Below are 72,089 nucleotides of genomic sequence, written 5' to 3'. Positions count from 1 at the left end.
ATTTTACTTTTTGCTTCTATTTTCTCTAGCCGTTTTAGCCAGAAGTCTTGTACTTTTGGGCATGACCACAGTCTGTGAGTAATATCAGTGTTGGGTGTCTGGCATTTTGGGCAATGAGGTATTCTATCTTCTATGTTTTGTGATGTAGCTCTAGGAGAATGAAAGCCGTATATTGCCCTATGCATTATTATCTCTCTCCAGAGTTCACTACTGACAATTTTCCAGGTTAGATTCCAACCTTCCAATAAGTGATCTGGGTTAACTAAGGAAGGGAAGTCCTTACGCCAGGACTTATAAAATGGGATATCCTTTTTCTGAGTTAAATTCCCTAAGGGAGTTATATATGGAAGATAGTGAGTGATTGCCACCCAGAAAAGTGTCAAAAGGGTTAGCATTAAGGTCAGTTGTTAGATTCCGTACCCTAGGTTTTAGAAACACCATAATCTGATGGTAGGCTAAAAAGCGTCCGGGTGGAATCTGGTAAGTATGTTGGAGTTCTTGGAAAGAATAGAGCCTCTTCTCCGTACTGTTCCACATATGTAAAACTGCATATATACATTTAGGGCTGGGAGGTTATACATCTTTCGAATTGTCTCGCAATAGTAGGCTATTTTTTGCTTGTCTAGGGATCCGGGAATATTGTGTGTGGAGTAAAGCGTTAAGGCTTTAGTTCTTCTTCTATGGGAAGAACTGAATAATGGGAGGTCCCTTTCAGCCAATCAAGGCTGTGTCTCAGCAAACATGCTAGATTGTAGTGCTTAATATTTGGGAATCCTATGCCCCCTTTGAGCTTGTGTCGTGATAAAGTATTTAGGGATATCCTAGGTCTTGATATCTGCATGTTTTAGTAATATTGGCAGAGTTTGCATAGAGTACAATAGTTTGCTAAAGCTCATAATTTTTTTAGCAAATAACATCGCCCCAAGAATGAAATAAGCAAGTTAGACCAGGAGTTCAGTTCATTTATTATTTTCTTAAATAATGGGGGATAATTTAAGGAGTAAATGGGATTCTGGAGTTATACCTATTTTTATCCCTAAGTATCACAGTGATTGGGTTGCAATGGTTACCAGGGTTTTGCCAATGTGTTTCTCGTGTAAGGTCTGAGATGGCGATATGTCAAGTATCTCGCATTTTGTTACATTGACCCTGAAGCCAGAGAGAAGCCCAAACTCTGCAAGAAGATCAATTCCTCTTGTGGTTGAGACAAAAAAAACAAATAAATCGTCTGCGAATAGTGCGTGCTTAAGAGATATTTTCCCAATAGAGATACCTTTGATGAGTTTTGATTTCGTTAATGCTATCAACAGAGGTTCAAGGGCAATATTAAAAAGCAAGAGTAAAAGGGGACACCCCTGTCTAGTTCCCGTCTGCAATTCAAAGGATTGGGAAAAGAAACCGGGGATGGATATTCAGGCCAAAGGGGAATTATAAAGCGAGGAAATGTAAGTCCTAAATTGACCCGGAAAACCCATACGATCCAAAACCCCAGTCAGACACGTCCAGTTAACATTATCGAAAGCTTTTTCAGCGTCGATGGTAAGTAAAGCTGGACGTGGATGAAGGAGCGGGTTATTTTTGACACTATCTAGTACCGTCAAGACCTTTCCGATGTTGCTCACTGCTGACCTATTCTGAATAAAACGTGTTTGGTGTGTTGATATAAGTTTAGGCAAAAAGTGTGACACTCTATCTGCCAATATTTTGGTAAATATGTAAGGTCATTATCTATTAACGATATCGGACAGTACGACGATGGCATAGTGGGGTCCTTGCTCAGCTTTGGCAGGACTTTGATGTAGGCGGTATTCATGCCAGGGGGTATCAGTTGCTCCTGTAGGATTTGATTATTGAGTAGCGTAAGGAGTGGCAATGTTTTAGGGGCCAATATTTAGTAAAATTTGTCTGGGGCAGGCGCTTTTCCATTTCTGGATTGTTTAATTGCTTTCTGTTTTTTTTTATATAGTAATGGGTTGATTTAATGTCGCCAAATCTTCCAGTGAAACTTTCGGTAACGATAGGGCATCTAGCCATGGTTTCCCCAATGTCGACACCCTTCCCTTATCTGTGTATAGGGATATATAGAAGTTTCCTAAAATTTCTACTATTTCTTTTGGCTGAGAACATGACACTCCTTGCAGGTTTTTTAAAGTAGGGATTAGATTAACACTTCTTTGTCCCTTTGCCAGAGAGGCCAACAACATGCCTGATTTGTTCCCAAATTTGAAAAGATGTGCTTCTCTTCTTATCCCATAGTATTCCTGTCACAAGCAGACAGCTGAGAAGCTCTGACAGAAGCCTTTCAGAAGTTCCTCCTTGAGTTTTCCTTGTTGTGGTGTTCAGTTCCTCATCTCGTTAGCCTCTCTCAGCTGTCATGTAGTTGGACTGATTGCATCCCTTTAAATTCCGCCCCATAATGCATTACTGGGCGGCTTATACTACTTCCTGGAGTGTGTGTGCATGCTGATCCTGTTTCCCAGTCTGCTACAAAGTTAAGTGCTGTACATTTATCTGTTATTTTCTGTTTGCTGGATCCCAGGTGACCCTGACTCCCTCCGTGTCTGGTGTAGGGAGCCGGTGGTCGTGTCCCCTCACTATTGTAGGGTGTTCAGGGGTTATATAGTCGAGGTACGTGGATATGCAACCATCCACCTTTGGGATCTTTGCATAGGCTGAGCAGCCAGGGAAAGTGCCAATTCCTCTTTGTGTTTGTACCATCTATCGTATTCTGACTTTGCAGATAGCAATGCCTGTTTATAAGACTCTGATGGAGATGTTTGATATTTTGTGTATGCGTTTCTCAGTGTAGTACTAAATTCCTGTAATTTGGTGAGAATTCTTCTTTTCTGATTCCTAGTATAGGCCAATATTTTACCCTTCAGGCTTTTCCCGCTCTCCAAGTTAATTGTTGGTTACTACTGTTAGAATTGGTCTCCCAATATTCTACCCACCGGTGCTGTAAGAGTTCAGTAAATTATTCATTGTGAGACTGATCAGATGGAAATCTCCATATGAAATCTGTCCCTTTTGGAATATTGTTTATAATATCCAATGAAACAGGAGAATGATCGGAGATGACTATATCTTCTATAACTACCGAGGTTGTTTTTTGTAGCACTAGGTCAGATACAAAAAAATAGTCAAGACGAGACCATGAATCATGCACAATCAAATAATGAGTAAATTCCCGTCACACTGGATGAAAGCTACACCAAGCATCATGGAAGCCTAAATTTTGTACAGTGTTGGACAACGTTTTATCTCTACTGCTAGGTGGTATTTTATTCAGTTTATTTGTTCTGCGGTCTTCATCATGAGACATCACCACATTCATGTCCCCTGCCACTATTCGGTAAGGATGTGTGTCGCTGAGATATTTCTCAGTTCCCCGAAGAACTCAGTGTCATTTGGGCCATAGACATTAAAGATACTCAGAGAGTCAGATTGTGAGGTGAGAAGGATGTGTATCCACCTCCACTCCTGATCTTCCTTACAAGATTCCATAGAGTGGGTCAGATTCCTGTGGAGCAATATCAAAAACCCACCCTTGGCCCCTTTAGAGGGCGAGCCATAAACCCTACCCACCCATAGTTTTTGCATGCAAATGAAGTCTTCCCTAGCTAAATGTGTTTCTTGGAGAAGAGCGATATCAGCTTTCAGCCGTTTCAAATGTCTTAACACCATCAAGCGTTTATGAGGGGATTTCAAGCCCTTGACATTCCACGTTATGATTTTCGTCATGTTTAGAACTTAGGGCGAGGTGGGAGGAAATATGACAGGAATTTTCCCCTATAACTCAGTAAACCGAACCTACGAACATAAAATAAACATTGAAGTCCTTTGTGTATATAAAAAAACATTCTTACTTCACTTCTTCCCAGCATGCCTACTTTCCTCCCCTTGGTGGCACCCAAGAAAAGACATCCGCTTATTAATTCAGCTCCTGTAAGAAAGAACATGCTGGAAGACAACAGTAGACAGTTACAAAACATATAGTCCAAAAGATATGTGATGACCACTTATCTGACCAAGTCGATATATTACCAACAACAGGTAATAGCATCAGGTGAACAATATAAAAACTGCAACCGATAGAATAAGTCAAAGTTCACGTTCCTAAGTGATCCTTATTTTTCTTTCTTTGTTTTTTAGGTTATGGTTCCAACTCGGACCGCGATCTAGTGAAAGGATGGGTATTTCCCGTTGCAAAGTTGCGTTGCCTAGTCTCGAGTTTAATGATCTGGTCGCTTGAAAGCTCCATCCTGAAGTGCAGCTTTTGCTTACTGTAATGAATGGTAAAATAGCATACAAACCGTCTGCACTGAAAACTTCAGGGTGGCAGGATACAGAAGTGCAAACTTGATTTGCGAGTGGTATAATTCTGGAAACTTCAGTGGAAAAGTCCTCAAATAGTAAGATTCTGCATCCTCTTATTTCTAGTGGCGCTTGAATCCTTTTATAAGCCTTCAAAATGGCGGCTTTCTCTGAAAAGTCTAGGTACCGAGCTATGACTTGCCTGGGGCGTTGGCATAGCGCCGGAAGCTTTGCGGATTCAGGTGATTCTTGGTGTTGAGGTGATAATGGTGGGCCAATCCTATGAGCCCTTGAGCCCTCTCCACCTTACAGGAATTAGGTAGATTGAGCACTTTTGTGATTTCCAGCTTGCAAATGGATATTAATTCTTGTGGCAATATAGCCTCCGGCAGACCCACAAACCTTAGATTATTTTGTCTGGAGTGGTTCTCTAGTTCCTCCAGTTTTTCACTGTTTCTTTTATTTTCACGGGTCAGAGTGTCAATTGAGATGCGTAGGGCATTGCGCTCATCGTCCAGCTCATTCACTCTCTCTCCTACCTCACCTATGCGCCGTTTATGATCCATCAGTTCCTGTCGCAGATCAGAAAGGGAGGCAGCCACGGTGGTAGAGAGGGATTCCTGTAAGTCAGGCAGGATTCTGGTTGCCACCTCAAGAGCCAATTTTTTATAGTTCACTTTTATTTCCTCAGGGAAATCCACTCCGTCAGGCGAAGCCTCAACTGGAGGGAGCGGCATGTTGTCATCGCGGTCTGTTGGAGGAGCGGGATCCTCCATCTTGGAGGATAGTGAGGTATGTTTCAGCGTCTTCTGTTGTGATTTCTGTTGCATTCTGCTCCCCGAGCGAACAAGATACCGGTCCATAGGACACCGGACCGGTGGTGGTGTGCGGCAAGCCCAATACTTGATGTGAGTCAAGGCTGTTATAATAGGGAGCAGGAGATGATCGGAGGTCGTGAAGCGGAGCTCTAGAAGCTGCGATCGGTCATGCTGGCGCCGGAACCAGAAGTCATGTTATTTATTTTTAAGAATTAAGTATTTTTTTAACTTTACACTTTTCCTGCTGTGATCCTGAGGTGGACTAGTCCACGGATTTACAGTTCTTACTGTTCATAAGCCTTGTCGCCTCTGGAGACTGTACTTTTTCTTCTCCAGTCGGAGACAGTGCCCTCTTGTCTTTTGAGTGGATTTTCAACATATTTTTGTATGGTCCATTTATATATTTGTATAGGTTAATCATATTGTCACGCTTCGGTGTGGGAGGGAAACACCACACCGAGCATAGGAGGGAAGGGGGAAACTGGGAATCAGGCCTGAGAACTAGGGAAGGAAGATGGACACCTCCTAGTGAAAACCCTAACCACAATCCTGACTGACTACCAGTATGAACAGACCCCAAAGGTAGGTAAGTTCATACGCGGGAATACCTAGAGTCCTATCTAGCCCTATAGGACCCTGGTACTAATGGCAGGGATCAGACTACCTGTTCCTCCAAAAGGAAGGACGAACAGGAATCTACTTCAGGCCTAATACAAACAGTAGAGAAATACAACACACACAACCCAAACAAAATACAAAAGGGAAAGGACTTAACTTCAAAGAGGCTATGGAAGCACCAGGAACTCAGCCGAGATCCAACCACAAACAATCCACAGGTACTGAAGCTATGAACCGCACAGCATAGTTGGAGTAGCAACTATAAATAAGGAAGGTTAAATGACCACATAAGCAACACCTGGAGGCAAGGGGTGTGGCCATACCAGAAACAACACAGACACCTATTGATCCACAAGGAAAACCTGTCAGATCAAACTACGTGTTGCCAGTCGCACAGATCTCCTGCCACTCACTGTTGCCGGGACGTCCGTATGTCTTGGTACGTCCGTGACACATATTCCCCCTTAGACGTCTCTTCTGAAGACTAAATACATTTAATTATTTTAATCTTTCCTCATAACTAAGACCCTCCATGCCCCTGAGTTTAGTTGCTCTCCTTTGTACTTTTTTCAGCTCCAGGGCATTCTTTCTATGTACTGGTGCCCAGAATTGAACTGCATATTCCAGGTAAGGCTGCATTAACACTTTGTAAAGTGGTAATATTACATCCCTGCCCTGCGAGTCCATGCTTAATGCATGACAATATCCTGCTAGCTGTAGAAGCAGCTGAATGACATTGTATGCCGTTATATAATTCATGGTCTACATGTACACAAAATTCTTCTGTACAAATGACTCTCCAAGTACTATTCGCCGTAGGACATATGATGCATGTAGACTATTACTGCCCAGATGCATAACTTTACTTTTATCCACATTGATCCTCATTTTCCAAGTCAGCTTGTAGTTTATAGAAATCTTCCATAGACTGCACAGTACTACACTGCAAAAATAGAAATGGTGCTAATAATCCCATCCTCTATATCAGGCATGCTCAACCTGCGGCCCTCCAGCTGTTGAAAAACTACAACTTCCAGCATGCCCGAACAGCCTACAGCAGGACATTGTGGGAGTTGTAGTTTTAGAACAGTTGGAGGGCCGCAGGTTTAGCATGCCTGCTCTATATCATTAATAAATAAATGAAATAATATGGAACCCAGCTCTGAACCTTGGGGTACACCAGTTACAACCCGGGACCATTCAGAATACGAATCATTGACTATAAATCTCAGGACAGAGTCCTTCAACCAGTTTTCAATCCAATTACAAAATATACTTTTTAAGCGTATAGTCCTTATTTTACCTATTAAACGTGTCTATAAGGGACAGTATCAAATGCCTTTGCAAAATCGAAGCCGCCCCTCTGTCCAGGCTTCTACTGACCTCCTCATAAGACCTCCTCATAAAAACAAATCAGGTTAGTCTGAAAACTTCTTTCCTTGGAAAACCTGTGATGGCTATTGCTTATTCAGTGGTGTACCTGTAATGGAGGCAGACCATTCATCTCCTGTGGGGCCCATGCTTCTGACAACTGCACTGATTGCTGCTGCCGTGCACAGTGTGGAGCCATTGTTGTTTTTCCTCTGCCTGCCAGACTGGCCGTCCGCTCAGGATATCGCTGCGGTACCGCATCCCGGCACCTTACACATCCCGGCTGGCATTATTTACAGGGTAAAAGAGGTTCTGCAGCAGCTGAGGTCACATCATATCCAGATCTCACAGTGCGCAGCTCAGCTGCCGCAGAACCTCTGCTGGAAGGCGAATTGTGAGCTAAATGTCCATCACTCATGAACAGACTTCGAGCTCAAAGGGGTTCTGCAGCAGCTGAGGCATGTATTATAAATTATATTCCCAGCACAGCTCTGAGACCTCCTAATGCATGGCTCAGCTGCTGCAGAACCTCTTTTTGAAGAGAGCCTTGGACCTAAATGTCCATAATTGATAAGAAGACACTGAGCTCAAAGAGGTTCTGCAGCAGCTGAGGTGTGTATTATAAGTCACGTTGCCTCCACATCTCATAATGCATGGCTCAGCTGCTGCAGAACCTCTTTGAGCTCAGTGTCTTCTCATCAATTATGGACATTTGTCTGTTCATCAGTGATGGACATTTATCTTACAATTCATCTTCCAAAAGAGGTTCTGCAGCATGTGAGGGATGTATTATCAATTATATTCCCAGCACAGCTCCGAGACCTCCTAATACAAGCCTCAGCTGCTGCAGAACCTCTTTGAGCTTTATGTCTGTTCATCAGTGATGGACATTTAGCTCCCAGGCCCTCTTCAAAAAGAGGTTCTGCAGCGGCTGTGGTATGCTCTAGAAGGTTCTGGCGCAGCGGTGATAATGTGATTTACAATGTACACCTCAGCTGCTGCAGAACTTCTTTTTGAATAGGGACTGCGAGGTAAATGTACACCATTGATGAACAGACATTGAGCTCAAAGAGGTTCTGCAGCAGCTGAGGCATGTATTATCAATGATATATAAAGGGGCGGGTCAATGGGCGGAGTCAAGGGGGCGGCAAAATTGGCTTTTGCCTAGGGTGGCAAAAATCCTTGCACCAGTCCTGATTGGCCCCACCCCCTTTCGGCTCCTTGCTCCCTGTGCTCGGGCCCCCTTCTTAACCAGTCCATCAATGACAGTGGCTCCCGATAAGTGCACTGTCTCTTTGCTTAGCAAAGAAACTTTAGCTGCAAGATGATCTGCAGACAGTGTCACTTGTCTGCCTACACGAACCATCTATGGCCTGATGTCCAACTCCATGATCTGCAGTGTGCCCCCGGCCCTGACTGCTGCGCTCTGCAATCTGAAGGAGAAGCACAGCAGAGCAATCTCTCTTCTGCAGTAAGTCATCTGTCTAGACTGAAAACAAAAGTTCATGGGAGCTGGTGCTTGCCAGGGAGGTTGTGGATGTGGGGGATGGTGGCACACATGCTAAAATAGAAAATCCATCATGCACACATCATTGAGAAGGTAGGGGGCACAGCCACACTATATAACAGTAGCAACAGCAGAAGACACAGTTCATGTGGCAGGGTGGGCATGGCACACTATATAATATGCAGCAGGCACAGTCTATGGGGGTATGACACACAATGTAATAAGTAGCAGGTACAATTACTGGGGGGTACAGCACACTATATAATACATAGCAGAAGGCTCAGTTCATCGGGGGTAGCACACACTATATAATACGCAGCAGAATGCGCAGTTCACGGATGGTATGGTGCAGTATACATAAAATATGCATTAGAACAAAGTCACAATTCATGTGGGTATGGTATACTATATAATACGCAACAGACACAGTTCATGGGGCAGTACAGCACACTATATAATACACAGCAGAAGACACAGTTCATGGGTGATATGACATACTATATAATACGCAGCAGAAGGCACAGTTCATGGAGGGTATGGTACTCTATATAAAATGCAGCTGAAGGCAAAGTTCATGGGGGTTATGGTGCACTATATAATACGCAGAAGAAGGCACAGTTCATGGGGGAGTGACGCACTATATAATATACAGCAAAAAGCACACTCTCTGGTAGAGTTGAGCGAACACCTGGATGTTCGGGTTCGAGAAGTTCGGCCGAACTTCCCGGAAATGTTCGGGTTCGGGATCCGAACCCGATCCGAACTTCGTCCCGAACCCGAACCCCATTGAAGTCAATGGGGACCCGAACTTTTCGGCACTAAAACGGCTGTAAAACAGCCCAGGAAAGGGCTAGAGGGCTGCAAAAGGCAGCAACATGTAGGTAAATCCCCTGCAAACAAATGTGGATAGGGAAATGAATTAAAATAAAAATTAAATAAATAAAAATTAACCAAAATCAATTGGAGAGAGGTCCCATAGCAGAGAATCTGGCTTCCCGTCACCCACCACTGGAACAGTCCATTCTCAGATATTTAGGCCCCGGCACCCAGGCAGAGGAGAGAGGTCCCGTAACAGAGAATCTGGCTTCATGTCAGCAGAGAATCAGTCTTCATATCATAGCAGAGAACCAGACTTCACGTCACCCACCACTGCAACAGTCCATTTTCATAAATTTAGGCCCAGCACCCAGGCAGAGGAGAGAGGTCCCGTAACAGAGGATCTGGCTTCATGTCAGCAGAGAATCAGTCTGCATGTCATAGCAGAGAATCAGGCTTCACGTCACCCACCACTGCAACAGTCCATTGGCATATATTTAGGCCCAGCACCCAGGCAGAGGAGAGAGGTCCCGTAACAGACAATCTGGCTTCATGTCAGCAGAGAATCAGTCTTCATGTCATAGCAGAGAATCAGGCTTCACGTCACCCACCACTGCAACAGTCCATTGTCATAAATTTGGGCCCAGCACCCAGGCAGAGGAGAGAGGTCCCGTAACAGAGGATCTGGCTTCATGTCAGCAGAGAATCAGTCTGCATGTCATAGCAGAGAATCAGGCTTCACGTCACCCAACATTGGAACAGTCCATTGGCATATATTTAGGCCCCGGCACCCAGACAGAGGAGAGGTTCATTCAACTTTGGGTAGCCTCGCAATATAATGGTAAAATGAAAATAAAAATAGGATTGAATGAGGAAGTGCCCTGGAGTCCAATAATATATGGTTAAGGGGAGGTAGTTAATGTCTAATCTGGACAAGGGACGGACAGATCCTGTGGGATCCATGCCTGGTTCATTTTTATGAACGTCAGCTTGTCCACATTGGCTGTAGACAGGCGGCTGCGTTTGTCTGTAATGACGCCCCCTGCCGTGCTGAATACACGTTCAGACAAAACGCTGGCCGCCGGGCAGGCCAGCACCTCCAAGGCATAAAAGGCTAGCTCTGGCCACGTGGACAATTTAGAGACCCAGAAGTTGAATGGGGCCGAACCATCAGTCAGTACGTGGAGGGGTGTGCACATGTACTGTTCCACCATGTTAGTGAAATGTTGCCTCCTGCTAACACGTTGCGTATCAGGTGGTGGTGCAGTTAGCTGTGGCGTGTTGACAAAAGTTTTCCACATCTCTGCCATGCTAACCCTGCCCTCAGAGGAGCTGGCCGTGACACAGCTGCCTTGGCGACCTCTTGCTCCTCCTCTGCCTTGGCCTTGGGCTTCCACTTGTTACCCTGTGACATTTGGGAATGCTCTCAGTAGCGCGTCTACCAACGTGCGCTTGTACTCGCGCATCTTCCTATCACGCTCCAGTGCAGGAAGTAAGGTGGGCACATTGTCTTTGTAGCGTGGATCCAGCAGGGTGGCAACCAAGTAGTCCGCACAGGTTAAAATGTGGGCAACTCTGCTGTCGTTGCGCAGGCACTGCAGCATGTAGTCGCTCATGTGTGCCAGGCTGCCCAGGGGTAAGGACAAGCTGTCCTCTGTGGGAGGCGTATCGTCATCGTCCTGCCTTTCCCCCCAGCCACGCACCAGTGATGGACCCGAGCTGCGTTGGGTGCCACCCCGCTGTGACCATGCTTCATCCTCATCCTCCTCCACCTCCTCCTCATCCTCGTCCTCCTCGTCCTCCAGTAGTGGGCCCTGGCTGGCCACATTTGTACCTGGCCTCTGCTGTTGCCAAAAACCTCCCTCTGAGTCACTTCGAAGAGACTGGCCTGAAAGTGCTAAAAATGACCCCTCTTCCTCCTCCTCCTCCTCCTCCTGGGCCACCTCCTCTTCCATCATCGCCCTAAGTGTTTTCTCAAGGAGACATAGAAGTGGTATTGTAACGCTGATAACGGCGTCATCGCCACTAGCCATGTTGGTGGAGTACTCGAAACAGCGCAACAGGGCACACAGGTCTCGCATGGAGGCCCAGTCATTGGTGGTGAAGTGGTGCTGTTCTGTAGTGCGACTGACCCGTGCGTGCTGCAGCTGAAACTCCACTATGGCCTGCTGCTGCTCGCACAGTCTGTCCAGCATGTGCAAGGTGGAGTTCCACCTGGTGGGCACGTCGCATATGAGGCGGTGAGCGGGAAGGCCGAAGTTACGCCGTAGCGCAGACAGGCGAGCAGCAGCAGGATGTGAACGCCGGAAGCGCGAACAGACGGCCCGCACTTTATGCAGCAGCTCTGACATGTCGGGGTAGTTGTGAATGAACTTCTGCACCACCAAATTCAGCACATGCGCCAAGCAAGGGATGTGCGTCAAATTGGCTAGTCCCAGAGCTGCAACGAGATTTCGCCCATTATCACACACCACCAGGCCGGGCTTGAGGCTCACCGGCAGCAACCACTCGTCGGTCTGTTGTTCTATACCCCGCCACAACTCCTGTGTGGTGTGGGACCTGTCCCCCAAACATATCAGTTTCAGAATGGCCTGCTGACGTTTACCCCGGGCTGTGCTGAAGTTGGTGGTTGTTGAGGGAAGGATCATATTTATATATATATATATGTATATATGCCGTGACATATATACATATATATATTAGCCCTTGTCAGATATGTGCCCCCTTGTCAGATATGTGCCCCCTTGTCAGATATGTGCCCCCTTGTCAGAAATGTGCCCCCTTGTCAGAAATGTGCCCCCTTGATGTATACATGCCCCTGAATCAACCCTATAATCCATATATGCTCATAGATGTGCCCCAAGCATCTATGAGCATATATGGCCTAGAATCCTACATGCTGGGGAGGGGGAGTGGAGGAGACGAGGAGACCGACAGTTGGACAATTAGGTCCAGCGTCGGCCTCTACAAAGGACAGAGGATCAATAAGATCCTCTGCCCTTTGTCACCATCTCCGGCAGCGCCGGAGGTGGTACGCCTCACAGAGATATGGGAACAAAGAGTTCCCATGCCCCTGTGAGTGGCTGACCTCCGGCGCTGTAATTACAGCGCCGGAGGTAAGCGTCCGCTTCACAGGCGGGAGGATCAAAGGATCCCCCCCCTGGGAAGCGCGCTCCGAGATCCTCGGGCCGGCGCGGTGACGTCATATCACCGCGCCGGCCCACGTATTGAGGCTGGCGGTGCGCATGCGCATGGCGCCAATAGGGAGGCTGCGAGCGGGCGCCGCGAAGTTTAAATAGACCGGCGGCGCCCCGCTCAGCAGTCAGGTTAGTACACCAGCCAGTAACATCATCCCCTGGACTGACGAGCCCCCCTGGACGGACGAGCCTCCCCTGGACAACGAGCATTAACCCTAAGTATCCTGTTCTACACCCCCCTGCTACTCTATACCCCCCTGCTGCTCTACACCCCCCTGCTGCTCTACACCCCCCTGCTGCCATATACCCCCCTGCTGCCATATACCCCCCTGCAGCCATATACCCCCCTGCATTCCCCTAATTAACCCCTTATACCACCAACGATCCCCTGCATTCCCCTGGTTCAAACGAGCCCCTAACCCTCTGTGTTCCCCAAGGATCCCTCATATTCCCCGCTTCCCTGGTATAGTGCTACCCCTGATACCCTTTTCCGGCTGCCCTGCTTACCCCAGCAGCAGCAGTGTCTGTATTTATCCCTTGTTCCCCATAGGGAAAGTATATTGACAGGATTGGGTGGGCCTCTGGTAAAGGGTATGTATGTGTATTATAGTTAGATACTGGGGAGGAATTGGGACTGTGCTAGCGTAGTCAGAACCGTGTTAGTATATTGTATTAGTGTGTGTATTTGTATTGTAGTGCGCGGTTATAACAATATATATCTATCCACTTGTTATAGATATATATAGTTATAAACATAATAATTCCTTTAATGTTGTAAAGCATCGCCTCAATAGTTAGTGTGTTGTTGGCATTGTATTACTAATGTATTATTAATAAATACTGTGTCATTTATACCAATTGTGTAATGTGTGATTACTAGGGGTAGTCAGTAAGGCGCGTGCAGCTAGTTTAGTGATTAGTGTAGGGCAATCAGTAGTGATTTGTTATTCATTAAGGCTTAAATAGGCGGAGTCATCATAGGACGATTACGCCTATTTATGAATATTAATTATCGAGATTTGCATAAATATCAATAATTAATACCCCCTTTAACATAAGAAAGGATGATCTCATACACAGGAATCAAAGGGGAAGAAGAGATCTGATAGCCATGGGACTAGGCGGAGGTGCATTGGGAGTGGGCGCCCTGAACACTATGGACATGGAAGTCCTGAGAGGTAAACTTGGGGATGTTGCGCGACACGCCGGAGAAGGATTCGAGACCCAGCTTGATGTAAACCACGTCTTAGAGGGTTTGCAGCATTCGCACATAGATGCCACTACCTCTCTATCTTCTGCTTTACGAGAGAAGTTTAGAAGGTTAGTCGTGGGTCTCTTGGAAGAACAGGATAGAGCTCAGCTCGCTCTGGCGTGTACGCAAGTCCAGAGTGAACTCTCAGGCAACCTTAAACATATTGTATCATCGTTGTACGGCGGCCACTTTCCATTTAACCTCCGCCAACGTGTAAGTCCTCTTATATCTCCTTTTGCAGCCAATCACACCAACTGGTGGGTAGTACAGTGGCACGGCTGTAGGAATCTCACTTGCACTGCTTCGTCATTGGCTCCTGTATCTGGCCATCTTAGACAAGGTTACAGTGCAATTAACTTAGGGGTTGTCATAAATAACCAGACGGTGCTTCATCCACAGCTCCCCGCGGGCGTTCTAACCTATGAGAAAGGCCATCCTTATCTGTTAGACACAGAGGGATGTTGGAAGAAAGGGGATGCTATCCTCTGTCAAGGTAGTCAGGATCGGGTGTTAAGACACCAATGTTGGAGCACCGAGGGGTCCTGTGAGATGAAGGCCAGCCCAATACCCTCTTCCCTTAAATACTTGGGACAGGGGTATTGGTGCTGGTACCAAAGGCAAAACATGTCTTATACAATCTATGGAACTAACTGCACTGAGAGAGGAGTACTCCTCCCTGGAGCGTATTGCACCCTTAGCCCCGTCCTAGGTTTAGATGTCGCAGAGATACAAGGAAGAACACCAATCACCCCGGAGAAAAGACTCGACATCCGCCCGACGTACCCGTGAGACTCCAGAAAATTCCTCTTGGCTTTGGGGTAGAACTCAAACATCTCCTGCTGGACTTCAGCCAAGAAGACAAAATACTTAAGAATCTTCGAGAAACAGAGAAACAGGCCACCATCCAACTGACGCACGACAAGAATAAAATTACGGCAATCACAACCGCGTTGGACAAAGACTCCAAGATCTCCTGGTGGGAAAGTCTGTTCGGCTACAGTCCAAAGGCAACATCCTTCTTCAACCTATTGATTCATCCGGTGATAGTTCTTCTGGTTCTGGTAATAGTCATGTACACGGGACTGTGTCTAATCTACAGGAGGGTCAAGAGACTTGCGGACCAGCTAAACCAGAACCAGACAGAACTTCACGAAGTTAATCGCAGGAGGCTCAGGACTTAGCTCCAACAAAGTCCTGAAGCCAGAGATCGCATGGACATATGGTTTCCTATGAAGGTCGGGATGAAAATCCAAAAGTCATCCTGTGACCTCATAACATTGTGTGTATGCATAAACGTATTGTGGTAGATTTTCGTAGGAGGATTCGGGGTATAATCATAGACCACCCTGTGACCTCATATATTGTGTATAGATTTACATTGATTATTTGCATGTGAGTTCCTGTGTACCCATGGACACTCTAGGTGCAAATGGGCGACAGCCATACTACAATATGGCTGGACGCACACGTGCATCCTATAGTCATTTCCCCAAGGACACAAGGGTCTGTTAACTACCAGTGTCTTGGGAGGTATAGAGAGTAAGGCATGAGTCTCTATGGGTACACACTGAATTGAATTGGACCGTATTAGGAGGGATATGACATGTTTGTGTGAGTGGGGTAGAGTAGATTCCCTAGGGTCAGGCCCCTCATCACTAAGGTATTTGCCGCTTCAATATCGACAATGGTGACTTTTTGTAAGGGTTGGACTGAATGGTGGTAGTGCGGGGTTCCTTCCCGCAGGTAGAATTTAGGTACTATGACATCACCTCTCACCAGAAAATCTGACCTACCTTGTAAAAACCTATGTATCTGTCCCGGAGAGAACCTCTCCAACAACTGAGTCTTCAATTACAATGAAAGTCATTAAAAGGTCAGCCTACGGCCGTCCGTACCCCATAAGGAGGTGCTACATTAATTACCGGCACTAACATTGGGGGTAACGGACGCCAGAAGAACAAAACTGGCAAAGAGAGAGAATACGGTCGCTGAATGGAGTGATCTAAAGACTGCAAGGGTGAAGCCACTCCGGAGTCAGGAATAGACTACGTTGGGAGTGGCTGACACCTGAAGATCATAGGATACCAAGAAAGTTCTCCAAGGAGAAGAAGATGGGGTATTCGGGGGATGGAGACGTTTTAATGAGAGGCAGGATGGAGCACGATGGGTGATGTCCAGGTAACTAAGACTCAGATTACTTTAGTCCTCCCGGAAATGTCACCAAGGGTAGATTGAAGAGGCAAATGCATGCCTACCCTTCCCCCAAAATGTTTATTGTCGTATTCCCGACAACAGGGGGATTGTTGAGGGAAGGATCATATTTATATATATATATATGTATATATGCCGTGACATATATACATATATATATTAGCCCTTGTCAGATATGTGCCCCCTTGTCAGATATGTGCCCCCTTGTCAGATATGTGCCCCCTTGTCAGAAATGTGCCCCCTTGATGTATACATGCCCCTGAATCAACCCTATAATCCATATATGCTCATAGATGTACCCCAAGCATCTATGAGCATATATGGCCTAGAATCCTACATGCTGGGGAGGGGGAGTGGAGGAGACGAGGAGACCGACAGTTGGACAATTAGGTCCAGCGTCGGCCTCTACAAAGGACAGAGGATCAATAAGATCCTCTGCCCTTTGTCACCATCTCTGGCAGCGCCGGAGGTGGTACGCCTCACAGAGACATGGGAACAAAGAGTTCCCATGCCCCTGTGAGTGGCTGACCTCCGGCGCTGTAATTACAGCGCCGGAGGTAAGCGTCCGCTTCACAGGCGGGAAAATCAAAGGATCCCCCCCCTGGGAAGCGCGCTCCGAGATCCTCGGGCCGGCGCGGTGACGTCATAGCACCGCGCCGGCCCACGTATTGAGGCTGGCGGTGCGCATGCGCATGGCGCCAATAGGGAGGCTGCGAGCGGGCGCCGCGAAGTTTAAATAGACCGGCGGCGCCCCGCTCAGCAGTCAGGTTAGTACACCAGCCAGTAACATCATCCCCTGGACTGACGAGCCCCCCTGGACAGACGAGCCTCCCCTGGACAACGAGCATTAACCCTAAGTATCCTGTTCTACACCCCCCTGCTACTCTATACCCCCCTGCTGCTCTACACCCCCCTGCTGCTCTACACCCCCCTGCTGCCATATACCCCCCTGCAGCCATATACCCCCCTGCATTCCCCTAATTAACCCCTTATACCACCAACGATCCCCTGCATTCCCCTGGTTCAAACGAGCCCCTAACCCTCTGTGTTCCCCAAGGATCCCTCATATTCCCTGCTTCCCTGGTATAGTGCTACCCCTGATACCCTTTTCCGGCTGCCCTGCTTACCCCAGCAGCAGCAGTGTCTGTATTTATCCCTTGTTCCCCATAGGGAAAGTATATTGACAGGATTGGGTGGGCCTCTGGTAAAGGGTATGTATGTGTATTATAGTTAGATACTGGGGAGGAATTGGGACTGTGCTAGCGTAGTCAGAACCGTGTTAGTATATTGTATTAGTGTGTGTATTTGTATTGTAGTGCGCGGTTATAACAATATATATCTATCCACTTGTTATAGATATATATAGTTATAAACATAATAATTCCTTTAATGTTGTAAAGCATCGCCTCAATAGTTAGTGTGTTGTTGGCATTGTATTACTAATGTATTATTAATAAATACTGTGTCATTTATACCAATTGTGTAATGTGTGATTACTAGGGGTAGTCAGTAAGGCGCGTGCAGCTAGTTTAGTGATTAGTGTAGGGCAATCAGTAGTGATTTGTTATTCATTAAGGCTTAAATAGGCGGAGTCATCATAGGACGATTACGCCTATTTATGAATATTAATTATCGAGATTTGCATAAATATCAATAATTAATACCCCCTTTAACAGTGGTGAAGGTGTGTGGCTGACTAGATGAGCAGGTGGAAAAGAGGAGGAGGAAGCCGAGAAGGAGGAGGTGGCAACAGGAGGCAAAGAATGTTGCCCTGCGATCCTTGGCGGCGGAAGGACGTGCGCCAAACAGCTCTCCGCCTGGGGCCCAGCTGCCACTACATTTACCCAGTGTGCAGTTAGGGAGATATAGCGTCCCTGGCCGTGCTTACTGGTCCACGTATCTGTGGTTAGGTGGACCTTGCCACAGATGGCGTTGCGCAGTGCACACTTGATTTTATCGGATACTTGGTTGTGCAGGATAGGCACGGCTCTCTTGGAGAAGTAGTGGCGGCTGGGAACAACATACTGTGGGACAGCAAGCGACATGAGCTGTTTGAAGCTGTCTGTGTCCACCAGCCTAAATGACAGCATTTCATAGGCCAGTAGTTTAGAAATGCTGGCATTCAGGGCCAGGGATCGAGGGTGGCTAGGTGGGAATTTACGCTTTCTCTCAAATGTTTGTGAGATGGAGAGCTGAACGCTGCCGTGTGACATGGTTGAGACGCTTGGTGACGGAGGTGGTGGTGGTGTTGGTGGTACATCCCCTGTTTGCTGGGCGGCAGGTGCCAACGTTCCTCCAGAGGCGGAGGAAGAGGCCGAGGCGGCAGCAGCAGAAGAGGCCGAGGCGGCAGCAGCAGAAGAGGTAGCAGGGGGAGCCTGAGTGACTTCCTTGGTTTTAAGGTGTTTACTCCACTGCAGTTCATGCTTTGCATGCAGGTGCCTGGTCATGCAGGTTGTGCTCAGGTTCAGAACGTTAATGCCTCGCTTCAGGCTCTGATGGCACAGCGTGCAAACCACTCGGGTCTTGTCGTCAGCACATTGTTTGAAGAAGTGCCATGCCAGGGAACTCCTTGAAGCTGCCTTTGGGGTGCTCGGTCCCAGATGGCGGCGGTCAGTAGCAGGCGGAGTCTCTTGGCGGCGGGTGTTCTGCTTTTGCCCACTGCTCCCTCTTTTGCTACGCTGTTGGCTCGGTCTCACCACTGCCTCTTCCTCCGAACTGTGAAAGTCAGTGGCACGACCTTCATTCCATGTGGGGTCTAGGACCTCATCGTCCCCTGCATCGTCTTCCACCCAGTCTTGATCCCTGACCTCCTGTTCAGTCTGCACACTGCAGAAAGACGCAGCAGTTGGCACCTGTGTTTCGTCATCATCAGAGACATGCTGAGGTGGTATTCCCATGTCCTCATCATCAGGAAACATAAGTGGTTGTGCGTCAGTGCATTCTATGTCTTTCACCGCTGGGGAAGGGCTAGGTGGATGCCCTTGGGAAACCCTGCCAGCGGAGTCTTCAAACAGCATAAGAGACTGCTGCATAACTTGAGGCTGAGACAGTTTCCCTGGTATGCATGGGGGTGATGTGACAGACTGATGGGGTTGGTTTTCAGGCGCCATCTGTGCGCTTTCTGCAGAAGACTGGGTGGGAGATAATGTGAACGTGCTGGATCCACTGTCGGCCACCCAATTGACTAATGCCTGTGCCTGCTCAGGCCTTACCATCCTTAGAACGGCATTGGGCCCCACCATATATCGCTGTAAATTCTGGCGGCTACTGGGACCTGAGGTAGTTGGTACACTAGGACGTGTGGATGTTGCAGAACGGCCACGTCCTCTCCCAGCACCAGAGGGTCCACTAACACCACCACGACCATGTCCACGTCCGCATCCCTTACTAGATGTTTTCCTCATTGTTATGGTTCACCACAACAACAAAAATATTATTTGGCCCAATGTATTGTATTCAAATTCAGCGGGATATAAATTTGAGGCCTAGTATTTAGGCGCTGGGTGACCGGTATGGATTTAGTGACAGAATTAGACTTGGAAATGCACAGTAGCGTGTGTGTGAAGTTATTCTGAATGACCCTATGTGCACCTTGAATATTATATACCCTTTTAGGGATAGATTTCAAATAGCTCTGATATAGCAGAAACCACTAAATTATGAAATTGCTAAATTGGGAATTGTATTTCAACCCAGAACAAAAAATGTGCTTTGACGGACACTAAATAACTTTCCCATCCACAACAGGACAGCGGTAACGAGAGATTTAGCGGGATATAAATTTGAGGCCTAGTATTTAGGCGCTGGGTGACCGGTATGGATTTACTAACAGAATTAGACTTGGAAATGCACAGTAGCGTGTGTGTGAAGTTATTCTGAATGACCCTATGTGCACCTTGAATATTATATACCCTTTTAGGGATAGATTTCAAATAGCTCTGATATAGCAGAAACCACTAAATTATGAAATTGCTAAATTGGGAATTGTATTTCAACCCTGAACAAAAAATGTGCTTTGACGGACACTAAATAACTTGCCCAGCCACAACAGTACAGCGGTAACGACAGATTTAGCGGGATATAAATTTGAGGCCTAGTATTTAGGCGCTGTGTGACCGGTATGGATTTAGTGACAGAATTAGACTGGGATATGGCCAAAAAATAACCACACTATTGCTGGTTAAATGCACTTGGTGTGACAGCTTGACCAACCACACTAATGAGGGTTAAATGCACTTGGTGACGGGCGCAGCTTGCCCCTGATGTAGTATATATATGGCCAAAAAATGAACAGACAATTGCTGGTTAAATGCACTTGGTGTGACAGCTTCACCCTGATGTAGGCTTTAGCCAAAAAACAACCACACCATTGAGGGTTAAATGCACTTGGTGACAGGCGCAGCTTGCCCCTGATGTAGTATATGGCCAAAAAATGAACAGACTATTGCTGGTTAAATGCACTTGGTGACGGGCGCAGCTTGCCCCTGATTTAGTATATGGCCAAAAAATGAACAGACTATTGCTGGTTAAATGCACTTGGTGTGACAGCTTCACCCTGATGTAGGCTTTAGCCAAAAAACAACCACACCATTGAGGGTTAAATGCACTTGGTGACAGGCGCAGCTTGCCCCTGATGTAGTATATGGCCAAAAAATGAACAGACTATTGCTGGTTAAATGCACTTGGTGTGACAGCTTGACCAACCACACTACTGAGGGTTAAATGCACTTGGTGACGGGCGCAGCTTGCCCCTGATGTAGTATATGGCCAAAAAATGAACAGACTATTGCTGGTTAAATGCACTTGGTGTCACAGCTTGACCAACCACACTACTGAGGGTTAAATGCACTTGGTGACGGGCGCAGCTTGCCCCTGATGTAGTATATGGCCAAAAAATGAACAGACTATTGCTGGTTAAATGCACTTGGTGTCACAGCTTGACCAACCACACTACTGAGGGTTAAATGCACTTGGTGACGGGCGCAGCTTGCCCCTGATGTAGTATATGGCCAAAAAATGAACAGACTATTGCTGGTTAAATGCACTTGGTGACGGGCGCAGCTTGCCCCTGATTTAGTATATGGCCAAAAAATGAACAGACTATTGCTGGTTAAATGCACTTGGTGTGACAGCTTGACCAACCACACTACTGAGGGTTTAATGCACTTGGTGACGGGCGCAGCTTGCCCCTGATGTAGTATATGGCCAAAAAATAAACAGACTATTGCTGGTTAAATGCACTTGGTGTGACAGCTTCACCCTGATGTAGGCTTTAGCCAAAAAACAACCACACCATTGAGGGTTAAATGCACTTGGTCGCAGCTTGGATGCACTTGGTCGCAGCACCGCACAAGACACAAAATGGCCGCCGATCACCCCAGAAAAAAGTGACTGACAAACGGTCTGGGCAGCCTAAAAACAGTGAGCATTTGAGTATCAGCAGCTCAATGATCCACAGCTGCAGATCGATCAATTAATCAAGTGCTTTGGAGGAGTTAGTCAGCCTAATCTCGCCCTACTGTCGCAGCCGCAACCTCTCCCTACGCTAATCAGAGCAGAGTGACGGGCGGCGCTATGTGACTCCAGCTTAAATAGAGGCTGGGTCACATGGTGCTCTGGCCAATCACAGCCATGCCAATAGTAGGCATGGCTGTGACGGCCTCTTTGGGCAAGTAGTATGACGCTTGTTGATTGGCTGCTTTGCAGCCTTTCAAAAAGCGCCAAGAAAGCGTCACAAAAGCGCCAAGAAAGCGACGAACACCGAACCCGAACCCGGACTTTTACGAAAATGTCCGGGTTCGGGTCCGTGTCACGGACACCCCAAAATTCGGTACGAACCCGAACTATACAGTTCGAGTTCGCTCATCCCTACTCTCTGGGTATATACGGCACACTATTGAACACGCAGCAGAAGGCAAAGTTCATGGGGGGTATGGCACACTATATAATATGCAACAGAAGCAGGGGTGTAACGATTGCAGTCGCAGAGGGTGCGGCTGCATCTCAGCCGGTGGGGGGGTCCCCGTTGCACTCACATGTAACAAGGCCCGGCACTGTCACTGTACTTCATGCTGGCCCCCCATTAGAGCGTTCCATCCACTCGGTCCAGCATCTGTCCGGCCCCAGCGCTGCCCTACTAGTAGTATTCACAAACTAAGTGGGTGGGCAGAGCCTGACTAACAACGGTAAGGCTCTACCCACCTGCATCATATATGAATACTAGTAGGGCAGCTCTATGGCCTGATAGATGCTGGAGCGAGTGGATAGAACACTCCTGTTATGAGTGCTCTGACAGGGGCCTGGCATGAAGTACAGTGATAGTACCGGACCTCGTTACCAGTGAGTGAAGACGGGGAAAATTACTGTGGTCACTATAGGGATATTACCTGGGAGCAGTAGAAGGACATAACTGGAGGCACTGTGGAGATATTACTGGGAGCAGTATAGGGACATTACTGTGGGCGCTATAGGGACATTACTTTTGGTAGTGGGGAATATTACTGGGGGGGCATTATTATTACTAGTGAAACAATAGTGGGCATTAATATTACTGTAGGAACAATCGGACATACTGTATGATTACTGGTTGCACTGTAGGAGCATTATTATTATTGGGGCATCACAGAGGATTTTTTTTTATTACCGAGGTCACTAAGGGTGCATTTTTAATACTGAGTCACGATGGCTTCATTATTATTCCTAGGGGTATTATATGGGCCTTATTAGTATTGGGGAATATAGCAGGCACTATACTTGGATCATGGGGGGCATAATTAATACTGGTAGCACAACCAGGACATTAGTATTGCTGGTGCCTCTAGAAGGGGACATTTTAACTATTAGGACACTGTAAGGGGCCTTATAGCTATAGGGGCACTATAGGGGGGCTTTAGACAGTAACCACTGGGGGACACTATAAAGGTCGATAAATACTACTGGAGGCACTACAGAGAGGGCTCATTAATACTATAGAAAGACTCATTACTGCTGGGTGCACTATGGTGGACATTATTATTGGGCACAATATGGAGGGCACTATCACTAACAGGGGCATTTCAGTATCATTATAGGGGTATTTTAGGGGGCACTATTACTAATAAGGACATCTTGGGAGAGAATTATTGCTATTGGTAGGACCTTTATAGTACTATAGGCGGACTGAACTGTATGGCATTATAATTTCTGCAGTATATTATTTAGGGGCATCAGCAGGATAATATTATTGGGGCAGCAGGGTGGGAGTATGATGATCATAGAAAAGTGAGGAACTTAAGATGTCTGTTTGATAAACTCTGCAGAGGCGAGACGTAGCTAAAAGAAGTCTTGATGGGCCAAAGGGAGAAGATGGTGAAAGAAAACGTCTACATCAGAGGAGGCATCACTTGTGAGACACTGGATGTAATAGGTATTCGGTTCCATATTCTCCTTTATGTTTGGTAGTGTAGCAAATAAAATATATATTTAGTGCTAGGGTGTGTGTTTGTGGGAGAGGTAGGACGGATACTTTGTGAATATAGCACATATGCATTGGGGCTTGGGCCTAGGATCTTTTGGGCCGAGGCTGGCAGTCTCCCTCTGGTGCTCCCTGGGGCTGTACAGTGAATGGAGAGTGCACGCTTTTCTTCTCTTGAAGCACACCTTGGTATTGGGGGTCCTGTTTGGTGGTAGTTGTGGTTACTTTGATGTTAGCTGTTAGGGCCGAGGAGAGAGAAGCGCTGGCATATTGCTCTCTCTCTTATACCTACTTTTTAATTATACTTCAACTTCATGATTTCATGTTCAGTAATATATGGTACAAATAATTATTGAGACTTCTTTATATAAATGACAACCAACCAAATATATAATTTGTTAGAAAAATAATTTAATTATAACATCTTGCACAATCACTGAGCCAGGCAAAAATAATTTTGGGAGGAGGATATTAAAGGCAACCTGTCACATCCCTGCCTGTCACAATCATATATGCAGGCAGCAGATTACAGATCAGAAGGAGCTGAGCAGATTGATATATTTATAGTTTTATGGGAAAAGATTCAGTCGAACTTGTAATTTGTTCATCTAAATCTCTGCTTTATGATTAGGAGTCCAGTGGGTGGTCCTACTGTGTGACTGACATCTATCACTGTATGGACATTTTACATGCCACTGAGTAGGACCACCCACTGGACTCCTAAGCATTAAGAGAGCAGGGATTTACATGAAGTTGACTATAGATGTTCACTACTCTACTGGCATAGTTTAAAGGACATCTGTCAGCAGATTTGTACCTATGACACTGTCTGACCTGTTGCATGTGTGCTTGGCAGCGGTAGGCATCTGTTTTGGTCTCATATTTATATGTGGTTGCATTGCTGAGAATTTTTTTTTTTAGATATGCAAATGAGCCTCTAGGAGCAACGGGGCATTGCTGTTACACCTAAAGGCTCTGCTCTCTCTGCAAATGCCATGTCCTCTGCACTTTGATTGACAGAATCAGACAGTGTAAATGTGATAACGCCTTCCTGGCCCTGTCAATCAAAGTGGAGAGTGTACAGGAGTTGCAGAGAGAGCAGAGCTTCTAGGTGTAATGGCAACGTCCCTGCTGCTCCTAGAGGGTCATTTGCATATATTAAAATATTATTTTTCTCAGCAATGCGGGCACATATGAACATGGGACCAACACAGATGATAACAATTTTCCCCAAAGGTGTCCATAACCTTTAAATAAATGTCTTGGCTCAGCTGTAGCTGTAAATTAAAGAGGACCTGTCATCACAAAATGCAATGCAATCTGCAGGTTGCATGCTATAGAGCAGGAGGAGCTGAGCAGATTGATATATAGTTTTATGGGAAAAGATTCAGTAAAACTTGTAATTTATACATTTATCTCTTCTGAACTGAAACCGCCTCCGTGTACAGCTGTCAGTGACTACCAGCTATCTATGTATACATACTTACACAGAGAAGGCTATCAATCACTGATAACATCTCCCCATATACATCTATCACTGACTGGCAGCTATCTCTTTATACATACTTACACAGAGAATGCTATCAATCACTGATAACGCCTCCCCCATGTACATCTATCAGTGACTGCTATCTATGTATACACACTTACACAGAGAATGCTATCAATCACTGATAGCACCTCCACCATATACATCTATCAGTGACTGACAGCTATCTCTATATACACACTTACACAGAGAATGCTATATATCACTGATAGCACCTCCGCCATATACAATAAAGTAAAAAAACAGCAGAGCTATAAATACATAAATTACAAGTTTTACTGAATCTTTCCCAAAAAACTCAGTATTAGGGCCCTTGCACACGACCATATGCCCTCCGAGACATACGGTCCGTGAGCAGGCCATATGTACCGGAGCGGCATCGATCGTGCGCGCGGGAGAACACAGCATCATAGATTACAATGATGCTGTGCACGTCGGGCAGCCCGCGGGGCTATTGTCCTGCCCTCATAAGATCATATGAGTGCGGGATAATAGTCCTGCGGGTGGCCCGACGTGCACAGCATCATTGTAATCTATGATGCTGTGTACTCCCATTGCACGATTGATACCGCTCCGGGACATATGGTCCGCTCACGGACTGTTTGTCTCAGAGGGCATACGGTCATGTGCAAGGGCCCTTAATCTGATCAGCTCCTTCTGCTCTATAACATTCTGCCTGCAGATTGCACTGCATTTTGTGGTGACATGTTCTCTAGGACTGTACCTCCCACTGGAATAAAGGTATGGGGAGAAATCTATCAACACTCTGCGAAGAAAAGTGGAGTAGTTACTCATGCCCAAGGCTACAACTTATTTTCTAAAAGGCCTTTGAAAAACAGATGAGATCTGATTGGTGGTCAAGGGCAACTACTCCAATGTTACACTAGCTGTGACACAGTCTTTTGATGAAGAATATTGCATGTTGCAATATTTAATTTTTTTTGTTAAACTTAAAAGAGGTTTGTCCAGTTTCAGCAAATTATGTAGTGAAAGGTTTTGCAATGATCTATTATATTTTAATAATCATTTGCTGCTTTTAAGACCTCTGCTTGCAGCCATTGAATTGGGAATTGTATTGCTTCTTCCAGGAGAATTGATCATTTATGCTCACGCAGGGGTCCATCTTGTTAGAGTAACAGTACAGTCTTTAGGGTACGGCCACACAATGCGTTCATGGGGTGTTTGGGGCACAGGCGTTCTGCAGTCAAGTACTGCGCAGCCAATTAGGCCACAGCTGCCTCTTATTTAAAGTATAACTGCCATGTTTTAATCAAGGAATCAATTTTAGCATATGTTACTGCTGCAGCAGCATTATGCATAAAGCAATCTTTTGATTCTTAACATACCACAGTTTTCCTTGAGTTTTTCCCTTAGTTATGGCTGTTTAAACATTTACAATATGAGGACCATCTCAAGATGGCTCCTCTGCCAGTTCTCTGAGGCCGAAACTGCTTTCCCTCATTTCCCATACACACTTGATGTAGCCAGGAGCTCCCTGCCAGCCAATCAGATTGAATTACTGAGAGACACGCCTCCTCACTCTGAAGCCTAATGCAGGCATGCAGTGTGAAGGACCGCCCCTCTGTCTTCTTAGTCAGAGACAGATGAGCCATAGCAACGGTCTTTTAAGGGAGCAGTGGAGAGGGACAGAGGACATTAATGAAAGCTGTTATTATAAGGTAATTACAGATATTTTGGCAATCATTGACAGACTAACTCAGGTATACATGCCTAGCTCTAATAAACTAGCAAAAAAGTTTTGTTAAACTATATACCTTTACAAGCAGGGTATGCTCCACTGATGCTGCTATAACTTTTATTTTGTTCAAACGCCCCTCGGCTGCCCTGCTGTGCCCCCGTTCTGTTTTTGCATCCTGTATGTTAATAGATAGCATTGGTACAGGAGGGTGGAGATGCCAGCACTTCTCAGTGGGCGTCTCCTTCTCCCTGGCTGTGGCGTGGGCCAATCATAGCAGAGCTCGTCATAGGCAGGGAGAAGGTGAGCTGTTTTTTTTCCTCTGGCTTTGACGTGGTCCGCTGTGATTGGCCCGCGCCACAGACAGGTAGAAACAGACGCCCACTGAGAAGCGCTGGCATCTCCACCCCGCTGTACCAATGCTATCTATTAGCATATAGGGTGCGAAAACAGAACAGGGGCACAGTGGGGCATTAGAAAAAAAGAAAAGTTATAGCAGCATCAGTGGAGCATACCCTGCTTGTAAAGGTACTTAGTTTAAAAAAAAAACATGAAAGGGTCCTCTTTTATTGCCATGCAGCATCTTCAATACCCTGCTGCCATTAACAATACATACCCACTGAACAGTGCCGCCTCATTAATTTAATTAGAAGCTGCTGCATCCCATGCGACTGCTGCAGTACTTGGTGGATACTGCCAAATGGAAACCAAAAAAACACTATTCACAATGGGGGCCTAGTGCTGGGAGCTTTCTCAGTGAGAAAAGACCCTTACTGCTATGAGTCGTGAACCTTTGTGATCATCACTTGACCAGGAAAGATTTTTTTTGCCCTAAAGTAAACAATAAAGAATCCACTTCAATGTCTACATAAAGAGACTTTGAGGAATTATTCCATAAAGTATGTTAGGAAATGACACAACTTTTTCATTATGCAATAAATCAGCTTAATTTGCTGAAGCTGGAAAATCCTTTAAAGGCAAAATCTGAGCAATTTTTTTGTGATCACATTTTACTCATTTTGGACTAGCAATCATTTTTTCCATTGGTCTTTATTAAAAATGTTCAGCAGTTTTTGTGATACAAGGGTTAAAAATCGGTCTGTTTGCAGAATATCATTTCTCAGTCCTGTCAGCTGATGGTTCATGTGAAGCCTCATCTCTGATGTCATAAATATTCATTATAGCTAAACTCTTATCAAACCGATAGCAATATGGTTTAAATGTGTGTTTATGAGGTCTGGAGATCAGAGATAAAACTTCACATGAGCCATCAGCTGATAAGACTGAGAAGTGATACTCTGCAAACAGACTGATTTTAACCCTTGTATCTAGAAAAAAAAGTATGAACATTTTTTAATAAAAAACAAAAGAAAAAATGAGTTTTTTAACCCAAAATGAGTAAAATTTGGTCATTAAGAAATTGCCACGAAGGTGTCTATACCATTTAAGCATTAGAACATGTACTTTAAAGTAAGCCCTGTGTTAGAAGATATCATTTTCGTTGTCATTGGTCTTATCCGTTGGGTTATTATAGGTATTGTCAGATTCCACAGCATTTATTTCATTATCCTCATCTGCAGCGCTCTGAGTTGGTCTACTTATTACATTTTCCAAAGCGTCGGAATCTAAGGTTTCAGCTGGAGCTGTGTCTTCATCCTCCTGTCCATCATCAGCCATTGAAGAGGCATCCCTTCGTAATTGAGCTATGCTGGCAGTCGTTGGTCTTTCACGCAGTCTTTTTTTTAGTTCCTCCTCCTTTGTCTGCAATATTTCATTGTTACAATTAATACCCATCCGACAATTCACAGTGAACAATGAACGCAACATTATCTCACTTCACTTAGTCAATGGAAGGCTATTAGAAACCAAGCTAGTATAGTAAGATAATATAGAGTATTGGGGTTCCTTGGGCCCACCTGTGGAAATTATTCTCAAGGCCTAGCTCACATCAATAAAGTCATATAGGTTCAAAGAATTAAACCCTAGTGACAAGTGATTGGCCTCAAAGGCAGCTCCAAATGTTGTTGGTTTTTCCTGGATTTTTGAAGCCCACTATGGTATCAGTGCCTGGGCCCACCAAAGGATCCTCTGGTGCTCTTGAGGACCAGTCCAAAACTGAAAATATAGCATTGTTCATATTGTAATGTAAATTAATAAGGCACCAACTCACACTGTAATGTGTACTATAATTGCTTTTTTCTACAAATTCTATGTGGAGAAATTTTGGAGAACAGGGTAAGTATAACATACCGTACCACAGAGATAATCAAAGATCGTGTCAAAGGTAAAACGTTTTTTCAGTGTTTTTACCATTTTGGTGTATTTCATGGAGTTTTTTTCCAATTTTTTATGTAGCCAGGTGTTACTTTAAAGCGGTTGCCCAACTTTTACTAAGTGATGTTCTGGGGGGGGGGGGGGGGGTCCAACACCGGGCACAACTGCTGTTTGGCAATAGTTCCAGCGCTGGAAAACAGACAGCTCTATCTACTGACAGCTCTATCTTGTGGACTGAGCTCCTTACTGCAACGCTGCTCCCACTGAAGTCAAAGTAGCCAATGGGAGAAGCGCTGCAGTGATGAGGTATGTCCGCTACCAAGTAGGTGGAGCTGACCTCTTCCAGCGCTTGAGCTATAGCTGAACAGCTGATCATCGGCGGTGAAGGGTGTCTGACCCTCGATCAGCTAGTGATGCCCTATCCTGAGGATAGGCCACTACTTAATAACAGATGTACAACCCCTTTAAGGTCTATAGTGCAATTTGAAATACGCTACATACAAAGTGTTTTTACTGGGATTTTTTGCGCTGCTTTGGAGAGTTTTTACCATTTTTAACTGCAACATGCTGAAGGTATAGCTTTGTTTCTGGTGTTTTTCTCATAGACAACTCTATAGGATTGGAAAAATGGCAGAAAACAATGGATGTTTAAAGTGCTAGAGAAAATGGCATTAAAATGCTGCAAAAAGCTATGCAGAAATAAGACAGCACCCAAAAAATATGTGTGAAGGAAGCTTTAATCTGAAACACCACCTTCAATTAACCTTGGTTACATAGTCAGTCATGTAGGTCATCAATATTGGAGCAAATGAATGGGAGCTGGGCTGCAGAAACCTGGCACGGCTACTACACTATGAATGGAGCTATGTTTCCAGCTTTATTCTCAGCGGTAGTTCTGGTGGCAGCGGCTGGAGGTAACAGCTTATAGTAGAGTGTTGGAACCCCACCAATCTGATATTTATAACCTATCTTGAGGAGGAAACAGCCAAAGAACTGCTGTTAACTGTTTTTTATTTTATTATGTCTCTCTATTTAAAGGGAACTTGTCACCATAGAAATGCTAATTAATCTGAAGGCAGCATGTTATAGAGCAGGAGGAGCTGAGCAGATTGATATATACCTCTTTGGGAAAAGGTTCAGTATAAGGGTACTTTCACACAAGCGTTATTCTTTTCCAGCATTGAGTACCGTCCTAGGGGCTCAATACCGGAAAATAACATCAGTTCAGGATGCATCAGGATGTCTTCAGTTCAGTCTTTGCCTTTACAGGACAGAGATAATACCGCAGCATGCTGAGGTTTTATCTCTGTCCAAAATTCCGGAACACTTGCCAGAATGCCGGATCCGGCATTTTTTCCCATTGACATGCATTAATGCCGTGCCCAAGTGTTCCGGCAAAACAGATCAATTTTTGCGGTCTGCGCATGCTCAGACCGCAAAAAATGTGAAGAAAAAAATGCCGGATCAATTTTTCCGGATGACACCGGAGAGACAGATCCGGCATTTTAATGCATTTGTCAGGCTACTTTCACACTAGCGTTCGGGGCTCCGCTTGTGAGTTCCGTTTGAAGGCTCTTACAAGCGGCCCTGAACGGATCCGTACTGCCCTAATGCATTCTGAGTGGATGCGGATCCGCTCAGAATGCATCAGTCTGGCACCGTTTGTCCTCCGCTCCGCTCAGTAGGCGGACACCCGAACGCAGCTTGCAGCGTTCGGGTGTCCGACTGGCCGTGCGGAGGCAAACGGATCCGTCCAGACTTACAATGTAAGTCAATGGGGACGGATCCGTTTGAAGTTGACACAATATGGCTTAATTTTCAAACGGATCCGTCCCCCATTGACTTTCAATGTAAAGTCAAAACGGATCCGTTTGTATTATCATGAACAAAAAAAATTAAAAATTATTATTATTTTTTTTTCATGGTAATGCAAACGGATCCGTTCTGAACGGATCTAAGCGTTGCATTATAGGTGTGGATCCGTCTGTGCAGATACCAGACGGATCCGCACCTAATGCAGGTGTGAAAGTAGCCTCAGACGGATCAGGATCCTGATCCGTCTGACAAATGCCGTCAGTTTGCATGCGTTTTGATGGATCCGGCAGGCAGTTCCGGCGACTGAACTGCCTGCCGGAATCCTCTGCCGCAAGTGTAAAAGTACCCTGACTTGTAATTTATTGATTTAAATTCCTGCTCATTCTGGGCTTCGAAGTCAAGGAGGAGGTCCTCTCAGTGATTAACAGCCTTCCTTCTATGACTGTGTATACAGAGATAGCTGTCAATCACTGATAGGACTGCCTCCTGGACTTCAAAGCCCAGAATGAGCAGGTATTTATATGAAGCACAAGTTTTACTGAATCTTTTCCCATAAAACTATAACAATCTGCTTAGCTCCTCCTGTTCTAGGATATGAGGCCTTCAGGTCAGACACCATGTTCAGTGTGGTAAGTTCCCTTTAATGATTTGAGTGCATGATGGTGTACTATTGTATAATTGCTGTCAGTCTGGAAAAAACAACCAAAAAGCAAGTGAAAACTGCTGAGAGTCAATGAAGTTTACAGTATCACAAATACCTTTCACCAATAGCAATGCAATGTCATTTCATCAAAACCATAGTTACCTTTCTTCTTTCTTCTGCAGCCTTCATTTTGGCGTCAATGTCTTCCTTTGTAAGGCTTTTGTCTTTCTCCTTTATAGTTTTCAGTTTTTCCAGTTTTGCAGGAGGCCTTCCTAATGATTTTCCTGGTGTGTCCACCTACAGGAAAAGTTATTCACAAATACATTTACTGTCAAATACACAACACAATTTCTTTAGCCCTTTGGACACTGGATTTTCATTTTTCTTCCCTGTCTTCCTTGAGCCATAACTTTTTTATTTTTCCATTCACATATCCATATGAGGCCTTATTTTTTGCAGGACAAGTTGTCATTTCTAATGCCACCATTGAATATGGAATACCATGTAGTGGGAAGCGGGAAAAACTGCAAATGGGGTGGAATTGGGGGGGGGGGGGAACGCAATTTCTCCACAGTTTTACGGGTTTTGTCTCTATGGTCAAAACTAACCCATTCCCTTCATTCTCAGGGTCAGTACGATTACAACAATACCACATAGTTTTATATGTCTAAATACTGAAAAAATAAATGAACCTTTGAAAAAATATATATCACCATATTCTGACCCCCATAACTTTTGTATAATTGTTATTTTTTTATTATAATTGCATTATTATTATTTATGTATTTATTTTTTTATTCTAAAGAAAGGGGTGATTTAAATTTTTTTTTTTTTTAATATTATTTTCCTTTTTTATTTTTTTTTGTAGCCTCTTTAGGAGGCTACAATCTCTAATACTTTGTTTTTTTATTGAATATTTCTATACTCCCATAGGGAATATAGAAAAAATAGATTGCTGATTTCCTATGTTGGCCTGCCACCTGCTGGCCAACATAGGAATTGCAGCTCTAATATGCTAGGTCTCTTCAGAGAGACCCAGCCTATTAGAACTAGATACCGGCATCCCCAATCGCCACACGCGCTTCCAGGTTTTTCACCGTTTAGATGTCGTGACCGCACTTGATCATGGCATCTATAGGCTGCAAGGTCCGCGATGAGCATTATTGCCGGTCATGGACATTAGCCGCGGGCCTTTGCTGTTTGAAATAGCAGAGACTGCCAGCTATGACACCCGCGCACACATGCAGAGGGCGCCATGTTTAAGGATTGCATCAGCGCCGTACATGTACAGCACTGGTAGTGAAAGGGTAAAGGGGTTGTCCAGCCTTTTTTAAGTCATGACCTGTCCTCAGGATAGGCTATTACGATCACCCCTGAAGATCAACCCTCACGGAACAGCTGCTTGGCAGAGGTGCTGGACCCCTGTCAATCAGCTAGTGATGGCCTTTCCTGAGGATAGGCCATCACTTAAAAAAGGCTGGAAAAACACATTAAAAATGTTTTGTTAGTCTTTAGCTACAGTGCTTTATAATGATCTCCCTCCACTAGAATGTTTAGGGTGGTCTCAAGCTGTTGCGCCAACGCAGCTACACTGAACAGCTGATCGGCGTGGGTACAGGGTGCAGGCCATCACTTAAAAGGACAGGTCATCACTTAAAAAAGGCTGGACAACCCCTTTAAGTAAATACACATAGCGTATTGTATGCAAGAGTCTATAAATATGATAAGTATGATGGTGCAGCATCCCGATGTGAATATTTTTGTCTCATTGGGGATTGGGCATCTTAGAAACTGTAGGATGGTGCAAAAATCAGGGAGATACTGTAAGGCAATCCACTTCCGTCTGCTAAGAACTAAAGCTTTGGTGAAAGTTTACCCTTCAGCAGGACAATGATCCTAATCATAAGGACACAGCTACAGAGGACTAGCTGAACGTCAAGATAGTAAAGGTTCTACAGTCTCCAAGTCAAGGTCCAGATCTCAAACCCAATGAGAATAAGTGACACCATATGAAAATTTTAATCCTCATACATCATATTATCTAAACAGCCTGGCGCAAATCTGCCAGGAAGAATGAACAAAAATCACCCCCAATGAGCAATGCAGGTATTTTTATTTTTTATTTTTTCCCAAGCCAGCAGTACCAGTAGAGAATACTTACCTGGTCCACGCTGCTCCAGCTCCTGGGTTCTCTTCACTGGACTTCCATTCCCCACCTGTCAACTTCTTCTCGGATGGGGTCATGAGCTGCTTTGGGGCACTTCACCAATGAGGCCAGGCGCATGTATGTCCACAGATGTGTGACTGATGGGGACCGAAAGTCCAGTGAAGAGAGCCAAGGGGCCACAGACCTGGAACGGAGCTTCGAGAAGTATGGATTTTTCGTGCTGGCTGGGGGGGGGGGGGGGGGGGGGGGTAAATGAAAAAAAAAAGAGAATACTAGTTTTTAAAACCAGAAGTGCTGCCTTGTTAGGAGGTTCGATACTTTTGCAAAGCACTGATTATATACATTTGCATTTACCTTGTAAGCTTTATCGACATTGGTAAGAAATAGGAAAAAGTTTTATATGCTTGAATGAATTTACAATTTGACATGACGTCTGCCTAAATTTGGGGTGACCCTAAATATTCCATATCAGATGTGCTGCACAGATATTTCACGTCGCTGACTTAATACACAACACTTATTATATCTCTATATACTAACCATCACATCATAGGCTTCTCCATTCTTCACCACCTTACTCTGGCTCTGTATTATCCCTTGAGACATAAGCTCCTCCAGGATATCCGAGGATGTTTGTCTTTCTCTTGTATCTGCAACAGTGAGGAAACATTACAGAAATGTTCCGCTGTTTGGATCCTTCTACCTGATACACAATAGCCCTGCAGATGCTGAAATATACAACACTTTTCATTACTGACCCCCATTGTCTACTGACCGACTAACAGGGAAGCAGCAGGGACATCAGAGGGCTCTAACTGTGTCACCCGGCATGGAACATAATATTTCTGTCAATAGAGGACTTGTGCCTAATGGACTTCTCCAGTCCCTGACTGTAGTCTGGCCCAGGAAGAGGGAACCTTTCACCACTAATAACCTGTTTAAGTACATAATTCTAGTTCCCGTAAAATAACAGTTCTACGGTATATTTTTTCCCAAATTCTGCATTGTGCTGTTTCTCTGTTATTCCTCCTAGATATTTATACATAAGTTGACAACTGGATGTTACCATTCCCTTTATGTCCCTACAAAATCTGCAACTTTCAGCACTGACTGGACAGCGGTGGACATCCCAAATGGCAACACTTTGTTGTTAATTTATTCATAAAATTCTAGGAAGAATAATAGAGGAATGGCAAAACACAGCTAGAAGAAAAAATTCTCCATAATAGTTTTTTCATCAAAAATACAAGTCTTCAAAAGGGAATTGATATCAAGCAGAGACTAAAATTGTGAAGAAAAGGACCATTATAAAATCTTAATGTTAGACTGAACATAATCCAGGTGTAACAGAGCTCTGAATAGAATAGAGTTAAATGGGACTATTATGAGGTCCCTGGGTAACTGAGTATCCAGGTAATGGCACCCTGTAGACAAGCAGGTAAGCATCTCCATTCACTACATGAACGGCTTTATTCAAATAGAAAACTCCATTGTCTGAGAGGTTTCCTGGTCAGTGACAGGAGGTGAGGGGTTAGTCGGCTGCTAGGACACAAGGACTCACGTTCTGTCTAATTACATATTTAGCTTTTTCTTCTTGAATAAAGGAACAATGTACATTGTCTTGTGAACAGTGAATGGCGTTTCCAGTGTTAATGTGTGCAACCCATCACGTCAGCCATTCCTAAACCACTCCTGTATTAAGAATAGAAAAGTAAAACTAGCGCTATCAATCGTTTCTTAAATTTGTTTTCCCATATAGTGCACTATCTATCTATCTTTCTAATATCTATCTATCTCATATCTAACTATCTATCTACAATGAGGAACAGAAGTAGTTAAACACCTTGCGATTTTGCAAGTTCTCCCACTTAGAAATCATGGAGGGGTCTGAAATTCACATTGTAGGTGCATTCCCACTCTGAGAGACAGAATTGAAAAAAAATAAAAAATCACATTGTATGATTTTTATAGAATGTATTTGTCTTGCACTGCTGAACATAAGTATTTAAACACCTGAGAAAATCAGTGTTAATATTTGGTACAGAAGCCTTTGTTTGAAATTACAGAGGTCAAACATTTCCTGTAGTTCTTGACCAGGTTTGCACACACTGCAACAGGGATTTTGGCCCACTCCTCCACACAGATCTCCTCTAGATCTGTCAGGTGGTTCGGGGCTGTTGCTGAGTAACACAGAGTTTCAGCTCCCTCCAAAGATGTTCTATTGGATTTAGGTCTGGCCACTCCAGAACCTTGATATGCTTCTTACATAGCCACTCCTTGGTCATCCTGGCTGTGTGGTTCGGGTCGTTGTCATGTTGGAAGACCCAGCCACGACCCATCTTCAATGCTCTGACTGAGGGAAGGAGGTTGTTGCTCAAAATTCTCACAATAAATGGCCCCATTCATCCTCTCCTTAATACAGTGCAGTCGTCCTGTCCCCTTCGCAGAAAAGCACCCCCAAAGTATGATGTTAACACCCCCATGCTTCACAGTAGGGATGGTGTTCTTGGGATGCAACTCATCCTTCTTTTTCCTGCAAACACGACGAGTGAAGTTTAGACCAAAAAGTTCTACTTTGGTCTAATCTGACCACATGACTTTCTCACATGCCTCCTCTGGATCATCCAGATGGTCATTGGCCAACTTCAGACGGGCCTGGACATGTGATGACTTGAGCAGGGGAACCTTCCGTGTAATGCATGATTTTAAACCATGACGGCGTAGTGTTCTACTGACAGTGACCTTTGAAACTGTGGTCCCAGCTCTCTTTAAGTCATTGACCAGCTCGTAACCTTGTAGTTCTGGTTTGATTCCTCACCTTTCTTATCATCAGTGATAGCCCACAAGGTGAGATCCTGCATGGAGCCCTAGTCCGAGGGAGACTGACAGTCGTCTTTAGCCTCTTCCATTTTCTAACAATTGCTCCAACAGTTGATCTATTTTCACCAAGCTGCTTGGCAATTGCCCCGTAGCCCTTTCCAACCTTCTGGAGATCCACAATTTTGTCTCTGGTGTCTTTTGACAGCTCTTTGGTCTTGCCCATGGCAGTAGTTGGCGTCTGACTGACTGTGGGGTGGACAGGTGTCTTTAAAGAGCTCAGACAGGTGCTACTAAGTTAGATTAATAAGTGGAGTAGAGGTGGACTTTTTAAAGGCACAGTAACAGGTCTTTGAGAGCCAGAATTTTTGCTGTTTCTCAGGTGTTAAAATACTTATGTTTAGCAGTGCAAGACAAATACACTCTTTAAAAACCATACAATGTGAATTCCTGTTTTGTTTTGTTTTTAAATTCTGACCCTCAGAGTGGGAATGCACCTACAATGTGAATTTCAGACCCCTCTAAGTGGGAGAACTTGCAAAATCGCTCTATCTATCTATCTATCTTAAACTGTGTGTGGTAAGCCTTGGGTGTGTCTTTGGGAAGGGAGGGTTTAACCCAGACACAGGATAAGCAGGGTTGATAGCCTGTTTTGTCTATGTTAGCCATAGCTAACATAGACAGATTTGTAAACTATGTACTGGGACCTGCTTATACTGGGTACTTTCCATTTGTACCAATGGGCCGGGTAGCTGGTCCCAGGTATAGCCAGGGACTGTCTTGTTGTATTAGGTACTGGCTCAGCCAAGCAGTGTTTGTTTAAGCCTATTTGTTAAGGCTATGCTTATGTTTAAATAGATAAGTGTGAACCCCCCCCCCCACTTAATTTGGACTTTATCCTGTCTGTGTCCCTGCTTCCTGCACAGCTTCCAAGTGTCTACCAGAGCGACTCCCCACACTCTATCTGCCATCTACCTATCATCTATCTACCTCTTATGTATCTACCTTTCTTATCTATCTATCGATCTATCTGATCTCTAGCCCTAATATATGCACCCCTTCTATGGTCAGCATTGACATGCACCTACTATTTTGTGCAAGTGCTACGTTACAAGACTTTCTGGATAATCACAGGTTCAATAAAACAGTAGTAAGTAAAATGCAAGGCAAAGTATTAAAATTATAAGAAACTTGTACTCACTGATCTGAACCCCCTCTGCTCAAGCTCCGCCGATGCAATCCTCCCCGTCTCTGCAGCTATCATGTCATGTTTTCTGCTGCAGCAATACCATCCCATATACCTCACGTGACTGCTGCAGCCAATTACTGGCCTTGTGGTATACAGCATGAGACCACTGAGGCCAGTGATTAGCTGCAGCAATCATATCATGTGCAGTATAGGGGGCATGTCACCACTGCAGTCAAGTAAACAAAGCCTGACCAGGAGGATAGGAGCGGCAGCGGTGGAATTGTGAGTATATATTTATTTATTTATTTTTAAGGAAAATCTATAATCTATATCTTTAAGGAAAACACACATACAACAAGAAATAGATGGTATGCTTTATAAAACTAACCATCATTTAAACCAATCGCTCTTCTTGGTGAAAACACTGTTTCTGCCACTGTTCCTGGAATATGGCTGCCACTACCATTAGCATCAAGACCCACTCCACTATCCAGTGTCCCCTTAGACAATGCAGACCCATCTCTTGCATTGGAGGTTATGTTATTTTGCGACTTCAGTTCATCCTGCAAATTAGATTTGTTATACCAGTCAATAAGGGAGCAACGTGCTGAAGGTGTACACAATGTGTATTCACACAGTAGTAACAAGCTTCTTAGCTATTTAGCTGACGTATAGTGATATCAGCTATATATATATATATCAGCTAGAAAGGATATGCCTTATAACATCTATAGCGCCACCTACAGTGTGGAGAGGGTGGAAGCCACATGTAGTTCCCAACTACTCTGAACTCTGATCTTCATCAAAGTAGTAATGAAAATGCACAATTTATCTGATGTTCTTTTTCGGAACTCCCGAAATTAAAGGAGAGCACACTGCACTTGTGCAGCATGCCCTCCATTTATGCGGCGCATGTGCAGTGTGCTCCCCTTTAATTTCGGGAGTTCCGTTCTTCAGAAGTGGGACCCACATCTATCTAACACTGATGGTGTATCCTAGTGATATACCATCAATGTCCCAGATGGGAATACCCCTTTAAGATACTTTATTCCGCATGTTAAACTAAATAAAGAGATTTTTTTTTTTTGTTGAATGTAACTTTAATCACTATATAGCAAAACATATGGAGCTGTCTAATATATTGTGTATAATATGTAAATTTTTTCACTATTTTTAAATCTTTTTCTTTTTTTCTTTCATGGCATTTTTCCCCAATAGAGAAGGTTATGTGAAAAAACACCAAGAGCTCCAGTATGCTGTTTTTTTTTTAAGAAGCAAGATAGACAAAATAAAACTTGTGTCCTGTATTATCTATTTCCCGTATACCTTCAGCTAACATCTGGAGCTGGTGTTTTTACTGTAAAAAAAACCCACCAAAAAACGCAGGTACAAAAAAAGCCACCAAAAACACAAAAGTAGAAAATGCCAGCAAAAGCCTATGTGTGAACCCTCCTGAATGGAACAGTTCAAGCCGCAGCCTTTATAAATACTTCATGTGGTCATACGTTTAAAGGGGTTTTCCAGGAATTAGCTTTAACAGACCTAAAATTTTAATTTATTTTGCACTCCTTTTCATGCCCCCTTAGGCCTCTTTCACACGGGTGTCGCGTGTGAGGGCCGGACAAGATGCGGGTGCATTGCGGGAAAATGCGTTATTTTTCCGAGCAAATGCAAAGCGTTTTAATGCGTTTTGCACGCGCTTGAGAAAAATCAACATGTTTGGTACCCTTCACAGAAGTTCGGGTTTGGGATCGGTGTTGTATAGATTTTATTATTTTCCCTTATAACATGGTCATTCTTATTACAGAATGCTAAGTATATTAGCGATGGAGGGATTAAAAAATATATATATTAAACTCACCTCATCCACTTGTTTGCGCAGCCCGGCTTGTCTTCTTTCTTCTTCTTTGAGGACCTGGGAGGAAAAGGACCTTTGGTGATGTCACTGCGCTCATCACATGGTCTATCATCATGGTAAAGAACCATGTGATGAGCGCAGTGAAGGTCCTTTTCCTCCCAGGTCCTCAAAGAAGAAGAAAGAAGACAAGCCAGGATGCGCGAACAAGTGGATGAGGTGAGTTTATTTTTAATTTTTTAACCCCTCCATCGCTAATTTACTTAGCATTCTGTATTAAGAATGCTATTATTTTCCCTTATAACCATTTCCGCACGGGTGCAATGCGTGAAGTGAACGCATAGCACCCGCACTGAATCCTGACCCTTTTTTTCACGCATTAGTTCTGCGTTGCATGAGAATTGCAGCAAGTTCTATATTCAGCATTTTTCACGCAGCCCTGGCCCCATAGAAGTGATTGGGACTTCAGTGAAAAACGCATTGCACGACCTGTGGTGACGTCACATCACATGATCCAATCACATGGTCCATCACCACACCACCTAACCCAAACCTGAATTTCAGTGAAGAAGTTCGGGTCTGGGTACCACATTCAGTTTTTTATTACGCGCGTGCAAATCGCATTGCACCCGCGCGATAAAAACTGAACAACTGAACGCAATCGCAGTCAAAACTGACTGCAATTGCGTACCTACTCGCGCGGGTTTGCCGCAATGCACCCGGGACGCATCCTGAACAAATCCGTCACTCCCGTGTGAACCCAGCCTTAGGCCCTGATGGTCATGGTGGACATTCAGGACCACAGCTGTGACGGTCCATCTATACTGATGACATCATCTACAGCAGGTAAACAAGGACTGTGAACCTGGAGGGAATTGGCAGCAAAGGAAAAGCGCAGAATTGGTAAGTACAGGATATAATCATTTTTGTTTTGCATTTTAGGCTTGTTAAAACTTATACAGGTGAAATTTGAAAAATTTGAATATTGTGCAAAGTTCATTTATTTCATTAATGCAAATTAAAAGGTGAAACTAACATATGAGATAGACTCATTACATGCAAAGTGAGATATTTCAAGCCTTTATTTGTTATAATTTAGATAATTATGGCTTATAGCTTATGAAACCCCAAAGTCACAATCTCGGGTACCCTTTGCTCAGGGGGTATGGATTAATTGGCTGACTAGAGGGCGACACTTTGAGCCTAGAATATTGAACCTTTTTTACAAAATTCTCATTTTAAGCTGCATTAATACAATTCCTTTTAAGTTGCATTACTGAAATAAATGGACTTTTGCACGATATTCAGATTTTTTGAGTGTTACCTGTATATCCTGGAAATGACCAGAGATGAACAGTTTAGTGCAAAATATCATTTTATGATATAATAAAAAAACTTATATATACATCCATGCAGGAAACCGTACTGCTATGTACAATATTTCAGCATTTATAGACAAAATGTTTAAACATACAGATGTACTGTAAACATGCAAGTAATTGCCAGAATATATATATATATATATATATATATATATATCCACAATCAGGATTTTAGGACACAATATAATTTGCTGATAATGACATTCTATAATTCTTGGAGCCCTCACTACTAATAATTAATTGTAAAAGATTCTTTTATAACATAGAAATCCAACAATATTGTTCATAAAAACAGCAAAAAATCAAGTAGTAAGTTTGAATGTTTGGTAAGACAATACATCCAGTGCTACCAGCAATGACATGTACATAGGCCAGCTTTATACCTTCATAGTAAGCTAAGGACCACAATGATGCCCAGTGACCACTAGAGAAATGGCTACTAGTACTGTGTACTAGGCTACCATAAAGTGTACCAACCTTCATCTAATGGTCATCCATGGATGATCTGTGTTGGCTGGCCAGATACATCTCCATGGATGACCTAGGTCTGATCGGATGAGCTAATAGATTTGTCTCCTGACCTGGCTTTCCGACTTGTGCTCCCACCCGCTCTTCCTCCCGTCTGTGGGTTGGACGACCCGCACTTTAGAGCTCTGGCATCCCATAGTTACAGTGCAGGGGAATGTGACCAGCGCGCCGAGCCCTGCATTCTTATATATACAGCCGACTCGGTTGCTAAGGACTCCTCCGTTTCCATGACAAGTTGCTACAATAGGTGACGTCACGCTGCTGATGTGGGACGTGCCCCCGAACACCCTAGGGCTCCACGTGCAGACGTCGGGTCAGGTTTGCCTTTGTGGCGACCAAGTGCCTGGGACTGCAGGGGGAAGGAGGGAAAAGGCGCATGAGGGGTTAATGTCCCAGCCAAGCAGGTGGCCCTGCTCACTCTGCAGATATCAGACGGCCGGGACAAGTTTCTCCAGCTCTCTGACTGTGAAATAGTGCCCCCCCCCCCCTCCCAAAAGGTCTCCGAGGTGGGGGGGAGACAGAGAGATGCAGCATGTGTCTCAGCAGGAGGAGCAGGTAAGCATGGTGCATGTTCCCTGGATGAAGGGTTAGGGCAGCAGAGAGAAGGAGCTGTGTGGGTAGCAGGGAGGGGAGAGGTGTGGGTAGCAGGGAGGGGAGAGATGTGGGCAGCAGAGAGAAGAAGGAGCTGTGTGAGTAGCAGGGAGGGGAGAGGTATGGGTAGCAGGGAGGGGAGAGATGTGGGCAGCAGAGAGAAGAAGGAGCTGTGTGAGTAGCAGGGAGGGGAGAGGTGTGGGTAGCAGGGAGGGGAGAGATGTGGGCAGCAGAGAGAAGAAGGAGCTGTGTGAGTAGCAGGGAGGGGAGAGGTGTGGGCAGCAGGGAGGGGAGAGGTGTGGGCAGCAGAGAGAAGAAGGAGCTGTGTGAGTAGCAGGGAGGGGAGAGGTGTGGGCAGCAGGGAGGGGAGAGGTGTGGGCAGCAGAGAGAAGAAGGAGCTGTGTGAGTAGCAGGGAGGGGAGAGGTGTGGGCAGCAGGGAGGGGAGAGGTTGCGGGCAGCAGGGATGGGAGAGGTGCGGGCAGGCAGGGAGGGGAGAGGTGCAGGCAGCAGGGAGGGGAGAGGTGTGGGCAGCAGGGAGGGGAGAGGTGTGGGCAAGCAGGGAGGGAGAGGTGTGGGCAGCAGAGAAAAGAAGGAGCTGTGTGGGCAGCAGGGAGGGGAGAGGTGTGGGCAGCAGGGAGGGGAGAGGTGTGAGCAGCGGGGAGGGAGAGGTGTGGGCAGCAGAGAGAAGAAGGAGCTGTGTGAGTAGCAGGGAGGGGAGAGGTATGGGTAGCAGGGAGGGAGAGATGTGGGCAGCAGAGAGAAGAAGGAGCTGTGTGGTAGCAGGGAGGGGAGAGGTGTGGGTAGCCGGGAGGGGAGAGATGTGGGCAGCAGAGAGAAGAAGGAGCTGTGTGAGTAGCAGGGAGGGGAGAGGTGTGGGCAGCAGGGAGGGGAGAGGTGTGGGCAGCAGAGAGAAGAAGGAGCTGTGTGAGTAGCAGGGAGGGGGAGAGGTGTGGGCAGCAGGGAGGGGAGAGGTGTGGGCAGCAGAGAGAAGAAGGAGCTGTGTGAGTAGCAGGGAGGGGAGAGGTGTGGGCAGCAGGGAGGGGAGAGGTGCGGGCAGCAGGGAGGGGAGAGGTGCGGGCAGCAGGGAGGGGAGAGGTGCGGGCAGCAGGGAGGGGAGAGGTGTGGGCAGCAGGGAGGGGAGAGGTGTGGGGCAGCAGGGAGGGGAGAGGTGTGGGCAGCAGAGAAAAGAAGGAGCTGTGTGGGCAGCAGGGAGGGGAGAGGTGTGGGCAGTACAGGGAGGGGAGAGGTGTGAGCAGCGGGGGAGGGGAGAGGGTGGGCAGCAGAGAGAAGAAGGAGCTGTGTGGGCAGCAGGGAGGGGAGAGGTGTGGCAGCAGGGAGGGGAGAGGTGCGTGCAGCAGGGAGGGGAGAGGTGCGGGCAGCAGGGAGGGGAGAGGTGGCAGGCAGCGGGAGGGGAGAGGTGTGGGCAGCAGGAGGGGAGAGGTGTGGGCAGCAGGGAGGGGAGAGGTGTGGGCAGCAGAGAGAAGAAGGAGCTGTGTGGGCAGCAGGGAGGGGAGAGGTGTGGGCAGCAGGGAGGGGGAAGGTGTGAGCAGCGGGGAGGGGAGAGGTGTGGGCAGCAGAGAGAAGAAGAGCTGTGTGGGCAAGCAGGGAGGGGAGAGGTTGTGGGCAGCAGGGATGGGAGAGGTGCGGGCAGCAGGGAGGGGAGAGGTGTGGGCAGCAGAGAGAAGAAGGAGCTGTGTGAGTAGCAGGGAGGAGAGAGGTGTGGGTAGCAGGGAGGGGAAGGTCTCTGCTACAAGGGAAACTTCACACAGGAAGGCACTTTGGTAGTAATCCCCCCCCCCCCCCCCCCCCCCCCAGTGGGTGCACAGGGCTCTGGTAGTGCAGCACAGGGGTTCCTAGCCCACTTGGATAGTATACCATCAAGGAAGAAGCCCCTGTCAGGTACACAGTGTTCGTGCTGTTTCCCTGTCTGGTTATTCTTTCGCAGGATCTTCTAATGGTAGCAGAAGAAAGAAGAGAAGGCGCTGTATGCATCATCGCTAGGAACACGGCCGTTCCAGAAGTCATCGCCGTATCGTTCTCCCAGATGCACATCTTCCACATTGTCCAGCGGTACTTCTTCCTCATCTCAGCATTCCTCGGGCAGTACTTCTTCTGGACCTGCAGCCAAACAACGTGGGAGTCGTGGTCATCGCCATGGTCGACAGGAACCTGTTATGGCGAAAGGGCAAACGGCAGAGGCTACTTCGGCCTGTGGACCAGTTGTCTGCTACAGCATCTCCGGCTACACCTGAAGCACCCCTGGGAGCCGCAGGGATGCCGTCAGTCGGTGAGAACATCTTAATGCATGGTTATCAAAAGAAGCGATTTCTGGTGCTGATTTGCTGGGTATCTTAAAACAGGTTGTTGAGCAAGGTTCTATCAATAGGGGAGCTTTGGCTTCACCTTTGCCACCAGGGGAGGCTTCTACCCTGCCTGAGAGATCAAATAGAGTGGTTGGTTTGACTTTTCACGATTCCCTTTTTTGTGGAGTCGTGCCGTTAGTCACTCACTTGGCAACAGGGGTTAAGGAAAAGATATGGAACAAGTTTGTGGATGTGTGGTCCTTCTTCTCTATTGATCATGTGACAAAGGACAAAGAACGAAGTTTTGAAAAGGGGTCTGACTAGAAGCCTAAAGTGTCAAAACTATTTTGGGAATTGGCTTCAAGGGTTTGCGATCCTTGCTCATGTGATTTGCCAGCGCATCCCTGAGAAGGGTGTCGAGTTGTTTATCTTGACACCATTTTCAGCGCGCACAAGTTACATGGTGGCGCTGCCTGGTGGCGTTACAATGAGGAGGTTTGTCGGCGCCTCACCTTGTCACCAGAGATTGGATAGGCCTCAAAAGCCACCGATGTCTGGTTATAGCTTGTCGTCTCTCAAAAGCTGTACTGGCCCTTTCAAGGAGGAACCGTCGGTCCGGCAAATACTTCCGGACCGGCGGCTCAACGAACCACCGGAGCGTGTTGGCCGTGCAATGAGGGTCACTGCTGATTCTTTGCCTATGGCAAGTTTAGTCTTGAATGTTTCATATGCTCGGGGTCTCATGTGGCAGTCCATTGTTTCCGGAGAAATAAGCAACCCGGTCCTGCTGGGGCAGCGGAGAACGCCGGTCAGCGTCAGCACGATGGGGCCATGGCCAGGCAAGTATCCCAGGAGGCAGAAGGCAAGAATACTCACTGATGGTTTTAGTGAGGGATTTTTTATCCCTCATGTGTCATCATCGACATTAATTTTGTCGGATAATTTGAAATCCGTTATGTTGGAGTTTCCCAGCAAAAGTTACAGAAGGAAGTGGCTTTGGGGAGAATGGCAGGGCCTTTTTCGGAACCGCCTTTTCCAAATTTGCGGGTATCCCCTCTTGGCTTTGTCCCCAAGAAAAACCCGGAGGATTCTGGTGTTCTTTTTTTGTTGCATTCGTTTAAATTCCTCATGAGTAGATTTGGGGTTCCAGTAGCTGAAGACAAAACCGAAGGCCCAGTTAGGGTGGGTTCACATCTGCGTTTTGGGTACAAAGGCCATGAGTTGCTTTGGGTGCCATCCTGCTGTGAACATGGTTCCTCCTCATCATCATCATCCTCCAGAACTGTGTCCTGGCTGGACAGTTGTGTACCTGGCCTCTGTTGGTGCAGGAACCTACCCTCCGAGCCACTTGTGAATGACTGGCCTGATAACCGTGGACATGACACCTCTTCCTCCTGTGCCACATCCTCTTCCATCATCGCCCAAAGTGTTTTTTCAAGGAGACATAGAAGTGGGATAGTAACGCTGAGGACGGCGTCATTGGCACTGGCCATGTTGATGGAGTACTTGAAACATCGCAACACGGCACACATGTCCTACATGGAGGCCCACTCGGTGGTGAAGTGGTGCTGTTCCACAGAGCGACTCACCCATGCTGAATGACGGTGGTGGTGTTGCTGTCACATCCTCTGTTTGCGGGGTGGCAGGTGCCACTGTCACTCCAGAGGGGGAGAAAGAGGCAGAGACTGCAGCAGAAGAGGAAGCAGGAGGAGCCTGAGATCTTTTGTGGTTTTTGAGGTGTCTACTCCACTGCAGCTCGTGCTTTGCATTTAGATGCCTAGTCATGCAGGTGGTGCTCAGGTTTAAAGCATTTATGCCTTGCTTCAGGCTCTGATTGCACAGCGTGCAAACCACTCGCTTCTTGTCGTCAGCACATTGACTAAAGAACTGCCACGCCAGGGAACTGCTTGGAACTGGCTTTGGTCTGCTCAGTCCCTGGGTGCGGTGGGCAGTAGCAGGCGAACTGGCTAGGGGACGGCCACTCTGCTTTTGCACCCTGCCTCATCTTTTGCTGTGCGACTGGCGCTGTGTGACCAACACCTCTTCCTCTGAACTGCACACGTCACTCGCATGACCTTGATTCTATGTGGGGTCTAGGACCTCATCATCCTCCACATCATCTTCCACCCACTCCTTACCCCTGCCCTCCTTGCCTGTCTGCACACGGCAGAAAGCCACAGCAGTTGGCACCTGTGTTTTGTCATCATCAGAGACGTGCTGCGGTGGTCCTCCCATGTCCATATCCTGAAACATAAGTGGTTGGGCATCGGTGCACTCAATCTCTTCCACTTCTGGGGCAGGGCTAGGTGGATGGCCGATGGAAACCCTGCCAGCAGAGTCATCAAAAAGCATAAGACTGCTGCATGATTTGGGGCTCAGACTGCTTGCCTGATTTGCAAAGGGGTGAGGTGAAAGACAGATGCCCATGGGCTGCCAACTCTGCGCTTTCAGACCGGGTGGAAGACAATTTGAAGTCGCGCGCCTGTGTTCATTCGGCGCAGGCGCTCTGAGATGAGGAGGCCCGTCTCCTCAGCACTCCCTCAGTGCGCTTGCGCCGATAACATCACCGAAAGAGAAGACATCATCGGCGCAGGCGCACTGAGGGAGTGCTGAGGAGGCGAGCCTCCTCATCTCAGAGCGCCTGCGCCGAATGAACACAGGCGCGCGATTTTTGAAATGCTGACAGGGCCGGCCGGAGGAGGAGATCGCGGCTGTCCCTGTCAATCAACACGATGAGGGGGGGCGTTTTTTTGCGGCGGCTACCAGCAAGTAGACGCCCTACTTGCTGGTAGAGACCTAATTTACATATTATAAAAGTTCGTTTTTATAAGAAACTGCTGAAGGAAAGTAAGTAACACCATTATATTTTCATATATCGCAGTATAAGGAATTTAACTAGCCCAAAAAAATAAAATAAGACTTTAGTGGGGTGACAGAAGCCCTTTAAATATTTGTATACATGCTGTGATTTTTCTTTTCCTAGATTTCCCCCTGCCCTCAGGCCTTGATTGTGGGTCATTCATATATCTTTTGGGCACAGAGGAGAGCGGAGGGTCAGCCCTGTCCAAGTCCTGCATACTGGTATGGTCGGAAATGGTTTCTAGGAGTGTGGAAGGATGCCAGGAGCGTGGTGGCGATCAATGTTAGGATTTCATGTTTTGTGCGGTCACGAGGGGGAGTGGCTATACGCCATTTAATGCTTTAGGGTGATAATCAGCATTTGCTACGCAACGATGGGTGCATTTAAATGATATGGGTAACAATGTATTTATATTGGGTTTGCAGGATGGTCTGAAGGGAGCTTTGGCTTTTCTTTGTGGGGGTGGTCGGAGCACCGAATAGGACTACTAAGTGTCTTCCGTGGCGAAAGGTAGCCCTGAATCAAGTGGGAAGTCCTACATGTGTCGCTGCCTACAGCGGTCGGCATAACAGGAAGTTATGTCTCTTTGGAAAACAGAAAGTTGGGTTGCGTTTGAATTATTGTTTTCAGGGCTCACATTGTTTAGATATGGTTAAATAAAGCTGTGGCTACCCCACAATTATGGACAAAAAGAGTGTGAGGGTTTTATTTACAAGGTTTGGTTGAGCCTGGATGGTTTAATTCTAAGATAGTGGGTCACTCCCTGCAGTCTTGTGGCGACAAAGTGAATAACGAGGGTGCCTGGGACCGCAGGGGGAAGGAGGGAAAAGGCGCATGAGGGGTTAATGCTATGGCGGGAATATCCTGGCAAAGGGTTGGGTAATTCACAACCAGAGGAGTGCCTGGAGGGAGATATAAAAGAGTGCAGGAGGGACGGGCTAAGGCAGTGCTCACCAGGGGCAGAGGGGACGTTCCCGCCTGTCCGCCCCCTGATTTGCTTTGAGAATATCAGTTGGTTTTGTTGGTGGTTTTTAGTTTTTCGTGGTGTTGTTTTTTTCTTTCTTTTCTTTCAGAATTGTCACAGCTGGCGGAAGGTAGCCCTGAAACAAGTGGGAAATCCTACATGCTTCCCTGCCTACAGCGGTCAGCATAAGAGGAGGCTATGTGTCTTTGGAAAACAGAAAGTTGGTTGCGTTTAAATGACTGTTTGCAGGGCTCACATTGTTTAGATATGGTTAAAGGGGTTCTGCACTTTGTTTTAACTAATGATCTATCCTCTGGATAGATCATCAGCTTCTGATCGGCGGGGGTCCGACACCCGGGACCCCTGCCGGTCAGCTGTTTGAGAAAGCAGCGGCGCTCCAGTAGCGCCGCGGCCTTCTCACTGTTTACCGCTGGCCCACTGACCTCACGACTAGTATCAACTAGCATGGGCGGGGCTAAGCTCTGTTCACTTGAATGGAGCTTAGCCACGCCCACGCTAGTTGATACTAGTCGTGACGTCACTGGACCTGCGGTAAACAGTGAGAAGGCCACGGCGCTACTGGAGAGCCGCTGCCTTATCAAACAGCTGATCGGCGGGAGTCCCGGGTGTGGGACCCCCGCCGATCAGAAGCTGATGATCTATCCAGAGGATAGATCATCAGTTAAAACAAAGTGCAGAACCCCTTTAAATAAAGCTGTGGCCACCCCACAATTATGCACAAAAAGAGTGTGATGGTTTTATTTACAAGGTTTGGTTGAGCAGTCATAGGCAGTCATAGGCTGGCACGTTCTGGAATGCAGGTATGGTTTCTAAATTATCATCACCGTCATCAGGAGCCCTCGGTTGCTTAAGAGAACTGGTTTACTAGATCGAAACACACAAAGACACGCGCACTCCACATCTTTCTGTGGTGGCGCTCCTGGCACTAGTGCAGCCGTGAGGAGGCCGCCGATTCTCAGGGTTTAAAAGCCCTGTGACTCCGCCCCTGCACTCAGCACAGATCCGCCCAACCATCACTCATCCGGAGGAAGGAGTGCATATCAAGAGCCACTCCCCAGGTAAGTAAATAGCTGAAACCTTAATCGGATAGCCGAGGAGGAGATAGAACTCCTCATAGTATAAAGAGGGATCTACTTGGCGGATATATATCGTCAGGAAAATAATGATATGAATAAACTAGGCATAACGGGACAATGAAGCACAATCGCCTTAACAATAAATAGCTGTACGTGCGGGTTTTTGGGGGGATGCTAGCTGAAAGTCTATGGGAATTTTGAAATGCCGGACACATGCATTAATTTTAATTTTATTTTTTTCAATTGGGGTGGATTTTTTTGTGTTCATTGCATTTTTTAAAGCATTATGTTGTTGCAATGGCATTTTTTTTTTTTAGATTTTTCTATATCCTTTTCTATATGAAAAAAATCCCGGGAAAAAACGCAATTCACACATGTCGGTAGATGAAAGCACACTGAAAAAAAGTTACAAAAAAATGCATGTGACATGAAAAAATAGGGATTCATGCATGGGTTTATATTTTAATTTTTTACATAATAAACCTTTTTTGATGTTTTATATACCGTATATGCCGGCGTATAAGACGACTGGGCGTATAAGACGACCCCCAACTTTTACACGGAAAATATAGAGTTTGGGATATACTCGCCATATAAGACTACCCCTTTTTCAACACACAGCAGTACATTACTGCATCCCACCACCATCCCTGGGTACCTCTGCCATCCCTGCATCCCACCACCATCCCTGCATCCCACCACCATCCCTAGATACCACTGCCATCCCTGCATCCCACCACCATCCCTAGGTACCACCGCCATCCCATGGTATCACCTGCATCCCACCACCTTCCTTGTCCTCCCTCCCTGCCTCCCAGACCCTAAACATGTGCCACCTATACCCTGAACATGTTTTTGTTATGTTATTCTTCATATTCACATATGCACATCTGCGCCGCACTTAGATACGCCGCACGGAGATCTCGCACATGCGCAGGAGCGAGATGCGAGCAGCCGTGAGGATCCCGTGTATCCACGCTCGCCGCATGAAATCTCGCACATGCGTAGGAGCGAGATGTGAGCGTCCGGGAGGATGGCGGTACAAGGAGTATACAAGGTACAGAGCAGGGGGAGGCATACAAGGTACAGAGCAGGGGGCGGTATACAAGGTACAGCGCAGGGGGGTTATATGCCGTGGGTTACATCGCAGCTCTCAGCTGCTGGGGATACAAGGCAATAGCCCGGGCTCTCTCTGTTGATAATTCGGGCGTCCCGACACTGCAGCGCCCGCCATACCCGGCGTATAAGACGACCCCCGACTTTTGAGAAGATTTTCATGTGTTAAAAAGTAGTCTTATACGTAGGAATATACAGTATATTAAATATTTTATCACAATTTTTGTTACAAAACTCCCTAGAATACTTAAGCATGCAAGTATTGCAGTATATTATGGCTGTTAGGCTACTTTAACACTTGCGTTCGGAGTGGATCCGTCTGGTGTCTGCACAGACGGATCCGCTCCTATAATGCAAATGATGGTATCCGTTCAGAACGGATCCGTCTGCATAACAGTTTTTTTCAGATCTGATTTTTCACTTTGTGAAAACTCAGATCCGACAGTATATTCTAACACAGAGGCGTTCCCATGGTGATAGGGACGCTTCAAGTTAGAATATACTAAAAGAACTGTGTACATGACTGCCCCCTGCTGCCTGGCAGCACCCGATCTCTTACAGGGGGCTGTGATCCGCACAATTAACCCCTCAGGTGCCGCGCCTGAGGGGTTAATTGTGTGTATCATAGCCCCCTGTAAGAGATCAGGTGCTACCAGGCAGCAGGGGCCAGACCCCCCTCCCTCCCCAGTTTTAAATTCATTGATGGCCAGTGCGGCCCCCCCCTCCCTCCCTCCCCTGTATTAAATTTATTGGTGGTCAGTGTGGCCCCCTTCCCTCCCCAGTATTATATTTATTGGTGACCAGTGCGGCCCCCCCTCCCTCCCCAGTATTATATTCATTGGTGACCAGTGCGGCCCCTTCTTCCTCCCTCACCTGTATTATATTCATTGGTGGCCAGTGCGGGCCCCCCTCCCCAGTATTATATTCATTGGTGGCCAGTGCGGCCCCCCTCCCTCCCTCCCCAGTATTATATTCATTGGTGGCCAGTGCGGCCCTCCCTCCCCAGTATTATATTGATTGGTGGCCAGTGCGGCCCCCCCTCCCTCCCTCCCCAGTATTATATTGATTGGTGGTCAGTGCGGCCCCCCTCCCTCCCTCCCCAGTATTATATTCATTGGTGGCCAGTGCGGCCCCCCCCTCCCTCCCTCCCCTAATTAAAATCACCCCCCCATCATTGGTGGCAGCGGAGAGTTCCGATCGGAGTCCCAGTTTAATCGCTGGGGCTCCGATCGGTTACCATGGCAGCCAAGACGCTACTGCAGTCCTGGCTGCCATGGTTACTTAGCAATTTTATTAGAAGCATTATACTAACCTGCGATGTCTGTGACCGGCCGGGCGCTCCTCCTACTTGTGACAGGTCTGTGCTATAAGCAATGCGCTGCACAGACCTTTCACTTACCAGTAGGAGGAGCGCCCGGCTGGTCACAGACAGCGCAGGTAAGTATGATGCTTCTAAAATTGCTAAGTAATCATGGCAGCCAAGACTGCAGTAGCATCTTGGCTGCCATGGTAACCGATCGGAGCCCCAGCGATTAAACTGAGACTCCGATCGGAACTCTCCGCTGCCCCCATGAGGGGGGGGGATTTTAATTAGGGGGGGGGGAGAGGGGAGGCCGCACTGGCCACCAATGAATATAATACTGGGGAGGGAGGGAGGGGGGCCGCACTGGCCACCAATGAATATAATACTGGGGAGGGAGGGCCGCACTGGCCACCAATGAATATAATACTGGGGAGGGAGGGAGGGGGGCCGCACTGGCCACCAATAAATATAATACTGGGGAGGGAGGGAGGGGGGCCGCACTGGCCACCAATGAATATAATACTGGGGAGGGAGGGAGGGGGAGTCGCACTGGCCACCAATGAATTAAAAACTGGGGAGGGAGGGGGGTCTGGCGACTGCTGACCTGAGGGGTTAATTGTGCTGATCACAGCCCCCTGTAAGAGATCGGGTGCTGCCAGGCAGCAGGGGGCAGTTATTACACAGTTCTCAGTATATTCTAACTTGAAACGTCCCCATCACTATGGGAACGCCTCTGTGTTAGAATATACTGTCGGATCTGAGTTTTCACGTTCTAACTCAAATCCGATGGTATATTCTAACATAGAGGCATTCCCATGATGATGGGGAAGCTTCAAGTTAAAATATACCATCGGATTGGAGAAAACTCCAATCCGATGGTATATTAATAGGGACTCCTGACTTTACATTGAAAGTCAACGGGGGACGGATCCGTTTGCAATTGCACCATATTGTGTCAACGTCAAACGGATCCGTCCCCATTGACTTGCATTGTAAGTCTGCATGGATCCGTTTGCAAGCAGCCTTCTGGTGTCCGCCTGCTGAGCGGAACGGAGGTCAAACGGTTCCGCATCCACTCAGAATGCATTGGGGCCGTACGGATCCGTTCGGGGCCGCTTGTGAGAGCCTTCAAACGGAACTCACAAGCGGAACCCCAAACTCAAGTGTGAAAGTAGCCGTAGGCTACATTCAAATTTGCATCGGAGGCTCCGATTGAGGCTTCACCTAGTTCGTCAAAAATAGGGGAGAGAAAAATACGGCATGCAGGCCTTTTTTTCTCCCCTAATAAAACTTTCTCCTGAACGGAAACCTAACGGATCCTATTATAGTCAATGGGATCTGTTAGGCTCCATTCCTGTCAGTTATGTGCCGAATCCAGCACTTCCGTTAATTTCGTTCTTCTGCTTCTATAACGGAGTAGAATAACGGAAACAATAGTGGTGATGTGAAAGCAGCCTAAGAAATACAGACAGGCATTTATTTAAAGGGGTTTTCAAAGTTTTTGGGGAAATAATCGGTGGGGGTCTGACACCTGGGACCCCTGCCAATCAACTATTTGAGAAGGCATCGGCGCTGGCAGCAGCGTGGTGGCCTTTTCACAGCTCACCAAGCACAGCGCCGTACATTGTATGGCGACTGTGCTTAGTATCACAGCTCAGCCCCATTCACTTCAAAGAGGGTGAGCTGTGCCTAGGCCACGTGACCGATGAACGTGACATGGCTGCTGCCTTCTTAAACAGTTGATCGGCGGGAGTCCTGGGTCTCGGACCACAACCGACCAGATACTGATGACCTATATGGAGGATAGGTCATCAGTTTAAAAATCTCAGAAAACTCTTTTAGGATAAGATGGCAGCTATGGTGGCAATTGTTAGGCCGCCTGGCTGCTATAGTAGCTATTGGCATCCCCACGATTACAGCCAGCGTCCACTGTGGATGACATGGGCACATGGACCAGGAAGCAGAGCCCATTGTGGATTGGTGAGGCTGTGTAGGATCTTTTATTTATATTTTTTTTACCATCCTAAAAAATAGTATCCAACTGGAAAACCCGTTTCAAGGAGTGTACCAACAGCGTAATAGAAAAAAAAAACAGGCGATTCACATTTTTTTCAGCACTTCATCTCCCCCGAATTTTTTTTTATTAAAAGTGATCGAAAAGTAATTTCCCCCTCTTGAAAAGTACAGATCGACCTACAATAAGTGAGCTCCAACTCGGCTCCATAGATGTACAAAAAAAAATGTTATGGGGGGGTTAGAATATGATGATGCAAAGAAAAAAAGTGGTTTCCAAAGTTTTTACTAAAGAATAAGAAAAACGATACAAATGTGGTATTGCTGTAAACGTAATTAGCTGGAGAAAGAAGGGAACAGGTCAGTTTTACTGTCCAGGGAACGCCTTAAATACAAAACCCATAAAACTGTGGCTGAATTGCATTTATTTTTTCCAATTCCACCCCATATTTTATTATTTTTCCAGCTTCCCGCTACATTGTATGCAAAAGTAAATGGTCCCATTAGAAAGTACTACTTGCCCTGCAAAAAACAAGCCCTCATACGGCTATGTGAACGAAAAATGTAAAAGTTATGGCTGCGGGAAAGCCAGGAGTAAAAAAAAAAACGAAAACGAAAAATCCTCTGGGATTGAAGAGGTTAATAATGCTTGAAAATGGTCATCTGTAGTGTATGATTATGAGGCGCTGCCAAATTGGTCTCCGGTGAATAATACAAACGGTGTTCTCCAGACTGGATGCCTTACAATAGAAATGATAAGTCCCGCAGGTCCCTATTTCTATGCAGTCCACTATTAGGTCCAGTGGAAATGGCTTAGTCATTAGAGCTTGTGAAGGTTCATTTTTAGACTGCAGTGTTGGAGTCCTCTCCGCACAGCATTCGTACTGGAGTGGCTAGTGAAACCTGAGTTCTGTTTACTCTGCACTTATCAGATGTATTTTTAGTCAGTGGGGTTTGGATAATCCCTCCGTACACTGTGCGCATCCTATCCTAGTCACTTCTGGGTTGGGGCACATATGACAAAACTTGGGCACTTGTAGACGTAGACATATGCAATACTTCACAGTTAGGCCTCATGCACATGACCGTTGTGTGCATCCGTGGCCGTTGTGCCGTTTTCCTTTTTTTTTCGTGGACCCATTGACTTTCAATGGGTCAGTGGAAAAATCAGAAAATGCACCGTTTTGCAGCCGAGACCGTGATCCGTGTATCCTGTCCGTCAAAAAAATATGACCTGTCCTATTTTTTTGACGGACAACGGTTCACGGACCCATTCAAGTCAATGGGTCTGTGAAAGAACACGGATGCACACAAGATTGGCATCCGTGTCCGTGATCCATGGCCGTAGGTTACTTTCATATAGATGGATCCAAAGATCCGTCTGCATAAAAGCTTTTTCAGATCTAAGTTTTCACTTTGTGAAAACTCATATCCGACAGTATATTCTAACACAGAAGCGTTCCCATGGTGATGGGGACGCTTCTAGTTAGAATACACTACAAACTGTGTACAAGACTGCCCCCTGCAGTCACCTGAAGGGGTTAATTGTACTATCATATCCCCCTGTAAGAGATCAGGGCTGCCAGGCAGCAGGGGGCAGACCCCCCCTCCCCAGTTTGAATATAATTGGTGGCCAGTGCGCCCCCCCCCCCCTCCCTCCCTCTATTGTAATAATAGGTTGGTGGCACAGTGTGCGGCCCCCCCCCCCTCCTCCCTCTATTGTAATAATAGGTTGGTGGCCAGTGCGCCTTCCCCCTCCTCCCTCTATTGTAATAATAGGTTGGTGGCCAATGTGCAGCCTCCCATCTCCCCCTCCCCCCCCCCGATCATTGGTGGCAGCGGGTTACTTAGTAATAGTACAATAGTAAAAGATTCATACTTACCTGGGAGCTGCGATGTCTGTGTCCGGCCGGTAGCTCCTCCTACTGGTAAGTGACAGTTCATTTAGCAATGCGCCGCACAGACCTGTCACTTACCAGTAGGTGGAGCTCCCGGCCGGACACGAACATCGCAGCAGCCAGCAGCAGGTAAGTATGAATCTTCTACTATTGTACTATTGCTAAGTAACCATGGCAACCAGGACTGCAGTAGCGTCCTGGTTGCCATGGTTACCGATCGGAGCCCCAGCGATTAAACTATAGGGAGGGAGTGGGGGGGGGGGGGCGCTGTGGCCAGTTTAAATATCATTGGTGGCCAGTGCGGCCCCCCCCCTCTATTGTGATATTAGGTTGGTGGCCACAGCGCCCCCCCCCCCACTCCCTCCCTCTATTGTAATAATTTGTTGGTGGCACAGTGTGCGCCCCCCCCCCCTTCCTCCCTCTATTGTAATAATTTGTTGGTGGCACAGTGTGCCCCCCCTTCCTCCCTCTATTGTAATAATTCGTTGGTGGCACAGTGTGCGCCCCCCATCGGCCCCCCTCCCTCTATAGCATTAACAACATTGGTGGCCAGTGTGCGGCCTCCCATCTCCCCCCCCCCGATCATTGGTGGCAGCGGAGTTCCGATCGGAGTCCCAGTTTAATCGCTGGGGCTCCGATCGGTAACCATGGCAACCAGGACGCTACTGCAGTCCTGGTTGCCATGGTTACTTAGCAATAGTACAATAGTAGAAGATTCATACTTACCTGCTGCTGGCTGCTGCGATGTTCGTGTCCGGCCGGGAGCTCCACCTACTGGTAAGTGACAGGTCTGTGCGGCGCATTGCTAAATGAACTGTCACTTACCAGTAGGAGGAGCTACCGGCCGGACACAGACATCGCAGCTCCCAGGTAAGTATGAATCTTTTACTATTGTACTATTACTAAGTAACCCGCTGCCACCAATGATCGGGGGGGGGGGGGAGGGGGAGATGGGAGGCTGCACATTGGCCACCAACCTATTATTACAATAGAGGGAGGAGGGGGGGGCGCACTGGCCACCAACCTATTATTACAATAGAGGGAGGAGGGGGGGGGGCGCACACTGTGCCACCAACCTATTATTACAATAGAGGGAGGGAGGGGGGGGGGGTGCACTGGCCACCAATTATATTCAAACTGGGGAGGGGGGGGTCTGCCCCCTGCTGCCTGGCAGCCCTGATCTCTTACAGGGGGATATGATAGTACAATTAACCCCTTCAGGTACGGCACCTGAGGGGTTAATTGTGCTGATCACGGCCCCCTGTAAGAGATCGGGTGCTGCCAGGCAGCAGGGGGCAGTCATGTACACAGTTTGTAGTATATTCTAACTAGAAGCGTCCCCATCACCATGGGAACGCCTCTGTGTTAGAATATACTGTCGGAAATTAGTTATCACGATCTAACTCATATCCGACAGTATATTCTAACATAGAGGTGTTCCCATGGTGATGGGGACGCTTCAAGTTAGAATATACCATCGGATTGGAGAAAACTCCGATCCGATGGTATAAAAGGGACTCCAGACTTTACATGAAAAAAAAGTCATTTTGGTGTCCGCCTGGCCGTGTGGAGCCAAACGGATCCGTCCTGACTTACAATGCAAGTCAATGGGGACGGATCCGTTTGAAATGGCACCATATTGTGTCAACGTCAAACGGATCCGTCCCCATTGACTTGCATTGTAAGTCAGGACGGATCCGTTTGGCTCCGCACGGCCAGGCGGACACCAAAACGTCTTTTTTTTCATGTCCGTGGATCCTCCAAAAATCAAGGAAGACCCGCGGACTAAAAAATGGTCACGGATCGCGGACCAACGGAACCTCGTTTTGCGGAGAGTGAAAAAATACTGTCGTGTGCATGAGGCCTTAGAGACACAAAAAACTTTGCAAGGGTACATTATTCTGTCACCTGAAGCTCTGTCCATTTGGAGAGATTTACTTTGTGTCAGATATATAAGGGCTCATTCACACCTTTGTATTATGAATCTGAATAATTTTTTTTATTGAAAAATCTGTGTGACTACATTTAAATGGTTTTATTTACATTTCCATTTTTATATTATATATATATATATATTTATATATATATATATATATATATATATATATATTATACACACAATGACCCACATTTACTAATGAGGGCACCTAGATTTTAAAGGGGTCCTTCATACTGGTCATACTTACCCAGCTCCCCGGCACCCGCATCGCTCCTGATGCCCGTACAGCCGCCGCTGCATCTCCCTGTCGCACGGATCAAAACATCCAGCGACTGGGAGAGGGGGAGGGGGTCAGCCAATAGCAGGCTATGACGGTGACGAGCCTCCATAGAGTCACCCGTTATGCTAGGGGTGCTCGCTCCCGTAATGGCCTGCTATTGGCTGCCCACCCCGTCACCAGATGTTTTGAGCCACACGACGGGGAGATGCAGCAGTGGCTGTGCAGGAATCAGAAGCGATGCGTGTAAATATGACCAGTAAGAGGGGCCCAGGCATTTTGGGGGGCATTATAGGGGTTGGGTAACCCCTTTAACGTAAAATGTCCAAAAAGTGGCATTGTTTTTCATTTCTTGGTATTAAGTTTCTGAAAAAAAGGGTTGCGACATACAGAAAGGGGCGTGGCATCACTTGAAATAAGGTGTGGCCTAAGAGGCATTGTGCCACAATTCTGCCGTACAATTTTATCTCAAAGTAAGCCTACCAATAGTTGGTACTGTACTATGCTGCGTTTTTTCCGCTCGAGAATCCACGCTGATATTTTCATATACAAGAACCCTAGCTCTGATTAAAGGGGTTATCCAGGAATAAGACAGACCTCGAGGACTGGCCAACCCAAAGTGGTGATCATACTTACCTGGTCATTGCCACTGAGTTCTTTCTCTCCCTGACACTATGAAATCAACATCTGTTGACTGGTGGGGGGTCACGTGACTGCTGCAGCCAATCACAGACCCCAACAGTGACCTGCTCCCTTTGTGTCATGTGACCAGTTGTCATGGCACAAGGGAAGCAGGTCACCACTGTGGCCTGTGATTGGCCGACAGATGTTGATTTCAGCATGGCAAGGAGAGAAACAGACAGCCTGGGAGCGACAGATACCAAACCCAGTGGTGGGGATCAGGTACGTATGATCACCACCGTGGGTAGGCCACTCTAGGAGGTCTGTTTGTTCTTTGATAAACCCTTTAATCATCTAGGCATTCTAGTCTAGACCTGCCCTAACCCTGTCATGTATCACTGTCGATTAGCATAAGCGCAGTTCACTGACAGAATACAGGCTGCTGGAAACGATACCTGTAATCTGCTGTAGTGGTCCTTGCCAGACATTTACAGGACTATCATATTCTCTCGTCCTGAAGAACTATTACATTGCTACTGTTTGTAAGGCTGCCCGTACAGTTCAGGGTTTGATTAGGTTTTCTGATGTAGCTTTGAAGCTAAACCAAGAGTGGTCTAAGAAAAAAAAAAAAAAACATCAGAAAACCTGATCAAAACCTGAATGTGTCCAGGCAGCCTAAGGGGCCAATACTGCAATGTAATTCAATGATATAGTCTAAAGTGGTTCCATTTATACAGTGCCCATTGATATATGCACATGTAGACATACAGATATGAAAGCCTATGTATAGATTCTTATTCACTATGTCCACACGTGTGCTTGTCCATCTTGTTCAAGTTTCTAGGAAAGATAAAAATGTAAAGTTCAGAAATAGGAGGGGTTTGGTTGTGCGCCAGATGAAACACTCTCACGACATGCTCTGCTGATAGAGGTCCATTCAGTGCTATGAGCTAAATAAGAAAGAAGCCCTTTCTGGCTGGAGCCATGGTATTCACAGCAGCTGTGAACCTAACAAGCAGGTTACTGGCCAAAAGCATATGTAAACCTCATCAGAAAAGGGGGAGCAGAAACTGAGAGTATGAAAGGAACCTTACTAAGTACAGTATGAGCTTTAGATTTGAAGGTACGGCCACACGTTCAGGTTTCTTGATGCAGTTTTGGAAGCCAAAATCAGGAGGGGATCATTAAAGGAGAGAAATCATAAGGGACAGAGACTACTAATCCTCTTTTTGGATTCATTCCTGGTTTTGGCTTCCAAAACTGCATCAAGAAACCTGAATGTGTGGCCCTACCCTTAGGCTCTTAGGTTAACGCATCAAAAAAGACCAAGTTATTTTTTTACATTAAGAACGCCACATACAGTATCAACAATGCATCTGGGTTCTACAGAAGAGAGGTCACCAGGTTATAGTTATTGGTGTGGGGTGGGGGGATTGTGATGGAGGAGACCATAGCAACATGGAATACTTGGAAATGTCATGTCCTAATGTAGTTGGCAAAACTATCGGAGAGGGTTTACAAGAATAGGATGTAAAAGCTGTTAGGGAGTGTCACGAGCTCAAATAGAAGATCTTTTTTTTCTTCTGTACACTTATAATATGGATTAAAAGATAATTTATTGTACTTTGTCAGTTAAGCTTATTTTATGCTATTAATTTATACTTGCTAGTATCTAAGCAGAGGGTTCATTACAAAATAAACTTTGTGGGTAAAGCTATATGAGCAGGGGCGGATTAAGTGCATAATAGGCCCGGGGCTGGGAACCTCCCTCCATTTTAGGTTAAGTTTTAGGTTTTTTTTTCTATATGAAGAGGCTGTGGTGCTTCGTGAGCGCCATATTCCTAGGCCATATGACATCACATTTATCGTTCACATGTCCTAGCTGCAGCTCAGTCCCATCTGAGTGATTGGGGCTGAGTTGCAATACCACGCACAGCGCTGTCCATTTAGTAAGGAGCAAAGAGGCTGCGGCTCTCACTGGAACATCACGGTCTCCTAAAACTGCTGATTGGCGGAGGTGCCAGGAGTCTGACCCCCACCATTTCACAAGTCTGAGTACAGATGTCATAGATGTTACCTGCAGTCCTATGTAACACCCCACATAACACAGTGAACTATTGTGTTATGTGGGGTGTTACATAGGACTGCATGGAACATCTACTACATTATCTGCATACAGAAAGTTATCACTGTTACCTGGGCTGTTACATAGGACTGCAGGTGACAAATTAAAATTTTAGATGCCAAATTTAAAATACATATGAATATAAGTAAAGAAGAAAAGAAAAAAGCAGCACACATCAAACGCGGGTGCAAGTCCTTATAGGGGCCTGTGACCAAGGTCCCAAGTACATACAGAAGAAAAAAGGCAGCATGGGTGAATAAACCATCCACTTTTTTTCACTAATCTGGAGTGCTGCTTTTTTTCTTCTGTATGAAAAGTAGAGGTGAGCAAATTTCTCAAAAATTTGATTTGGCCGGTTTGCCGAATTTTCCGAACAAACAGTGTAGAACAGTGTAGAACACTGTGCCTTGCAGTAACACGCTTAGGGAGTCTGCTGTGGTAGTGAAATAATACTGTGAGTCAGTATGACACGCAGATGACAGGCGTCGCTATTAGAATCACTGCATACTTCACTTATTTGGGCAGTTACGGGGACAAAACTGACCACATAACTCAAATATTAACTCAGCCTTACAGGTCAATGTTAGCACCAGGTATAAAGAACCGTGCAGAGGCCCAAGATCCTAATATAGCGTAAAAGAGCGCACTCCTTTTACACTGTCGGCAGCTGATTCCACATAGATGTCTACAGAACCTGTTCTATTAAATGCCTATACAAGTAGAGCCCCTCTGACAGAGTGGAGTGGATGTCAGTAGTAAGTTTGTGTTCATGTCACAGATTATTTTGCCCTTGCTCTGATCCATCAGAACAATAACCCCCCAAAAAACGGATCCTGTCTGTGGAGCATCTGCCTTCACTCGGTCAGCATTTGGTCATTAATCCATCAGTATTGCTAAAGCAAAAAAAAAAAACAGGAGTGGATCCAAAACAGAGATGACATGTGAATGGAATATTTGCATGTCTTCTGTGTTTTGTACCCCCTCCTGCTTTTGGCTACCAAATCATAAGCTAATTCTGATGCAAAATAGGGGCCATGTCATGCAGGCCTTAGAGCTGTTACATAGACAGGATCCGTTGTGCGTCTCATTTTTCCTTCCTTCTGATCTGTCAGTGTGGAGGTAGCGGCAGCAGCCGCATCAGGAGGCCACAGAGTGGCACAATGACATAGTGTGGAGGTGGCAGCAGCATCAGGAGACCACAGAGTGACCCGGTGATGGAGTGGTGAGGTGGGTGGCAATAACAGTACCAGCTGAAGATGGTGGGTGAAAGAAGGAGCACTTGGCATCAGATGTGTGGGATCAGGCGGGTGGCAGCATCAGAATAGTAGCTGAGGCAGGTAGCCAGAAGAAACCTGTCTCTTTTGTCAAAGTGTTGGTGTGGCACCATGGATGATCTAGTCTGATGCATCAGGCATTGGTGGGTGGAAATCCTGGCTGATCCACGCCTGATTCATCTTGACAAAGGTCAGTCTCTCCTAGTGATGAGCGCCAGGGGCAATATTCGAATTTGCGACATTTTGTAAATATTTGGGCGAATATTCGTCATATATTCACGAATTCGAGATTATTTTCTTGATTGCGAAAATCAATCGGCAATGTAATATGCGCATATTGCACGCGACATATAGGCGTGGGTCACTGTTACATTTTTCAAGCTGCTAGAAGTTTCCTGAGACTGGAGAAAATGGTTGGCACGGCAGAACGTTACAATAGCTTTATGTTCAGATAGAGTGCTCCAATATATTCGCGATTGCCCAAATCGGCAAATTAATAATGCAAATATTTTTGCGCAATACGTGCAACTTCACATTTTAGCAGGTCTGACTACATATTACTGATTACTAAGTATTGTGAACTTGCACTATATCTGTAGCATGTATGTATGGACACAGGAACCTATCAGCTACACTCTATCACGATATAACCTTCACTGACTATCTCCCACTAACTATTGTAAGAAGGTACCTGGAATCATCGTGGATGGAAGGTATGTGTCACTAAGGTTCCTGGCCTCGGTGAAGTAAAAGTCAAAAGACGTTGTTCATCCTATAGTCCTGGCGACTGACAAATAACGAGGCCTCCTCAAAGGTCCTGAGCAAACGGCAGGTGTCACGCATGAGCTGCCACTGGCTGACATCGAAGTTACACAGGGGAGTACTCCTGTCCTCTTGGATCATCAAGAAATCGTTTATGGCCTTTCTCTGTTCTTTAGTTGGTCCAACATATGGAGGGTGTCCGGTCAGCATTTGGTCATTAATCCATCAGTATTGCTAAAGCAAAAAAAAACAAAACAGGAGTGGATCCAAAAAAGAGATGACACGTGAATGGAATATTTGCACATCTTCTGTGTTTTGTACCCCCTCCTGCTTTTGGCTACCAAATCATAAGCCAATTCTGATGCAAAATAGGGGCCATGTCATGCAGGCCTTAGAGCTGTTACATAGACACAGTGGCACAATGACATAGTGTGGAGGTGGCAGCATCATCAGGAGACCACAGAGTGACCCGGTGACAGAGTGGGGAGGTGGGTGGCAATAACAGTACCAGCTGAAGATGGTGGGTGAAAGAAGGAGCACTTGGCATCAGATGTGTGGCATCAGGCGGGTGGCAGCAGAATAGTAGCTGAGGCAGGTAGCCAGAAGAAACCTGTCTCTTTTGTCAAAGTGTTGGTGTGGCACCATGGATGATCTAGTCTGATGCCTCAGGCATTGGTGGGTGGAATTCTAGAAGTGGCGATATTCACGATTAAAATTCGCAATTAGAATATTTGCACCCAACACTAGTCTCTCCACATTTTGGGTGGACGATTTCTTCTTGGGGTAACTATAGCCTCCTCCACACTAAACACCCGCTCTGATGCCACACTACTGGCCAGACAGGACAGCTTTTCCAGGGCAAACTCTGCCAGTTGCGGCCACAAATCCAGTTTGGCTGCCCAGTAGTCCAGCGGATTTTCAATGTGGGGTGGCAAGGTGCTGTCCAAGTATTCCACCACCTATTGGTTCAAGTCCTGCTCCAGGTCTAGCTGCTGCTGGTGAGTAGTTTTTTCGCTAAGCGAGTGAAGAAAGCTGCTCATTAGCGACTTTAGACTCAGGTTGCTGCTGATGGAGCTGGAACTGCTCCTACCCCCCCCCCCCCCGCCACAGCAGCTATGGCAGAGGAACGTGAGTGCAGAAGGCCCTCCCGTTCAGACCTGTGAGAGGATGGACGATGGCGCAGATAGGCAGCGGCCAACTGACTACATAGGATGTCTCTATAGTAGTTCAGTTTGTCCTCCCTCTCAGCGGGTGTAAAAAAGGTGCCCATTTTGGACCGAGGGTCCAACACGGTCGAGAGCAATAAGTCATCCATCTGCTGAATGCTGACAATTCGGCTGTCACTACGCAAGCAAGTGAGCATGCATTCGGCCATTTGTGCAAGTCACTTGGAGGGACTCCCTGCCTCCATCTCCACTACATACTGCCACGGTGGGTCTGGGTCTTCTGCCTCATCTTCCTCATCGCCATGTAGCTCCTCTGGCTGCTCCTGCTCCTCCTTTCCTGTCACCTGTGTATAAAAAACATCTGTTTTGCTACACATTGCTTGTGGTCCAATGTCCTCCTTCTCCTCCAGTTCAACCCCCACAGGGCTCATGTGGCCATGAGATTTAGACGCCACGTCTCCAGTCCCCTGACCAGCCAGATTTACCAACATCTATTCCAGGACATGAAGCAGTGAAATGACGTTGTTCATCCTATAGTTCTGGCGACTGACAAATAACGTGGCCTCCTCAGAGGTCCTGAGCAAATGGCAGGTGTCACGCATGAGCTGCCACTGGCTGACATCGAAGTTACACAGGGGAGTACTCCTGTCCTCTTGGATCATCAAGAAATCGTTTATGGCCTTTCTCTGTTCTTTAGTTGGTCCAACATATGGAGGGTGGAATTCCAACGGGTGGAAACATTGCATATCAGCCTATGTTCAGGGATGCCATTATGCCGATGCAACTCAAGGAGGGTGTGCTTTGCGGTGTACGAATGGCTGAAGTGTATGCAAAGTTTCCTGGACATTTTTAGGATGTCTTGCAGATGGGTGGAAGACTTCAGGAACTGCTTGACAACCAGATTGAACACTTGTGCCATGCAGGGCGCATGGCTCAGCCCTCCTTGACGCAGCACCGACACCATGTTCTTCCCGTTGTCGGTCACCATGATTCAGATTTTGAGTTGTCGCAGAGAAAGCCAGTATTCGATTTCTTGATTAAGGACACTGAGCAGTTCCTCCCCTGTGTGACTCCGTTCACCCAGGCAAATGAGGTGCAGAACAGCGTGACACCGCCGTGCCCTGCACATGTGGTATGCTGGAGGGGTACTGTGAATTGTCCCTGCAGTGGAGGCTGAGGACACAGCGGAGGATGAGGAGGCAGAGGCGGACATTGTTGCAGGACCAACGGCATGAGAATGTGGAGGCAGAAGTGGCTTCACCTGGCCAAGTTGCTGGTGTGGCTGTGCAGGAACCACATTCACCCAGTGGGCCATAAAGGACATGTATTGTCCCTGATCGCAGTTACTGCTCCACGCATCGGCGCTGCCGTGCACTTTGGCAGACACCGACAGGCTCAAGGACTGGCCCACCTTCTGTTCTACATACGTGTGCAGGGCTGGTACTGCCTTTTGGCAAAGAAATAATGGCTCGGGACTCTCCACCTCGGCTCGGCACAAGCTATCAGTTATCTGAAAGGTGCAGAGTCCACCACTTGAAAAGGGAGGGACTGCAGCACCAGCAACTTGGCCAGGAGCACATTCAGCTTCTGTGCCGTTGGATGAGTGCACGCATACTGTTGTCACTTGGCAATCGCTTTGGTGATCGATTGCTGATGGAATGACTGACGAGGAGGAGGAGCAGGAGCATCAGGACAGGCAGAAGATAGGAAGGACAGACAGCTCCCTTTGGCTGAGGTGGTGGAGCCTTGACTGCCTGAAATCGGGTGCGTGCCACTGGGTGATGCAGCGGTTGCTGCGGCAGGCTGGACCACAACATCAGAGCCATGGTTCTCCCAGGCCACTTTATGGTGATGCTGCATATGTTGACGCTGGCCAAGTTTTACCTTCTGCCCACAGATTCTACAAATGGCCATGTTCACCTCCTCTGGCGGCTTAACAATAAACTCTCACACCGCTGAGTAGGTGATTTTCCCCCCAACACTCTGCACTGACTGGCTGCTACCGCCACTGCTTCCTGAACCCCTGCACCACTACTTTCCGGGCAGGTAGGCTCCTGCGAAGTGAGTGGTCTACCCCGGGCACGTTTGGCTCCCGACCTCCCACTGCTGCCACCTTGCTGACTCCCGGCCAAGCTAGTGAGTTGCTGGCTTCGCCGCTGCCTCACGGGCCAGCTGCTACCCTCTTCTCCCGATGATGAAGCCCCTTACTCACTTGGCTCCCAAGTGCGATCAGCTACATCATCATCATCGAGTACTGTCTGCATGTCACTGATGTCCTCCTCAACAGTCTCTGGGTCAGGAGCCTGACTGCTCGCAACACCAGCTCCCACGCCACTCTCTTAATCACTACTTGCCCGCCTACCGGAGAAAGCGGCGGATGTCTCCTCCACATCTTGGCTGGCCAGTAGATGCTGACTGTCCTCTAGTAGCTCGTCCTCGATGTATAGTGGAGCTGAGCCCACAGTATATAATACTTCTCTGGCTTAGGGAACAGAAAAGGACAGAGGTTGAGGACAGGTGAGGGCACAGTGCCTTATCCCAGGCCAACTAAGGGTTGTGTCTGACGAACCCGACTCTTGGCTGGGGCTGACTGATGCCACTTGGGATGAAGTGGGTGACCGAGTCAGCCATTCAAGAACCGCTGGATTGCTGGTCAAGACACGACTGCTAGATGATACCGGGAGCTCAGGCCTCTCGCTGCGACTCCTGCTGCCATGCCCCCTTAGTTTGCTGCAACCTGTCCCTGCGCAAAGAAATATTTAGGACTCTGCCACTCCCCTGTGCAGGACCTGGCACTTCTCTGTCTGACATACTGTTCGACCAAATAAATAAAAAGGAAATTAAAACACCCCCAAAAAAGTCTATCATTTTCTCACTTCACCACACAACGGCTAATAAGCCCTTTTTTTCCCACTAATACACACCAAAGAGGGCTTTAGAACATATAACTGCACCGCTAAACTGCAAATAGGTCCTTACTTTTTTCCACTTATACACGCCCAAAAGTGCTTTAGAACATATAACTGCACTGCTAAATGGCAAATAGGTCCTTACTTTTTTTCACTTATACATGCCAAAAAGGGCTTTAGAACATATAACTGCACCGCTGAACGGCAAATATACAGCAAAATTAAATTTTTTACGTCTTTTCTACCACTGTTGCTAGCGCCTGCTGACGTCTCTCCCTGCACTAAATACACTGGAAAATGGCTGAATCCAAGATGGCTGAGGCTATTTGTAGGGTTGTGACATCACAGGGCTGGCTGCTGATTGGCTGCATGCATGGCATTGTGGGTGATCCCTCGTTCCCAGAGTTTCTTGCTCCATGTCCTAACACTTGCAGCAGCCATTTTATGAAAAAATTTGATTTGTTACCACAAAGCGTGAGGAAATTCGGATTCAGTGTGAATCGAATTTATTCAGAAATTCGGATCGAATTCCACTTCGTCAAGTTCAATTCGCTCATCTCTAATTATAATAAACAAGACTTGGAGGAGAAGATGAGATGCAGGTCACATTAGTGAGCCAGCTCTACATATAGGGGAATATAGCACCACATACCTCTTACATCCAGTGACATCTCCTGTCATTTAGATCTTCTCTTTCCTCTTCTCCTTCGTTTGACCCAGACCGCTATGACAAATTCTTTCAGCCACATCTCGTCTCTACAGAATTTGTTACACAGACACATTAGATTTCTCATAATTAGGATCATTTATTAAACTGGTGTAAAGTAGAACTGGCTTAGTTACCTCTAGCAACTAATACGTTTCCACCTTTCATTTTCCAAAGGAGCTGTCAAAAATGAAAGGTGTAATCTGTTGCTATGGGCTACTAAGCCAGTTCTACTTTACACCAGTTTGATAGTTTTATCCCAAAGGTCCCTATAGTGTCTACAGCAGTTATAATGCCCCCTAGAGTTCCCCCAGTAATAATAACACCTTATATTTTGCTCCAGGTAATAATGCCTGTATAGTGTCCTCAAAAATAATGTCCCCTAATAGCAACGCCCCCACACTACCCATATATAGTTATTTCCCCCCACACTGCTCCATATAGTAATTTCCCCCACGCTGTTCCAATATAGTAATTTCTCCCACACTGCCCCATATAGTAATTTCCCCCACACTGCCCCATATAGTAATTTCCCCATACTACCCCATATAGTAATTTCCCCCACACTGCCCGATATAGCAATTTCCCCCACACTACCCCATATAGTATTTTCCTCCACACTACCCCATATAGTAATTTACCCCAAACTGCCCCATATAGTAATTAACCCCACACTACCCCATGAAGCAATTTGCCCCCACACTTCCCCATGAAGAAATTGGCCCCCACACTGCCCTCCCATGAAAGAATTTGTCCCACACTGCCCCCCTATGAAGTATTTTGCCCCATGAAATAATCTGCCCCATGAAATGATTTCCCCCCATGTAATAATCTGCCCCATGTCCCTTCTCTGCCCCCCAAAGTTAGCATAGACAGAAAAAAAAAGCTAATACTTACCTGCGTCCAGGATGGTGACGCAGTCAGCAGGAGCGCAATCTTTATGGTCCTGCGTCCCGGCGCAGCAGTGCAATGATGTCATCATGCCTACGTCGGGTTCATACTACCACACAGCAACATGTCACGTGACGAGAAAGTAGCGCAACATTTCACTTAGTGTTTTTGAATGGTGTCGCAATAAGACATGATGCGACAGTCTAAAAAATTTAGACATGAGGGATTTTGTGCCATAGGTCGCATGTCACACGTGACTTTTACTCCATTGACTTTAAAGGGGTTCTCTGCTTTTCCTATATTGTTGATCTATCCTCAAGATAGGTCATCAATATCAGATCTGCTGGGGCCTGACTGGCTGCACACGGTCAGCTGTATACAGAGAACGCAACACTCATACATAGTATCTCTCATAGAATCTAACAAATGAAGAAGTCTCCAGGCTTCTCTCTTCTTCTTGACCCACGACCTGTAGCAGTGATCCTATTCGATCACACCTCCTCCAGTCCCTCTCCCTGGCTATCATTACTCACCTAACTACAATTTTTAACCTCTCTCTCTTCTGGTATCATTCCCTCCTCTTTCAAACACTATGTTATAACCCCACTTCTAAAAAAAAACATCTCCTGACCCGACCTATGCTGCTAACTACCGACCTGTTTCTAAACTCCCCTTTATCTCTAAACTCCTTGAACATCTTGTATACTCTTGCTTAATAAGCTATCTCTCTGCAAACTCTCCTCTTGATACCTTACAATCTGCCTTTCACCTTCTGCACTCTACAGAAGCTGCACTTACTAAAGTGTCTAACGATCTCCTGACAGCTAAAAGAAATGGTGATTATTCTCTACTGATTCTTCTGGATCTCTCTGCAGTGTTTGATACCATAGACCATAATCTCCTCCTCACCATGCTCCACTCAATTGGCCTCAAGGACGCTGCTCTCTCTTGGTTCTCTTCCTATCTTTCTGGTCGCTCCTTTAGTGTATTATTTGCTGGCTCTTCTTCTCCTCTTCCTCTTGATGTTGGCGTTCCTCAGGGCACAGTACAAGGTCCTCTACTCTTCTCCCTGTACACAGCCCCTTTTGGACAGACTATCAGTAGGTTTAGCTTTCGGTACCATCTCTATGCTGATGACAATAAACTATTCACTTCATCCCCTGACATCACCCCCTACTTTACTCCAAAACACCAGTAATTGTCTGGCAGCTAACATCATGTCCTCTCTGTTTCTAAAACTGAACTTCTTGTCTTTAACCCATCTACTATCCCACCTAAACTTGATATTTCAGTTTCGGTCTGCAGCACTATCATAACTCCTGTGCAACATGCCCGCTTGGGGCCACGTTTGACTCAGATCTTCCTTTTGTTCCCCATATTCAATCACTTGCATGCTCTTGTCATTTGCACCTTAAGAATATCGCCAGAATCCGTCCTTTTCTTACAGTGGAAATGGCAAAAACTGTTGTTGCCTTGATTCATTCTCGTCTTGACTACTGCAACTCATTACTAATCAGTCTCCCTCTCACTAAACTCTCCCCCCTTCAGTCTGTCCTACATGCTGCAGCCAGGCTCATCTATCCATCCACCTGCTACACTGATGCTACTAGCCTGTGCAAGTCACTTCACTGGTTGCCCATCCACCACAGAATACAGTTCAAACTTCTCACCCACTGCTCTCCACAGTGCTGCATCTCCATACATCTCCTCCCTCATTTCCGTCTACCAACCTCCTCGTGCTCTCCGTTCTGTTAGTGTCCTAAGATTAACATCCTCCATAATTCCTACCTCTTACTCCCATCTTCAAGACTTTTCTCAATCTGCACCTACTCTCTGGAATACTCAGCCCCAGAATATTAGGTCAATTCACAACTTCTCCACTTTAAATGTGCCTTAAAAAAACATCTTTTCAGGCAGGAGCACCAGGAGGAGGCAGGCACAGACCGCAAACCTAACAGAGAGGATTGGAAAAAATGGACATGTTCAGCTTGAAAAAAGGCTTTACAAAAGACAAGGGGGCATTCATTACATGTAGAGGAGAGTCAATTCAGACATCAGTACAGTACAGTTAGAGTAGTCAGACTGTGGAATGCCCTACCCTAAGAGGTAGTAATGGCAGATACTATGTCAGCATTTAAAAAGGGCTTATCTAATAACAAATAACAATGTTGCATAATTGGTCTGAAAAGGGTTGAACTTAATGGACGTTTTTTTTTTTAAACATGTGACTATGTAATACATTGCAATATATTGTAATTGGCCAAGCAACCCCTTTAAGTAGTCTATATAGACCTTTGGTTCTGAAAATTGCTGGTTCAAGATCATTCGCTCTGGTTTACCAGACAGGGATGTTTCCTGCTTCTCATCAGAGTAAGACTTTCAGACAGAGATTTTTTTCAAAGTGGCATTTTGCTTTTCAACAGATCAGCTCCTGCTCGAGTTTCAGTCTCCTGTTAATACGGCTTATATATTACCAAGTATCTCAGTGTCATATCCTGGCCTTAGAAGAACTGTTTACTGTTCCAGGCTGCCAACAATTCCTCATCATTTTGTAATATAACTCCAGTGAAATGAGAATAGATAAGTGCCTATAACTTCAGTCTTAAAGTTCTTAAAAAAAGACTAGCGTATATGATGCACATAGCCAACCTTTAATAACAAACAATCACAAGTGTTTTTTCACTGTTTCAAGAGCCTAAGCCTTTCCTGTAAAAATATGACATTTGACATGAACATATAGTTGACATAGACAGCATATAGTTGAAAGTTCCTGACGTTTCCTTTATTTTCCCATAATAGCAATCTTGGAAAAATTGAACATATTCAGGACAATAAATTTGAATATAGAAAAGGGAACACCACCTTTCAGGTTTCCTGTCCTCTGAATGGGAGGACACAAAGGAGTTCACATTGGGACCTCCAGGACATGGTGGTGTCTTTCTGGATTTGGTGCCCATTAGTGTCTTCATAGCTAACAAGAGACGCTTCCCCAAAGCACATTTTCTGATGGCAGCAAAGGGTTCATCTGTTGGTGTCCCACATGGATCCAGGTAACATGAATGAAATACTAATAAAGAATCTGAAACAGATGGTTAAAAGTGAGATTCAAAATGCTTTAACACCTTAAAGGGGTTCTACACCTTTTTATCAATGATGATCTATCCTTTGGATAGATTATCAACATCTGATCGTCAGGGTTCCAACACCCAGGACCCCCGCCAATCAGCAGCCTTCTTGCTGTTTCCTGCAGGTCCAGTGACGTCACGACTATTATCTTCTTATGATAAATCTCCCCCAATAACTTTATTCTTTGGCTCATTACGATTACGACAATACCAAATTTGTGAAGTCTTTTTGTGTTCCACTAGTTCTGCACAATAAAAACACGATTTTTTTTTAAAAAAAAATAAAGTTTTTATGTCTATGTATTCCAAGTACCAGGACTTCTTAGATCAAATCTATAAGGCAATTGGTGGTTAAATCATATATTTTGTAAGAACTACTGACTTTACTTACCTGATTTTGCATTTGGTAGGTAAGTTTTACAGGCAGTAAGCCCTCTCTAAAAGTTCTCGTTTACCTTCTTAAGATTGCTTCATGGAGAATGAGGAAAATTAGATTTCTTGTTTTTGTGTAATCTTGCTTTCTGGAGCCCACAACTGCACCCAGACTTTTATCCCACCCTGCACGAAAAATGGTGTGTGATGTCTCTTCCCGTTCAACTTGAACCACATCTCAGCATTGTGCAATATATTGTTAATCGCTGTAGTTGTCAAAGCAGTTACGCTGTGTTCCAGAAGA

The 72,089-nt window shown here is 46.2% G+C and overlaps 1 protein-coding gene across 1 annotated transcript; it reads right to left on the bottom strand.

The window, feature by feature from the left end:
* Positions 1–28,213: 28,213 nt before the first annotated feature.
* Positions 28,214–68,379, bottom strand: STMND1 (stathmin domain containing 1). The gene is made up of 5 exons (XM_044295514.1): positions 68,295–68,379; positions 38,096–38,314; positions 34,242–34,351; positions 31,697–31,831; positions 28,214–28,563 (listed from the first exon to the last, which is right to left on the bottom strand). Exons 1-5 carry the CDS (start codon positions 68,377–68,379, stop codon positions 28,285–28,287), a joined length of 828 nt encoding a protein of 275 aa, XP_044151449.1. The 3' UTR covers positions 28,214–28,284.
* Positions 68,380–72,089: the final 3,710 nt, after the last annotated feature.

The sequence above is a fragment of the Bufo gargarizans genome, chromosome 5, assembly GCF_014858855.1.
Source record: "Bufo gargarizans isolate SCDJY-AF-19 chromosome 5, ASM1485885v1, whole genome shotgun sequence".
In the NCBI taxonomy this organism is placed as follows: Eukaryota; Metazoa; Chordata; class Amphibia; order Anura; family Bufonidae; genus Bufo; species Bufo gargarizans.
The sequence above is the reverse complement of the archived record's forward strand: the minus strand, read 5'-3'. Positions and strand labels throughout refer to the sequence as shown.

What these genes read in the sequence shown, in the direction of transcription:
- STMND1 (XM_044295514.1), bottom strand. Translation starts at nt 68,379, where the DNA reads ATGATGACATCATTGCACTGCTGCGCCGGGACGCAGGACCATAAAGAT. An exon ending in GAGAAGCCTATGATGTGATG is followed by an intron (nt 31,832 to 34,241) that starts GTTAGTATATAG and finishes CTTTTCCTGTAG; the next exon opens with GTGGACACACCAGGAAAATC. An exon ending in CTGCAGAAGAAAGAAGAAAG is followed by an intron (nt 28,564 to 31,696) that starts GTAACTATGGTT and finishes GAAATATTGCAG; the next exon opens with ACAAAGGAGGAGGAACTAAA.